The following is a 72,089-nucleotide window of genomic DNA, read 5'->3' on the forward strand; positions in this document are numbered from 1 at the left end:
CAAGTCCATTTTAAAGATCTTACTGGCTTTATTCAGTGATTCATGAATTGGGCAGCATCCCATCTAGCAGATAGAAAGGAGCTCTAAAGAGTTGTACAAAAGGGCAGGCTTTTATAGGCAGGAGGAGGTGGGACAAGGAAGTTGTTCTATCAAAGAGCTGATTGTTTCAGGCCAGGTCATCTTCCTTTGGGGCACAGTATGGGTCTATGAGGCCAGTTACCTCCCTAGTTCTGACCAGGTAATTCTAAAGTGACTGGTTAAGATTACTTTCCTGAAAGCATCTGAAATTGCAGTTAGGTTAGGTATTAAGTCTGGATTTGGTGACGTGGCCTTAGCATAAGTGACTCCATCTTGGGCCTGTTGTTTCTTTTTTTTTTAATAAATTTATTTATTTTTCGCTGCGTTGGGTCTTCATTGCTGCACGCAGGCTTTCACTAGTTGCGGTGAGCGGTGGCTACTCTTCGTTGCAGTGCGCGGACTTTTCATTGTGGTGGCTTCTCTCATTGCAGAGCACGGGTTCTAGGCACACGGGCTCCTGTAGTTGTGGCACGCAGGCTCAGTAGTTGTGGCTCGCTGGCTCTAGAGCGCAGGCTCATAGTTGTGGCTCACAGGCTTCGTTGCTCCGCGGCATGTGGGATCTTCCCGGGCGAGGGCTCGAACCCATGTCCCCTGCATTGGCAGGCAGATTCTTAACCACTGCGCCACCAGGGAAGTCCCTGTTGTTTCTTTTTTTAACACTGTCCTCTGCTTTGTAGACCTGCTGAGGAATCTGTGCTCCTTGTTTGACAAATGAGGAACTCGAGTCCCAGAAGGTAAAAAGTCATGTCACGTGGCAAGGTAACAAGAGACAGGACTAGAACCCAGGCCTCTGGAGACCCAGACCAGTGCTTTTACTGAGAGAAACATCGCTTTACACAACAAGCAATTTCCCCTCCACAGTCACACTCGGAATTCCTCTGCCACACAGATTTTTCTGTAAAAACAAAGAGAGAAGGACTTACTTTGCTTCCCTTAGGCTCACACTCTGATTTCATGTAGGAGAGTGGAATGGGAATTAAAAGTGCTGGGAAAAGGTGAACGACTCAATCGTAAAATTCAGGGAAGCAGAGCGAAGAGGCCTGGAAAAGGGGACCCAGATGGAAACAATTGGGAGGACTATAAAACTGTGTATAATACCGGGTCTAAAGTTACCCAAGTTTTGGTAAAATGTGTTACAGGAACGAAAAAAGAATTAGGCCTAAGATTTCTGGGACTCTGGGGCTGCTCTAAAGGGAAACTGATTTAAACCACCAAGCTGCTATTATAACAGCAAACACTGCTCATTTTCGCCAGGAAAAAGTTCTTCTGTGTGTTCTTGGATAATCAGACATGGGCTCCTTTTCAAACTTCCTCTGGTGTCAGTGCCCACCTCGGTGACAGGATTCACGTCAGACCAGCAGGGTAAGCACAGGCGGATTCCAGTGGAGAGGACTGTCTGCTTTTGACTATTCCTACCAAGTCTGGAGTAGTTTGGACATTTACGTTCTGGTCGTGGAAATAATAGAGGTCCATTCTAGTAACTGAACCATGTCATATCCTGTACTTGCAGAACAATGAGAAAGGTTAAAGAGGAAATCCAAATAAACATTCAAAGTAAGGGGCAAAGCAGGCCTGAAACAATACACTGGCCCCAGAAGGAGAGGTCAAAGTGACTGACCCCATCTCCCTCTGAAAGGTTTTTTTTTTTAATTTCAATTTTTTTTATTGAAGTACAGTTGATTTACAATGTTGTATTAGTTTCAGGTGTACAACAAAGTGACTAATTTATACATATCATATTCCTTTTCAGATCCTTTTCCATTATAGGTTATTACAAGGTACTGAATATGGTTCCCTGTGCTATACAGCAGGTCCTTGTTTATCTATTTTATATATAGTAGTGTGTATCTGCTAATCAACAAGTAACCATAACCCTCCGAAAGGTTTTCATAGGCCTTCATGTGCCCCCTCCTCCAAACACACAAAAATATCTAGTAAAAATTATAGTTTATGACTGCCTTAATATAAAGATAAATATATTAATATATATTAAAATATGTTCTTGGACTTAAAAGTTTATCTTTTTCTTTTGATTTTTTAAAAGAAATTAAACCTTGGGGCTTCCCTGGTGGCTCAGTGGTTAGGAGCTCGCCTGCCAATGCAGGGGACATGGGTTCGAGCCCTGGTCCGGGAGGATCCCACATGCCGCGGAGCAGCTAAGCCTGCAAGCCACAACTGCTAAAGCCTGCGCGCCTAGAGTACGTGCTCCACAACAGGAGAGGCCACCACAATGAGAAGCCTGTGCACCACAACAAAGACCCAATGCAGCCAAAAATAAATAATAAATTTTTTAAAAAAAAGAAATTAAACATTAATGTGGGCCTGTGAAAGTGTGGTGGTCTCCCAGGCACTGTGGCTCCCGGCCCTAGTGGTTGAGGGAAGGGCGTGAGGACCACAGGGAAGCCTTCAACAAACCAGTGACACAGGCTGCTGTGGGGTGAGAGCATGTGAGGATAGAGGTGGCTCCTGGACCAAAAGTAACATGAGCCCAAAATTACGACAAGAGTTCTGTGGAACTGATTCAGATAAGAATAAATTCTTAATCAGTTTCTGCTCAAGATCTTCCCAGAAGCTGCATACCCTGTAGTCTGTTTTGGAGAGAGCTCCCTCTAACAAAGTGTCCTATACTCATCATGAAGGAAGCAATGCAAAATTTAATCCATCAAAAAATTATCTTTAACTTATGAATTGTTTTTTATTCCCTTTGGCTGCCCCGCACAGCCTCTTAGTTCCCCGACCAGGGATCGAACCTGTGCCCCCTGCAGTGGAAACATGGAGTCCTAACCACTGGACAGCCAGGGAATTCCCCATAATTTATGAATTCTAATCTGTTATGAGTAGGTATGTCCAAGGGGAGAAAGGAGGTAGATGATGTAATAATGAGGGCAGAGAGAGAAGAGGACAGTCTCCAAGGAATCTAGAAAAAGAGAGATGATGTACAAAATACTTCATGATCGAACCAATTTGTGACTAGGGAAAAAAAGATAACTAGCTCTGGTTACTTGTTGATTTCTTTCCTTTTTTTTTTTTGTCTTTAGTTTGGAAAGTTTTTTAAAATACAGAAAATCTGTATGTTTCTTTTTTTATTCAATAAACATTCTCAAACACTACGGCAGGCCACGGACCACACATTAGGAACCAGAAGTAAGCATGGAATTTATGCTCCAGTGGTAGGAGGGGCAGCCTATGTTTTAAATAACAATAAATAAATAAATCCTCACAATCAAGTGGGACACAAAAAAGTAAACACAAGTGAGATGCATGGTAAAAAGGAAAAGAGCAAGATGCTAGAGCAACGTATGATGGGATGACCCGGCCTTTCTCTGCACATCGGGGACATTTTCCTCGTGGAAGGGACTTTTAAACTGAGACCTGGAAGATGAGCACCACTCACTGGCTGTGTAGGGAGCGATTTACTTTGTTGCTGCAAGTGGGCTTTCTTTAGTTGCAGTGAGCAGGGACTATTGTGCATTGTGGTGCGCGGGCTTCTCATTGCGGTGGCTTCTCTTGCTGTGGAGCACAGGCTCCAGGTGCACGGGCTTCAGTAGTTGTGGCATGAGGGTTCAGTAGTTGTGGCTCACAGGATCTACAGAGAGCCTGCCTTGGCAGGCAGATTCTTAACCACTGCGCCACCAGGGAAGTCCGATGATGGCATTTTGGACCAGATAGGGGCAGTGGGGTTGGGGAGAACTGGACAAAGTTCAAGGGTGTGTAGAGGTTACATAAATTCTCATGACTGATTTAACATGGAGGATGAAGGTCAGGGATGTGTCCGTGATTTCTAGGTTTCTGGCTTGAGCAAGTAGAGACTTGGTGGAACCTTTACAAAGCTAGAAAACACCAGAAGAGGGGCAATTACGTGGGAGGATAGGGAAACAAGGTCATGATCAGAGGGTAATGGTTACTGTAGAAACAAAGACTTGCACCCAAGCAGACTGGCTTGAGATCCCACACTCTTACCACCATAGTGTATTGTCACTGTGTTTTCCCTAGTGTGACAAAGGGAGTTGGAAATATAAGTAACGTGCCCTTAAATTTTTCAGTTAGCTTAAGCCAAATTATTGTGTCCTGTGTAGTTACACACCCCAAAGGGTGTCTCTTCTGTGGATAGCTTTGAGTCTCAACTTGGCCTTGTCTTCCAATGAACATTAAGACACGAGCATCTGGATTTCTCCTCCACACTTGTTTCTCTCTGCATCTCTTCGTCTCACCTCTTCCTTTCCTCCAGCCTCCACATCAGCAAGTCCTGCAGACTCAGCTGCCTACATTTATCTTGAGTCCCTCTAGGCCTCCTCCCTTTCCATCACTACCACCTAGTCCAAAATGAGCTTCACTATATTGTCTGATTTGCTAGCAGACTATAAGCACTCCATTCCCAGCGCCTTGCACAAAGCAGGCATTCAGCAAATTTTTGTTCAATGAATATGAGAATGGTTTGTAAATTAGTCTCCTGTGAGCATGCTTGGCACGAATAAATCCCCAGAGCCTATTTATTCGCTAACTATCTGAACAGGGAATTTCTGAATCTCGGGAAAAAAAATGGAGACACTGACCTTGGAATGTGGTCGTTTAACAAGGCAGGCGGCAGCCACTCCCATGGTAGGCATCAGCCACTCCCATGGTAGGCATCACCCCGTAGGCAGGGGCCAGAAGCAGCTCAGCATGGCAGTAAAGCCACTTCTCTACCAAACTTGCCACTTGGGCCCTGGAACAGTGGTCAGAAACCCTTGTCTACTACCATCCTTGGATTTTTAGGATGAAAGATTTTTATGTCCAGTACTTGAAAAAACCTGATGTCTCAGACTGAGAATTACAATGAAGAGATCAAAGATACTCTGAGCTGTAAATAAAATATGTAAGGAATGGGTTTAACCTGAATTCAACAACAAGCAGGAAACTCAAATGTTATTTTATAATCCTTACAAACCACAGAGGCTAGAGTTTCAAGGTCACTTCATACTACGGGGTAGCTAATAAAGGGAAGGCAGCTTGGACTCATTTCCTGATTTCCTGGTTGTTTCGTATTCCTTTCATATGAGTCTTATTTTAAATGAGGACACAATTGTTTAGAAAACAACTTGCTAGAAATGGAGGTATTTAAGAAATTCCTTGGCAATCCAGATACCATTGCCGCAATGAAATAGTAAGTATAATACACAGCAGCTTCCAGCCACACTTTCAAATGGAAGCGTAGGAATTTAAGTAGAAGTTTAATGTCTAAGTGTTTGAAATAAACAGATAAAATAAAACATTAACTGCTATCCTGGACAATTTCTCATGCTTGGTGATAGCCCAAAATCTTTTGAACAATTTTCCAATGATGTGCAAATTTCTCCCCGTACAAGTCCTTCTCCTTGAGTGGAAACCAGAAATTCACTCTCCCACTCTCCCTCGCACCCAGGGCACAGACACATGACTTGCTCTCTACCAAGCAGACACACCCCTCCGGAGCTTAGTTCAGAAAAGAGCAATGCGAGGAAGTGGACACTGACATTGGCACAGGTGTCCAGCTCAAGTGGGCAGCAGTGGCAAAGGTTCTGGTGTCCAGAGCGTCTGTGGGACATGCGGTCTGAGGTATCCTAGCTAAGTGACAGTGGCACTGTGATCTCCAGCTTGGGGCACTGTTTCTGGCTGCATTGCCCCCAAACCTGACTTTCACCTTCTTGGAGACTCTTCCTCGTTATGCTTTAATGCATTAGCAAGTAATATATAACGTCTAAACATAAATGAATAAATTCCTTTTCTGCTTAACTAGTTGGAGGAGCTTCTGCTCTTTGAATCTAAGAAACCTAACTCGCCAACCTTCTGAGGGAAAAGAACTATGCTACCCCGATGATACATCATTAAAACACATTCACCACACTGTCCCTCTGTAAGTGGCCCTTCATGCTTCCTGGCAAGCTTAGTGCATTTCCTCAGCCCATCCTCTCCTAAACGACCTGTCAACCATCCCGTGTTCCTCTCCCATTGTCACTCTCATCCCATGACCTCACTTCCTATTTCAAGGGAAAATGAAGAAAACCTCACGTTTTCCACTACAGGTTCCCACACCCATCTAATCACCTGCCCACCTTCCCTCTCGTTCGGAGGATGTGCCTTTTTTTTTTTTTTTGGCATGCGGGATCTTAGTATCTTAGTTCCCCGACCAGGTATCAGAACCCAGGCATCCTGCAAAGGAAGCTCAGAGTCTTAACTGCTGGACCGCCAGGGAAGTCCCGGGTGTGCTTTCAATGCTCCTACCAAACGAAGGCCACGCCTCCACCTGTGCTCTGGGGCTAAATCCCACCCCCACTTACTCCTTCCAGGACGTTCCTCTCAAGTCTCCCTTTTCCCTCCCACACTATCAAGTCTTCCCTCTCCACTGGATCATCCCCATAGCATACACACGTGCTATTATTTCTCCTCATCTTGAAAAACATTTCTCATGACCCCACATCCCCCTCCAACTAAGGCCCACTTCTCTGTTCCCCTTGACAGCAAAACTCTTCAAGAGAGAGGTCCACCTGTGCTGCCTCCAATTCTTGTCCCTCAAAACCACTTTCGCCTCTGTTTTCCCACTTGGCAGGTCAGGAGTGACCTCCATGCTGCTAAACCCAATGGCCAATTCTCATCCTTCATTTGACTTGACCCTTCAGCAGCATTTGGCGCTGTCCTCCATGAAAAATCCTTTTCACTTGGCTTCCAAGATACCAGAGACACGTGATTTGTCTCCTACCTTGCCGGCTACTCCTTCTCAGTCTTCCCAGTTAGCCCCCTTCATCTCCACTGGCTCCTCACTCAACGGTAGAGGGCCAGCTGGGGCTCGAACCTAATCTCTCTATTCTCTAGTTCCACTTATTCCCATAGTGGTCACATCCACTCTCATGGCTTGAAATGCCTCCTGTTTGCTAAGAATCCTCAAGTTTATAGCTCCCCCTACCTCCTTCCTTGAACTGCATATATTCATATATTCAACTGTCTCATCATCTTTCCTCCTGGATACATCAGGTAGCTCAAACCTGACGTCTCTAAAACTGAACTCCTGATTCCACTTCTCCATGACCCGCATCTCCCTGTCCTCTCCATGGTAGGTGATAGCAGCGTCACCCTTCTAAATGACTCAGGCCCAAACTCCTCTCTCTCTCTCCCCTCCCACATCCAATCCGTCAACAAGTCCTGTTGGTCCACCTTCACCATATATCTGGAATCTGACTACTTTTCTCCACTCCCAGCCACCAACAGCTCTCACCTGGATTACTGTAATAGCCTCCTAACTAGTCTGCTTGCCTCCTAACTAGTCCATTTGCCTCTTATCTAGTCTGCTAACCAACCTCCTAACTAGTTCGCTTGCCACTATTCACACTCCCTCAACTGCGAATTCTCAACATAGCAGCAAAGGCATTTTTTAAAACGTAAGTCTGATCAGATCACTACTCTGACCAAAACTTTCCAAAGATTTCCCATCTCAGAGTCAAAGTCAAAGTCCTTACAGCTGTCCGTAAAGCCCTACATGTTCCAGCCGACATCCCTCCGAACTCATTCCCTCACTGCACTTCCCCTCCCCTACTCCACTCTCACTGTTCCTTAAACACATCAGGCATGCATCTGCCTCAGACTCTTTGTCCTTTCTGTTCCCTTCACCTGGCATGCTCTGTCCTCAGATACCCCCTTGGCTCTCTCCCCCACCAACTTCAGGTCTTCACTCAAGTGTCACCTTGTCATCAAGGTCTTGCAAACCACCCCCTCCCCATACTCTCTCTCTCTCTCTCCCTGTTTTGTTTTTCTTCATGGCACTGATCGCCAATGGTAAGCAGAATAATGACCCCAAAGATGCACACGTCCCAATCCCTAGAATCTGTGAACATTTTATGTTACATGGTAAAGGGGAATTAGGTTACAGATGGAATAAAGGTCACTAATCAGCTGACCTTAAAATAGGGAGATAAGCTTGGATTGTCCAGGTGGCCCCAATGTAATCAAAGGGCCCTGAAAGTGGAAGAAAAGGCAGAAGTTCAGAGTGGCACAGTGGGGAAGCACTCAATCATCATTGCAGGCTTTGAAGAGGGTGGAAGAGGGTCATAAGCTGAGGAAAGCAGCAGCCTGTAGACGGTGGAAAAGGCAAGAAAACAGATCCTCCCTGAGATCCTCCAGATAGGATCATAGCCCTGTCAACTACCTTATGTTAGCTCAGTGAGACCCACATCAGACTTCCGTCTGTAAGAAAATTAGTTTGTGTTATTTTAAGCCACTAAGTTTGCAATAACTTGTTACAGCAGCAATTGCAAACAAATACACACCACCTTGCAAACCAGACGTTAATTCCTTTATGTCTGTGCTCTGTCATCACTAGAATCAAAGTCCATGACAGTCAAGACATTTGACAGTTTTTGTTCACTCCTCTGTGCTCAGTGCCTAGAAATAGACCAAGCAAATAGTAGGCACTCAATAGCTATTTTGTTGAATGAATGATTATCCGAGTGTCTGCAGGTGTGTAGTGTATATGGGAGGGGTTGAGGAAGGAGAGATGAAGCAGCCATTGTGATGTGGAAAGGCCATATCCTTGTGTGTAAAAGATGGCATGAACTAAACTGAGCTTCTGGAGACAGGTTATTACCCTGAGCCAAGCTTGGTCATTCCTGCTGAGGTCAGAAGCCCGACAGCTTTCCTTGTGTAAGGCAGTGGTATGGGGACAAGGTCCACGCTGATGGTGGTACACAAAGGAAAAACCTCACTTAGCAGCTCCTGCACACTGGTGTCCCCCTCTCCTGTTCTGAGAGGTGAATGTGGATTAGCAACTTCAAGACAGAGCTTACAGAACTGGTCACATTGGAGAGGAGGGACATGGAACCCCAGGTCACTCTGAAGCCTTCTCTTCTTTGGATAACATGCCTTTAAAAGGAGGCCTCTCTGGGGAGGGAAGCTTTCAGAGGTCAGGAAGTTCATTGTCAGCTCCATAGATTTATGATTCAGCTACAAAATAGTGCTGACCTAGATCTGGGCGTGCATTTTCTTTTTATGCCAACTGCACAGGTTTAAGAGCCTGTGGAGGTGAGACATCAATTTCAACCACCTTTCCTCTCTGCTCCTCTTTCTCACCATCGAAGGTCCTGCAAACAGTTTGTTTTGTTGGTATGTGGTGGTCTGATTCTTCCCTCCAGGTCACTCAAAACCAGCATACCTGCAGCTTCATGGAGGATATTCCCCTAGGGATGGCCCAACCCTGCCTATCCCAACCGCTTGCCCTCTGTTTTCCACCTTCATCCCCCTCCTAAGGCTCCTCCCACCTTGGACCTGTTCTTCCAGACTCGGCCCTTTTTGCAAAGTCCATAAAGTACTTTATTGTTTTTTCCACTAAAACCACAGGATTGGGACTTCCCTGGTGGTCCGGGGGTAAGACTCTGCACTCCCAATGCAGGGGGCCCGGGTTCGATCCCTTGTCGGGGAACTAGGTCCCATGTGCATGCCCCAACTAAGAGTTTACATGCCGCAACTAAGAAGGCTGCATGCCACAACTAAGACCTGGAGCAACCTAAATAAATAAATAAATAAAATGAAATGAAAAGAACTCCACAGGATTAAGTTTGTCTTAGCCCTTCTCAGCATCACCCATCATAATCCACGGTTAAAATATAACAAACATCGCAGGAACCCTCTCTGGGGTGTGTATTCAAATTCAGAGTCAAGTTTTCGGTAAGGTGATGTTCCAGTAGATTGTAATATGAGGAAATCCATGATCTATGTCAATGAATCAGGATTGGAGCATAGCATGAATTTGAGCGGAAAGAACCTGGAATCGGGAAAACCAGTTTGAAGGTTGTTGGAAGCGTTAGGAGGTAAAAGCCTACATGGGTTAGGGTAGCAGTAGAATGGATCAGAAAGCACTAGAGAGACATTTAAGGGGAAGGATACACCTTGGCAAAGGTATATCAGAGAAATAAGGGAGGGAAAGACTGGGAGATAAGAATGAGATTTCAAGGTAGGCAGCTGGGATACCGATGTTGCCTTTTTTTTTTTTTTTTTTTTTTGCGGTACGCGGGCCTCTCACTCTTGTGGCCTCTCCCGTTGCGGAGCACAGGCTCCAGATGCGCAGGCTCAGCGGCCGTGGCTCACGGGCCCGGCCGCTCCGCGGCATGTGGGATCTTCCCGGACTGGGGCAGGAACCCGTGTCCTCTGCATCGGCAGGCGGACCCCCAACCACTGCGCCACCAGGGAAGCCCTGATGTTGCCTTTGACAGAAGTAGAAGGGTTGTGAAACTGGGCCAGTTTTGCAGAGGAGAAGGAGGATGTGTCTAGCTTTAGATGTGCTGAGAAGCGATGCCCATATACCCATGTGGATGAACAGTGCTTGTTCGTTGGTTCATTCAGTCGACAAATGCTTATGGAGCATCTCCTGGTGCACAAGCTGGAGAGACACTGTGCGGAGGCTTAATGATATCTGAGACATTGTTTCTGTCCTAAAGAGCCTTCGAGTAGGCACAAATATCTCTAATAAAAGGTACCATGTGACAAGTCTGTTTGAGACAGAAACAGATTGCTCTTAGATATCCAGATAAGTACAAGACCACATCTGGCTGAAATCAAAGTATAGCACTCCAATGAGGAGAACAGGGTAGGAGGAAACAGCTTGGACTGTCTTTTTCATACATGCTCCCTGCACCTGCTTTACTCAGTCAGGGATCTTCACCTTTGTTTTTATCTCATCTAATACCTAACAAATTCAAACTGACACAAGAGAATCCTTTAACACTGCTTTCATTCATACCAACATTCAACCTAGGACTAGTGAAACACTGGATGTGAAAGACTCAGACTACATGATGGAAGTGGGAGAGTAGCAGGCTGGTATGAAGTTTAGGAATAGAAGAGAAAGAAAGCAATTAAAGAAGCTAAACAGAGAGAAAAATAAGAACGGCGTTACAGAATTCAAGATAGAAGGGTCTTCTAAGAACTGGGTAGTCAACAATGTCAAAACTGCAGAAAAGTTAGAAAGAATGAAAGTCCTATTTATTGACCATCTGCACATGTTTTTCCCTTTTTATATTTTCTGTTAATGTCTTTGTTTGTTATTCTTTTGGGGTACACAATTTTAGAGAAGACTGAATCCTTTCATAATATATAAATAAATGTGAAACAAATGAAAGATAAAATCACTTTTTATACTATTTCACCTTTTTACAATGTCACCTAAAATATTCAATATACTCTAAAATTCTACTTAGGGGAAGAAAGTCTTAAACATAAATTAAATTGTAGTTTAAAAGGTTAGTAATTTTTTTTCATATAGCTACATCAATCTTAACATATCTGCTTCAGATTTTCCAAGACTTCATGCCCAATCCTGCTCCAGTGATTTTTTTTTTCTGGCCATGCCACACGGCTTATAGGATTTTAGTTCCCTGAGCAGGGTTCGAACCCAGGCCCCTGGCAGCGGAAGCACGGAGTCCTAACCACGTGACTGTCAGGGAATTCCCTCCAGTGATAATTAGATGATGGTAGAGTGTGAATTGCCAGAGGTGCTCAAACATCAAAGAAAGGTCCTTTGAGTAACAGAGAAATCAACAGAAATGCTTTCCTTGAGGTCTTGAAAATTAATAACTTGTTGATGGTTGAAAAAAAAAAAGAAAGCAAGTCCAACAATTAATAGTGTTCGCCATGCAAAAGTTCAGGGAACAATGTCAAAAACAAATCATCCAGAGACAAAGCATTATTATTTTGAATAATTTTATGATTATTAGAGTCTTATTCCTATTCACACCTGTCTACTCACCCACAAGTGTCCAGCAGATTTAGTTCATAGCTACCATACTGAAATTGAATACACACCCCTAACAGGAAGAAAACTGACAAGCAGGTTCAGTGGTAGTTTCGATGGAATGACCCCAAGAAGTTTCATTTTCAGAGGTTTTTATGCAAGATCTGGAAAGACCTGTTGAACCAGTAATTCCTTTATTCATGTCTGTGTGGGCTTTTTCATACCTTCATCCCAACACATCAACAGTTAGCAAAACTCTCTTATTAATCACATCCTTCCGTTTCACGTGTTTTGTTCACAAGAATGTTGCCATGTCTGGGACGTCTGGGGCAGCATTACAAAATACCTATGCACAAGTTTTTACAATCCAAACTGAAGTTTCATCATTCTCAAATTGCACCTATATTGCTGTTTGCACATCCTAGCCATTTGCAAAACTGCATTCTAATTTCTTATCAATTAACCTACTGGTATCAGAGTATACCCTACCTGAATGACTAGATTGTTGGGGCCATAAGATCTAGAACCCTGTCTGCATTGCTCACAAATGACAGTAGGTGATGCAAGGTGAGTACTCAATAAATGTTTTCTGGATGAATGAATCTGTCAGCCTTGTTATTAATGTTGTCACTCTTGTGGGCCATTATTTTACATTAGGAATATACTTGGTCTCAGAAGAACTAAGGGCATAACTCTGGAGTCAGGCTACCAGGATTCAAATCCTGGGGCAGCTCTTGCTAGCTGTACAAACTTTCAGTTCTTTACCTTCTTTATCTAATAATATGCGGTAATTACAGTGTCTACCTCATAAGATGTTTGTGTGATAACACATGTCAAATTGTACCTAGAACAATACCTAGTAAGTTTTCCATAAATGTTAACTATCATTATCATCTTTAAATATCCACATTTATTTTCTAACTTTATTATCTAAATGTCATTTTATTTAAGCATTTAGAAAAGTATTGTTCTGTAATGAAATTTTGACAGTGCAGTTCTTTGTTTGTTTGTTTGTTTTGCGGTACTGTTGTGGCCTCTGCCGCTGCGGAGCACAGGCTCCGGACGCGCAGACCCAGAAGCCATGGCTCACGGGCCCAGCCGCTCCGTGGCATGTGGGATCCTCGCGGACCAGGGCACGACCCCGTGTCCCCCGCATCAGCAGGCGGACTCTCAACCACTGCGCCACCAGGGAAGCCCCGACAGTGCAGTTTTTTTAATTTTAATTTTATCGGAGGATAGTTGATTTACAATGTTGGGTTAGTTTCATGTGTACAGCATAGTGATTCAGTTATACATATATTCATTCTTTTTTAGATTCTTTTCTCATATAGGTTATCCCAGAATATTGAGTAGAGTTCCCTGTGCTACACAGTAGGTCCTCGTTGGTTATCTATCTTATATATACAGTGTGTGTGTGTGTGTGTGTTCATGCCAGTCTCCTGATTCACCCCTCCCCCACCACCCACGTTTCCCCTTTGGTAACCATAAGTTTGCTTTGGATATCTGTAAGTCTGTTTCTGTTTTGTAAATAAGTTCAGTGCAGTGTGAATAACAAGATCAGTTTTAATAAATGTCCCCACGTCACCCAGGGAAACTGGCACAAGAAATCTGGAGCCTAAAAGAAAGACTTTAGCTGTCACTGCCCTCCCCCAACTCCCTTTACACAAAAAGCTTCTCCCGATTACAACCGTTTTATTAATTTAGCAACTGGATGCGCACAAATGCTGGAACAAGTCCTGCTGTGGCTGCCCTGTGCTCTTGAGAGTCAGAGGCCTTGGCCATGACTCATTGCTAAAGTTCTGGGGCAAATCAGGTTGCAGACCTGCCGGCACTCCCATCCCTGGGGTTACACTGGAAATACAGAATGGGATTAAACATCATTCTCTGCAGGCATAGCTTCGTATGGACAAGCTTTTTCTGTACAGGCAAGACCACGTTGGAGGGGCTTCTCTCCACAGCCCAGTGCTAATGCCAGTCAGAACTGGGGGATGCTGAGGGTCCCTAAGGTTCATTCCTGCCCCTTAGGGGTCTCGCTTCAACAGCACAATTTCCCCTCTTCTAACAACTCTCTGGTTGCTAAGGGATTATTTCCAGATCTTAGGGCTCACTCTTTGTCCTAGTCCAGACCACAGCAGGGTTTACTTTCCTCTTATGAGTTTGCCAGGAGCAAAAAGTAACAATTTTCCAACCTCCTGTCAACTCAACAAGGAGAGATTTATTGCAATTAACTAAAAGGTTACTTCTTATGACAGGAATACCATATGCTTTAGCAAAGATACGGTCCCAGCTTGTGGCTGGCCTTTGCAAACAGCCAGCATCCTGCCAGCACAGCCTTTTTTTTTTCTTTTTTCGGTTGCACGGTCATTAACAGCGCAACATCCAGGGATGTTTCCAAGATGCAGACTCAGGCTGGCACTCAGATGACGAGATTACCTCCAGGTTACCTTCAGCAGAAGTTCTCAACTCACTGCAGCAATCACTGTAGGCTCTTTGTTTGGACTGCTGGCCCCTCGATCCAATGTCCATCCTACTTTTTGTCCTTACAAACAGAACCCTAGGTATTTTGGGAACAGCTAGTTCTTAGCTAAAAGTACTACATTTCCCAGCTTGCTTTGCACGGTTAAGGTCAGTGACTTGCCAGGTGAAGTCCCGTGGAGACTCCTGGGAAAGTTTTGCCTTCCTAATATAGATGCTGGCCCTTGCTTTCCCTCTCTGCCTCGATCTCTAATGTTTGGGTTTTGTGAAGCCTAATTTGGCTGATTCTGGGATTCTTTTCAATTACTTCTCAGGTTGTAATTATGTTCAAAGGTTTGAAACTGCTGGAAGTCTGATTTCTAGATAATGAGAGAATTCCTATACATGAGTCGATAACTCTTTAAAAATTGATCTAGGGCTTCCCTGGTGGCGCAGTGGTTGAGAGTCCGCCTGCCGATGCAGAGGACGCGGGTTCGTGCCCCGGTCCGGGAAGATCCCATATGCCGCAGAGCGGCTGGGCCCGTGAGCCATGGCCACTGAGCCTGCGCGTCCGGAGCCTGTGCTCCGCAACGGGAGAGGCCACGGCAGTGAGAGGCCCGCGTACCGAAAAAAAAAAAAGAAGTTGGGAATTCCCTGGCGGTCCAAGGGTTAGGACTCGGTGCTTTCACTGCCGGGCCCAGGTTTGATCGCTGGTTGGGGAAATAAGATCTCACAAGCCAGCATAGCACGGCCAAAAAAAAAAAGAAGATGTTTGAGGACTGGGCAATTTATTTCAATAAAGGGAAGGACTGATTTTGCTACAATGGGAAAAAAATGTGGAATTCAAAATTTGCTGCATTTAATGGTATCCCCATTAATCTCTGCACAATGTCTTTCTCTCAACATCTCCATTCCTTCTACTTTCTTTTCACGCCAAGGCTTTGAGTGAGAAATATATCAAGTTGACAAATTGTTTGACATATCTATCTACAGTGCCTTCTACACCACTCTTCTCTCTCTTTTTTCTCCCAGTAAATACTTTTGACTTTGACATTTACCACGTTGAAATAACAGGTGCCTGAGGACAAATGCATCAAAGTGATTAGAATCAGAAATGTCTGCTAAGGATTATCTTTTTAAGAGAGTAGAATGTAGCTTTACTGAACCCTTGAAATGCAGAACCAAATGAATCTCCTTTATTGTGAAAGAAAACAATCCGCAGGATTGTAAACCCCAGAAACCAACAGAAGCACTTAAACCTTCAATATGAACATATTTATTTTTCGAACTCGGTATTTTTCTGAAGTACACTTGTAATCTAAATACCCCTTTCTGTTCTTCCCTTTACAACATACCATTTCAATCTGTTTTATAGAACGAAGGCCTTAAGGAAAAGCCTTATTCACATTACCACAAAAGAAATAAAGAAAATGCTTGTCTCTAGGATCCATTTAACTGAACTTGACTTAAATCCTGGTAGAGGCTTCCATCTTTATAACAGACACATAAGAGGATAGATGCTCTTTCATTATCAACAAATTCCTCTTAATATGGTTAAGCAGTTCATTAAATTATTCAAATGCATTTACTGAGCTCCTATAACGTGCAAAGTATTGTTCCAAAGTAGACACCCTGCCTTAGATGTACAGTGGGTCACTGAAATTATAACTTCAAGAGTTTAAGACTTTGATACACGCAAAATACCCTAATAATATGAAATGGTTGCTGTTACTGCCGCTGAGGCTGGGGCTTCCAAAAATGCCCAGTTTATTTCTAGGGAACAGCTCAGGCACTGGAAGAATATAATTTAAACTTAAGCATTAATAAAAGATGAGGTTAGGCAGTGATTGTACCTTTATAACATAACACAACCCTGTGAAGTACATTCTGGTCATCTAAAATGCTAGCATCTGTGCAAGGCAATCTAGGAAATGACACCAGTTTAAAAAAAACACAACTGGTACCAACTTCAGAATAAACCAGGATACAGATCCATTGCCATTTATAGGAAAAATAAAAATATAGAAACATCAACCCCTCTCCCCAGCACTGAAATTACACTTCCTCAGACACCCTGCCATCATTGGGAAGCATGAGGGTCAACTGGGTAAATTTAAAGCATATTAGATAATTAAATAACACAGCCAAGTTTTATTGTGCGTGTGGTCCCAAAGACTTTTCAACAATACATTTGTAGGAATGGAAATTGAAGAAATTGGAAGTATTTTCTAAGAGACAGTTTACAGATTTCTTACAGCTCCCAAAGTGAAAATATAACACATCACCATCATAACACAAGCTAATTTGTCTATTGCCCATAAAACCCAACTTCACAGGACATCAGGCTTCCAAGTGCTTCCTTCATATGCCTCTAATTGGTTTTTTTCCCCCCTGAACGAAATAAGGAAGGCTTTTCAAGTCAAGTGTTATCTGCTGGCAAAGTCTTGTACCTTCAGGATAGATAGGCTTGCATCATCTGTATATTGACAAGTCAAGTCTCCGTTTGTAAGCTTAAATTCAGCTCCTGGTCTCTCTATTCAGAACTTCCCACATTTACTTAAAAGGTTAATTTAAAACACTGGGGGAAAAAATTCCCCTCTGAAGGAGAGAGACTTATTCAAGGAAAGCAATGCTATTTTCAGCTCATGGCCCACCTTAGAAAGGCAAACTCAACTTCATCTCCTGAAAAGAACCTCAGTAGTCTCCCATTCAGCAACTGGCTATTCCTATTATTTTCTAATGTTGTGGTTAAATAAAATTAAAGGTTAATAATAAACAGTAATTAAATAAGAAACTTAAAATAAATAATTAAAAAATGGTCTGGAGGTTTTCAGAGAAGGTAATAAAGGTCAATTGCCATTAAATTCACATTCCTTTCTGTACCAGTTTTTACAACGAGTGGGCAACACTGCCCTCTAAAGGGCTGATTCTGTTACGTCCCTTAGTTCACCTGGCAGGAAATTGCCCCGGGAAGCATTGACACAGACGTCCCCACGCACCTTCTTTCTTTTACCTCTGGAACACAGTCCTTGACCTTCTGTGAATGACTGAAGACCACGGAGCCCAGAGAGGCTATAGACTTCGTGAAAGCTCATCAGAGGATCAGAAACCAACATCCCTTGCAGCGGTTTTCAAACCTTATCTGGCATCAAATCACCCCAAGAGTTTGTTTCAACACAGGTTGCTGCGCCCCACCTCCAGAATTTCTGACTCCTTAAGTCTAGAGCTGAGGCCAAGAATTTGCCTTTCTAGGAAGTCCCCAGGTGATGCTGCCAGCCCAGGGGGCCACACTATATGACCCAGACACCGTGCTTGGCACTTTATCTCACTTAATACCTCCCAACAGGGTGAGGTTTTAGCATCCATTTTACAGACCAGTAAGCCAAGTCTTAGACAGTAAACCCAGGACTAACTCAAAAGCCATTGCTCCCTTCTCTGCACTATGATGTCAGTAAACGAAGCTGTTAGTCATTTCCTCTTCCTTGGCCTCAGTTTCTTCTGCAAGGGGGCGGGACTTAGGTGACCATTTAGTTGGTTTCCCCTCTCAGAGTACCTTGGAGGTCTGGATATGAAGACACCCAGGAAGCTCCACTCCATCTGCAGGCTGGATCTATGAGTGGGCACGCTGAGAGGGGAGGGGACACGTGTTAGCGGGAGGTGCCTCTCTTGGGTTCTGAACCCTCCCGCACAGTTCCGAGAGGGTCTGATTCGCTCTGGATTCTGGATTTCTTTGTACTCAGAAACTCTGGCAGAGAGGTTTTAAAGCTAGTGTCTCCTCTTAGAGGTTTTTTGAGGACTTCAAAGCCTAGTGGGGCTTGGAGAAGACCCAAAGGGTGGCAATGTCTGCACCCCTATCCAGCCTCGGCTCAAACCACTGTTCTCAAACTGTTGAAGAACAGTTTTTCTCATCCTTTGCATTCAGCTCCCAACCCAACTTGGTGTTTTCCTGAGGGAGCTACAAATCTGGGGCATCCCATGGGGATGGTTTCTGGCCTCGGTCATTAGGGGGAAAAGATATTCTCAGAAAAACAGCCCAGCGGACTGGTTAGCAGACATCTTGAGGTCGTGGCCACGGCTGCTCTTCGTGTAGAGCTGGACTCTGGACTCCAGTTGCTCGCTGAGCTTGTCCAGAGCCGCGGTGCAGGACTCCAGGCTCTCGGCCAGTTTCTGGATCTTGGCCTTCAGCACGGCCTGGCTAATCCTGGTGGCACCCTCGGCCCGCCTGGGGATGAGGAAACCGCGGGAGCCAAAGAAGACGATGAAGTAGACCGAGTTGTACAGCGCGATGGAGGCGTTCCTCCCGCTCTGCAGCAGCTGGCGGTCCCCGCGGCCCTGCCCGCGAAGGAAGAAGTCGAGGCAGCTCAGGATCTCGCGCATCTGGTCCTGGCAGGTGGCCGCGATCTCCTGCACCCGCCGCAGCTCCCGGGAGTTGCAGAAGATCAGGGAGAGGTCGGACGTGATGGTGACGGCCCCTCCGGCGGTGGCCACCCCCAGCCCCACGGCCGACGCCAGCAGAGAGACCCCCAGGGTGACGGGGCTGAGCGAGAGTCCCACGATGGCTGCGACCGCGCCCGCCGCGCTCAGCGAGCTGCCCGCCACGTTGGCCGCCAGGGAACGCCGGCGGAGGCGCTCGAGGCGCCGGGCCACCTCGCGCAGGCGCAGCAGCTGCCCGTGCAGCATGCCGCGGCGGTCCAGCAACAGGCCCTGGAAGCGGCGCAGCGCATCCGCGCCCTGCAGCTCCCGGGCCTCCGGCCCCTCCATGCCCTGCGGGGACACGACACGCGATTAGCCCGGAGTCAAGCACAACAGTTGCTTCCACCCAAGGGGAAACGGGTCATTTTCCAGTGAGTCATGTGTCAAGTTCTGAAAGACCCGTTCTATAATCTGGGACAAGTCCTCCAGTTCTCAGGACCTTAAATCCGAGTAAGCCAATAGGAATAATGCTCTTGTCCGCTTTTTCTCCCAGGGTACGCCGAGGATGGATTTTCTTATCTGTTAAAGAAGGGAGTGGTGGTATTAGAAGTCCACTGCAATATTAGAAGTCCACTGCAAGCCTTACGTTGTACCCCTTTACAAGGCCCTTTCCTTACGTGAAGACTGGGGTCCTAAGAGTTTTGCAATACTCTTATTGCAAAAGGGTTGTTTTCTTCTTTTTCTCTCTGATGAGTGAAAAACGCAAGCCATCAAAAACTCAAAAATCACACCGTCTATCAAGTGTAAGGAAACTAATCTTTCTAAGTTAGATGCTCGCCTGAAGCAACTCTTCTGCTTGTTTTTTTTTCCCTGTCTCTTATCTTAGAATCAAGCCTAAGATGTGGCTTGCGCCACTTCTTCTAATTAGAGCTCATCGGGTCTTCAGAAATTTCATTCTTTGATGTGTACTTAATTAAAAATAAATCACATTAAATTAACACCACTATGTCCCTTTATTATGAAAGCTTCCTTTAAAAGTGAGGAACGATTTTAAAAGTGGCCAAAAATTTTTTAACAACTCACTGAGGGCTACCTGTACCAAGTTGAAATGAAGCCAATTGAAGATGACTGACAGAGAGAACTGTACATCCTGGGTAAAAGTACATCCTTCCTAGTTGCCAAAAATCCCTCCCTTCACATCCACTGTACTCCTTAGTATCAGGAACTTCTTGGAAGAGGCACAGAAGCCACAGAAATGGAAGATTTCACTACTGTGAGATATCAGGGCAGAAATCATCATTCTCAACTGGAAGATGAGGAAATCGAAACACAGACACATTCTAGATGCAGCTGATTCTTCAGAGCCTGGTCTAGAATCTTGGTCTCCTGACTCCTAAGTCTTCACTTTACTTGCATGCCTCCATAATTCCACCCACCACTGACAAATTTACAGATAAAGACACCTCTGAGCAAAATGAGACAAAGTTACTCAAAATATATAACAGACCAAGGATATAACCCCAGTATTACAAGTCCAATGGCTATTTTTCAGACAGCATCCCTCTGGCCTCCCCACTTACCATTCACTTCGGGCTATCTCCGGGAAAGAAAAATCTGAGGCTGTTTCTGGATGAGCACGCTTTATAGTTCCAGAGAGCCAATGACTGCACTGGGAAAGCCTTGTCTCATTCTGAGAATTTGCCATTTCCTGTCCTGGCCCCTGCTGCCTCCATCCAGAAGGATGTGACATGGTGGAAAATGACACACCAGCCTCGCAGCACATCCCGTATTTAGGAAATGAACATTGTGTGTTCGCTTTCCTCCAAATGCAGGAAAAGAACCACAGGCTCTTTCCCAACTTGAAACAAGTGTTGTCATTGTCCCAGGGGGCATACCCTGCCTTTCCTCTCCTCTCCTGAGAATAGCTAATGACGTTATCTGGTAGGACATCTAACGCACCCCAGGCTGACCAATTATAGTGTTTCTTGAGAGCCTACCATTACAAAATCACTTTTTAAAAAGAAAAAGGAAGGAGGGGATTCTCTTGTGTCTAACAGAGCCACTCACAACCCACTCCTGTGTTTTAAGAGAAGCACCGTGAATCTGTGAGCATTTGAAACACGTGATTCACTCTGCGCGCAGCCCTCAGAATGCAATACCACGCCCACAGGAAGTGCTGCGTGCAGTTTGGGGCATCTCCAGCTGTGGAGAAGATATTGGAGGTCCCAGAAAGGGCACACCTCAAGCCAAATGCGTCAGAAGAATCAATGGGGTCAGGCTGCACAAGGAGCTAATTATACGCTTTCAACAGCAGCAGGGATTCGGCTTCCTGGGTTTTCATCTGAAGCAGCAATTGTAGCCCAGGCAATAGTTACGTGAATGCATTCTACCCCTCGTAATGAAGCAAGGGCTGAAGGGCAATTTGCTGGATCATTCGGGAGAGGAAAACGTGTATAGCATCTGTGGATGCTTTCTGGGGCAATCACATAGGTGGAGGCAGTTCAGCCTGGAAGCTTCCTACCACAGGGTCCCAGATATCTCATCCTTCTTCTAACACTCTTACCTTCAAATAAGGAAGGCCAGAGTGGATTTAAACTTAAATAATTATTGTCTCAGCTCTCTGGTTCATCTGGAAAACCTTAACAGCCATATCTTTCTGGAACACAATTAAATCCACCACCATTATAACTAGACATTGCATTGATCAACACCATGCCATTTGCTGCTCTCACAATCATGGTCCTTTTGAACTTGATTTTTCTGAATTTGATCCAAGTCCAAATATTCTGGTAACAGCTCCTCAAAGGATAAACATAACCCTTAGTCAGATGCCTTCAGTGTCTGTCTGTGCTTTTGAGGTAAGAAATAGGAAAATGTCTTCCTCTGACCCCATAGACATAATCACTCCAATGGGAATGTAAGGTAGGGTGAATGGGGAGTAGGGTAGGCAGGAAGTGAGACAATGTAACCCTGATTCTCAGTTCCCATATGCTCCTGTAACTGCCCTGGACATTTTCTTGTGTGTTTTGGGTTTAGATGAGCAGAAATAAATCTTTATTTCATGGATGGCGAATGTTGCTGGGACACAGAGAGGGTCATCACCTCCAGAGCATCAGTAACCATAGTACAGAGCTAGGAAGAAGAGGAGAAGGTACAGGAGAATGGACAGCACGGGTACTGACCTCAGCCCACATCCTGGAATTTGTTTTTTCTCTGTGTTATAAAGCCATATTCTTCAGGTTTGTGGGGTTTTTTGTTGTTGTTGTTGTTTGCGCTACGCAGGCCTCTCACTGTTGCGGCCTCTCCCGTTGCGGAGCACAGGCTCCAGACGCGCAGGCTCAGCGGCCATGGCTCACGGGCCCAGCCGCTCCGCGGCATGTGGGATCTTCCCGGACCGGGGCACGAACCCGTGTCCCCTGCATCGGCAGGCAGACTCTCAACCACTGCGCCACCAGGGAAGCCCCAGGTTTGTGTTTTTATGAAGCAAAAAGAAATCAGTCACTTGACAGTTTGGGCTTGTTGCGGTTTTACTGCTTATAAAAACCTGCTACTTCACATCATTTCTAAGAATGGACACTTGAACATAACACTTAGATTCAGTATTTATTTACTTTCATAGATTTAAGCACAATAAGAAATTTGAGGAATAATTGAAGGTATTTTGATTAAAAGTGTTATATAGGCAGTTCCTCCCAAAATCTGTGGACCGCACCCTCAAACTTCTTTTCTAAATTGTTTTTTGGGCCCTTATAACACATCACCCCGGAGAGGTTCTATTGAAAATGGTGATTGACCTTCAGATTAGCCTTCAGATCTGTTAAACCTATGATGCAGCTAAACCATACAATTAACAGTACTAGCTTGAATTCTGAGCCCTGGAACTGTAAGAAAATACAGTGCAGGAAAGAAAAAAAGAAGAAAGTTTTTTAAGCATAGGAATCTCTAGACTTCAGCCCTGGAGAACCTAGGTCCTGGAGTGGGGTCTGAAAAAACATAGGTGATTCTGAACTGCCACCAGGGCTGTGAACCACCTCTGTAAAAGCTGTGACTTTTCTGACCACTGGTTACATGGCAGCAGAAACAGTACATACAGCTAGTAGATAGCAGTTTGTAAGTTAGGTGTTTACATAGCTAAGTTATTAACAACCCATTAATTTGGGGCCCCTAGTTAAAACTATCACATTGTAAAGATAAAGTGATAATTACATTCTGGGCCTCCCAGAGATCTAGAGAGGCCTGGGCCATCTCCATTTTTTAAGGGTCTCAGTGAATTTTTTAAAAAAAGAAGAAATTTTATAAACAACAAGGTCCTACTGTATAGGACAGAGAACTATATTCAGTATCCTATGATAAACCATAATGGAAAAGACTATTAAAGAAAAGAATGTGTATATGTATAACTGAATCACTTTGCTGTACAGCAGAAATTTTTTTTGTGTGTGGTACGCGGGCCTCTCACTGCTGTAACCCCTCCTGCTGCGGAGCGCAGGCTCAGCGGCCATGGCTCACGGGCCCAGGTGCTCCGCGGCACGTGGGATCCTCCCGGACTGGGGCATGAACCCGCGTCCCCTGCATCGGCAGGCAGACTCTCAACCACTGCGCCACCAGGGAAGCCCTAGCAGAAACTTTTTAAATTAATTTTTATTGGAGTATAGTTGATTTACAATGTTGTGTTAGTTTCAGGTGTACAGCAAAGTGAATCAGTTATACATATACATATACATATATCCACTCTTTTTTAGATTATTTTCCCATATAGGTCATTACAGAGTATTGAGTAGAGTTCCCTGTGCTATACAGTAGGCTCTTATTAGTTATCTATTTTATATGTAGTAGTGTATATATGTCAATCCCAATCTCCCAATTTATCCCTCTCCTGCTTCCCACTTGGTAACCATAAATTTGTTTTCTATACCTGTGACTCTATTTCTGTGGGGGTTTTATTCACATCTTTATTGGAGTATATCTGCTTTACAATGTTGTTAGTTTCTGCTGTACAAAAAAGTGAATCAGCTATATGTATACATATATCCCCATATCCCTTCCCTCTTAAGCCTCTATTTCTGTGTTGTAAATAAGTTCATTTGTACCATTTTTTAAGATTCCACATATAAGCGAGATCATACGGTATTTGTGTTTCTCTGTCTGACTTACTTAGTATGACCATCCATCCTGGTCGCTACAGCAGAAATTAACACAACATTGTAAATCAACTATACTTCAATAAAAAATAAAAAAGAAGAAATTTTAAAGCAAGATATAAAAATTTGTGGTTTATTTCATTTAATTGCAATTTAATATATCTTACAATGTCAGTATCTTGCTATTCACAAGATAATCACAGATTTATAAAACAGTGCACTACATTGGCAGTGTGACACAAGTTTAAAGTGATGTGATTGGCTTTTTCCTTTTAACCTTTCTCAGTATATCTCAGTGACTGTACATAAAACCCTTTTTGGAGACAATATCAAAAGTGTAAAATTGAGACAATTTGTGAATGTGAGATTTAGGCCAAAGATCTTTCAGACTTTCTTTTGTACTAGGTCCTAATGTGTACAGCCCCAAATAAACAAAAATAAGTTAAAATAATAACACACATCCACCTGAGGATCTTTGCCCATGTTTTTTATAAATTTCATGAGCATGTACGTGCTCTAACACATAGTTAAACTCAGATTTGCTTGTTGAATTAAAGTATTTTGATCCCTTGAAGAAGCGTCATTATTTTCATAATAATTTGATGAACCTGGTAGGAAATATAGAGCTCTTATTCTTTTTTTAAATATTTATTTATTTATTTTTGGCTGCGTTGGGTCTCTGCTGGAGCGGGGACTGCTCTTCATTGCGGTGCACGGGCTTATTACAGTGGCTTCTCTTGTTGCGGAGCGCGGGCTCTGGGCACATGGGCTTCAGTAGTTATGGCAAGAGGGCTCAGTAGTTGTGGCTCACGGGCTTAGTTGCTCCGCGGCATGTGGGATCTTCGCGGACCAGGGCTTGAACCCATGTCCCCTGCACTGGCAGGCGGATTCTTAACCACTGTGCCACCAGGGAAGTCCCTAGAGCCCTTATTCTGCAAGATATCTATGTTGCATGAGAGCTCAACTATTATTGTCATAAACTCATGGAGCTGCACAGGAAAGAAAAGACCCAGTGAATATTGAACACCATGCATTTTCATTTCTCCAAATTGGCCTCTGATCCTCATTAACGTACCCACACATCCTTAACCACTAGTGTTTAAACACTGGTCTGTGTTCTTTTTTCCATTTAACATTCCTCCAGATACACACTTCTCCATGATGACAGAGTCCTCACCCCTGTCTTTTTTTTTTTTTGCGGTACGCGGGCCTCTCACTGTTGTGGCCTCTCCCGTTGCGGAGCACAGGCTCCGGACGCGCAGGCTCAGCGGCCATGGCTCACGGGCCCAGCCGCTCCGCGGCATGTGGGATCTTCCCGGACCGGGGCACGAACCCGTGTCCCCTGCACCGGCAGGCGTACTCTCAACAACTGCGCCACCAGGGAAGCCCACCCCTGTCATTTTTAATAGCTATGTTATAATCCCATTGTTTGCTTAGTCATTTCCCTATTAGACACTTGGATTGCTTCCAGTTTTTTTCACTATTTTAACTAGAGTTGCCGGGAACATCTGCATAAATTTTCCCTGTTTGGATTATTTCTTTGGGGAGTATTCACAAACAGGAAAATACCAAATGAAGGGGAATGAACATTTTCATGGTTTTTGTTGTATGTTGTCATACTGCTTTCCAGAAGAACCAATTTATAATGTTTTTAGCTTTGTAAGAATCCCAGCTGCGATGACACTACTCACAGTTTTCTTATACTCATGGTTAATTTTTTTGGTTTATTTCAGCTCCACAAACATGTATTGAATACCTACATGTGCCAGACATCATGCTAGATTCTGAGGATAAAGAGCTGAATAAGATACCGTGTCTGCCGTCCCGAATGGAGGCAATTCATTGGAAAGAAGGATACAGAACAAATAATTTCAATACCATGTGGAAAGTGGCAGGGATGAACGCACCAAGGAAGCACAGGGAAAGTGCACGCCTGCAGAGCACTGGGTACAACCTTCTAGAAGCACTGACATTGAGCTGAACCTTGAGAGTTGAACAGAAGTGATTATTTGGACAAAAATTAGGAGGAAGAAGAGGACAAGCTAAGAGAACAGAATGGACAAAGGCATGCTGCAGCGTTCGGGATGCTTTAGGCAGTTTCCTATTGCTCAGCATAAAGTGGGAAGCTGGGGATGTCCAGGGATGAGGCTGAAGGGATAGGTAGGAGGAAAGTCATGATGGCTCTCAAATGCCATGTCGAGGAGAGGAAACTATCGAAGGCTTTGAATCTGTGGCTAAGGTTAGATTTGCCATCACTGACAGATGTGTGAGGGGTGGATTTCAGAGGCACACAGCTAAAAGCCAGGAGATCGTTAGAAGGCTGTTGAAGTAGATGAACAAGTTCAGCATGGGTTTGGACAGTGTTGGTAGAAGAATGGAATGGATAATGTAAAACATATATTTTGGAAGCAAAATTTGGCAAATCATTCTTAAAGCTTCTGCTCAGACATGATACCCATCATATCCACTTATATTCTATTGGTCAGTCAAGTCACATGGCCAAGACAAGGTCAATGGGTTAGAGAAGTATACCTCTCCCGTATTAGGAGGCAAGAGGAAGAAATGCAAACCATCAGACCATCTACCAGAGTGCTTTCCCTGTAAAGGAGATAGGCCGAGATGAGCTGTGACGCCACCAACCATTTCATGTTGTCTTTTCTTTCATCAGTTATTTCTTTGGAATTGCAGTCTCCACATGGGTATGGAAAGAATCTCACCCTGGCCAGGATAAACAAACTATTGCTGTGAGTCTGAGGAAACATGCTTGAGATTGGGAAAGGACCAAGGGCTCTGTAGTACCAGAGCTGGAAGAACAGCAGCTGGTCTGTAGTTGGAATGACCTGTTCGGGTGTCACTGACCAACCACTGTTCTTTTTTTTTTTTTTTTTTTGGCGGTACACGGGCCTCTCACTGTTGTGGCCTCCCCCGTCGTGGAGCACAGGCTCCGGACACGCAGGCTCAGCGGCCATGGCTCACGGGCCCAGCTGCTCCGCGGCATGTGGGATCTTCCCTGACCAGGGCACGAACCCGCGTCCCCTGCATCGGCAGGCGAACTCTTAACCACTGTGCCACCAGGGAAGCCCCACTGTTCTTTCTTGTCCTTGCATCTCAATCAAAGTTCCAGGAGTGACCACTGGATTGGCTGAGCTTAGGTCAAGGGCCCATCCCCTGGCTGTACTGGGTGGTTAGAGAAAGGGTAAATCACCTTCAGCTTCCAAATGGAAAATAGTAACAGAACTTTACCCTCCCACCAACACTACATATAGTCAGACAGAAAAAAATTCACACTAGGAAATTATGGTTGGGGTGGTATATTAGGGAGAGGGAAACTGATGCTTGGAGGAAAAAAAGAAAAAGAAAACATCTTTGTTTTTTATCTAATTTGACCCACCTGGAGTTTATTATAGTAGATGGTGGGAGTTAAGCTACTCTTGCCCAGAATGATCACTTTTATAAAATAGTAATATGCTTTTCTATAGATGTGTTATTACTGTCTTTGACTTTTATTGATTTGTTACTGTTGTTTACATCTACTTCTAGAAACTCTATTCTATTTTACTGATCAGTTTACCTGTTTTTAATTCAATATAATATAATTCTGAAAATCACTGCTTGATAATATGATTTTTATTTTTAAAGAGAGAATCTATCATAATTGCCTCTTCCTGGAAAATCTTGCTTGTTCTGCACAAATCTGACACTGGGAGCTCTTCAATTGCCCCAGCCTTCCTAATGTGATAAACTGAAGCCAGTTTAAGTTTGTTCCACTTTCTCTTCCACAGGTGTGCACACCTGCACAGAATACCTGGGATTATGTGGGTGAAACATACATTACATCATTAATACAGATGCGTTGGCCCCATGGGCCCTATTGTAGTAACATCTTTACCACATGCCTTTTCCTCTGGTGCCAGAAAGACTGCAGCTGAGTCCACATCCCTTCGATAGCTGTAAAGATTCTCTTATCTCCCAGGACACCAGGAAACAATTACCTTTGTCTCTTCCTTTCCCAGGCTTACTCATTTTCTCCCAAGTTAGACATATGCAACAATCATTGCAACCTGGATTATAACACCTGCTTGTTCTGTATGTAGAGAAGCATAATAAATCTTAAGTGCTCCCTCAAATCTCAGATATTTGAATAGTTTCATTTTTAGCATGTCTCTTGTAGACAAGAGAATGTTAGATACTGGTTTTCTTTTTTAACTTTGTTTAAAGCCTATTTTTAATAAGAAGAATTCAGTCATTCCACATTAAACATTATAGTGAAGCAAGGGTGTATATTCCAACACCCTGAAAGTTGATTGTTCGTGTTCTAGTTTTTGCTTTTTTAAAAATAAATGGTTACTATAGTGGGTTTTAGACTCTATTTGCTTTTGAGTTAGATGAGAAAATAACTTTTCATAATCTACTTTTCCCCTAAAAATTTAGCACTTTAAAAATTATTTCTGCCTTTACTTTCTAGGCTAAAAAAAAAAAGTTTAAACCACCTTTGAAAACGAGGGAAAGCAGATTCCTATAAGGTAGACCTCTATGTATACAGTGAAAACACGGGGCTTGAATCCTGAGTCTGTGGTTCCTGTGTGACTTTAGGCAAATCACTTAACCTCCCTGAGCCTCAATTGCCTTTACAGAGTTTTCATGATTAAATTAGAAATTGAATGTGGAATCCTTTTGAGATCTAGAAATTTGGGTGCAAATATAAGTTATTGGTACCTTTTCCCAAACCAGTGACTATTTGTGATTTCTGATGACCTTGTAGCCTTTTATTTATTTACTTTTAATTTTTTTAATTAATTAATTAATTAATTTTGGCTGCGTTGGGTCTTCGTTGCTGTGTGCGGGCTTCTCATTGCGGTGGCTTCTCTTGTTGCAGAACATGGGCTCTAGGAGCACGGTCTTCAGTAGTGGTGAAGCCCTGCTTTCTGATCTTTGCAACAGAGAACTATAACCAACACCAGAGCGGTTAAGATTGACTCTTTTACTTTAACAATAAAAAATAATAGGGTTTCCCTGGTGGTGCAGTGGTTGAGAATCCGCCTGCTGATGCAGGGGACACGGGTTCGTGCCCCGGTCCGGGAAGATCCCACGTGCCACGGAGCGGCTGAGCCCGTGAGCCATGGCCGCTGAGCCTGAGCGTCCAGAGCCTGTGCTCCACAACGGGAGAGGCCACAACGGTGAGAGGCCCGCGTACTGCAAAAAAAAAAAATAATAATAATAATAACAGATTTTGGGGGGTGTTTATGCAGTGCCCTTAAGTGAATTAACTGTTTAACAACCATTTAGGGGTCTCTCGTACCTTTGTCTTCATATTAGGCATAACAGTGCTTTTTTTTCATGGAAAATGTAGTTTATTTTCCTAACCACAATAGAAATAGTTCTTGTAACAAATTCATATAGTATAAAAATGTCGAAAAGTTAGAAGGTTTTCCCCCCTCCATCTGTTTTCACCCTCTAGAAGTAATAAGAAGGTTTGTAGTTTGCTATGTGTTCTTCATAATGTCTACAATTATACAAATATGTGGCTGTGATTTTCTTTTACAAAATAGCATAGTGTTTATGCATTGCTGGGCAAATTTTTTCCACTGAGAAAATATGACCTAAATATTGAGCCTAAATATGACCTAAATAGAGTCATTCTCTATCTCCACAGATTATTTTTTGCCCTTTCCCTCTGCCTGCTCTGTGCCCCAGCAGCCTGTCTCCTGTGTACTGCCTCACTCAGCTTCCACTGCCAGACGCTTCTGATTGGGTCCAGCCCATGGGACATACCAGCAACAGATCAGAGCCTAAGAGGAAAGAAGTCAGAGTGTTCCTTCCCTGCTTTCCCTTGCTTCAGCTCTGTCTTTTGCAATACAGTCGGCCCTCCATACCCTCAGGTTCCACATATATCCCTGTGAATACAGAGGACCAGCTGAAAGGGACTAGAGCATCCACAGATTTTGGTATCCGTAAGGGGTCCTGAAACCAATCTCCCACGGATACTGAGGGATGACTGTAGCTGAATCCCGCATTGGCTATAGTTCCACTGGGTGGCCCTGCCCCTATGTTCCAAATTTCACTGTACTCCTATTATTTTTTAATTTTTTTTTACTGAAGTAGAGTTGATTTACAACGTTGTGGCAATCTCTGCTGTACAGCAAAGTGACTCAGTTATACACATAGAGACATTCTTTTTTTTAAAAAATTTATTTATTTAATTTATTTATTTTTGGCTGCGCTGGGTCTTCAGTGCTGTGCGCGGGCTTTTCTCTAGTTGCGGCAAGCAGGGACTCCTCTTCGTTGCAGTGTGTGGGCTTCTCACTGCGGTGGCTTCTCTCGTTGCGGAGCAGGGGCTCTAGGCATGCGGGCTCAGTAGTTGTGGCGTGAGGGCTCGGTAGTTGTGGCTCATGGGCTCTAGAGTGCAGGCTCAGTAGTTGTGGCACACGGGCTTAGTTGCTCCTCCACGGCATGTGGGATCTTCCTGACCAGGGCTCGAACCCATGTCCCCTGCATTGGCAGGCAGATTCTTAACTACTGCACCACCAGGGAAGCCCTAGACATTCTTCTTTTTATATTCTTTTCCATGATGGTTTATCACAGGATATTGAATATAGTTCCCTGTGCTATACAGTAGGACCTTGTTGTTTATCCATCCTATATAAAATCGTTTACATCTGCTAATCCCAAACTCCCAGTCCTTCCCTCCCTCTCCCCCCTCCCCCTTGGCAACCACAATTCTGTTCTCTATGTCCGTGAATCTGTTTCTGGTATTTATGTCCTCTCTTCTGTACCTTAAGGCCTCTCTTAAGCCCTAGAATGGTAATAGCTTTCCACTATTGCTAGTCTGTAGGTACGTCCTCATCCCTTCGTTTGCTTAACACTGCTCAACCTTTGTAAGTAAACTGTTCCTTAAAATTTCTTCCTTTGACCCGTCTGGGGGTGAGTTCTGTTTCCTCCTGGGACCCTCTCTTACACAAACATTCTTCTAAGGTGACACACGTAGCTGTCGCTCATCCTATGGACAGGTCGTGATTTATTTAACCATTCTTTTATTGATGGACGTTTATCATATTTTCAATTGCATTGTTTTTTACAAACAATGGCTCAGCCCCCATCCTTGTTTGTGGGTATGTGTATGTGTGTGCAAACTCTTGGTGACTATTTTTGTAGGAGAGATTCCTAAAACTGGAATTGCTGAAACAAAAACATACTAATTTTAAATTTGATAAATATTTTCTCTCCCCGCTGGGCAGAGAGTCAACAGTTTCCTCTCCCTGAAACATACTTACATTTAATGAGCAACAAACAAGCTATAGCTATGATGAATGAAAAAGTAAGGCTCTGGTAAAACATGCATGTTTAGACCATTAATCCAAAAGAAATCATGGATATTTTAAAACCTAAAAATAAAGTAAGTCTTTGTAAAGGAGTTTCTGAATCCTACAGCTATTCAGACAATGTAATCCTTCAATCAGCTTTATTTCAAGGAGAGAGAACAATTTCTGACTGTTTGAACTAATCTGACCAGAAAAAGTTCCTGTAGTCCCTAAGTGTATTAGATTAAGCCCATGATTAAGAATAAAATCCAAAGAACATTCTGATGGTAAGTTTCAGAGTACATTCACATAATATGCAGCTTCCATTTGGGGCCCAGATACCAGGATGTTTGCTGCTACATTCTAGGTTTAAGCTTACAAGATTTAATATCTCAAAAGCAGAGATAGATTCAAGAATCCAAGACAGGGGCTTCCCTGGTGGTGCAGTGGTTAAGAATCAGCCTGTCAATGCAGGGGACATAGGTTCCATCCCTGGTCCGGGAAGATCCCACATGCCGTGGAGCAACTAAGCCCGTGAGCCACAACTACTGAGCCTGTGCTCTAGAGCCCGCGAGCCACAACTACTGAGCCCGCGTGCCACAACTACTGAAGCCCGTGTGCCTAGAGCTCGTGCTCCACAACAACAGAGGCCACCGCTATGAGAAGCCCGTGCATGGAAACGAAAAGTAGCCTCCGCTCGCTGCAACTAGAGAAACCCGTGCACAGCAACGAAGACCCAACGCAACCAAAAATAAATAGAAAAAAAAAAAAAGAAGCCAAGACCGAGACGTTCATTGAGCATTGTATGTAATAAATTAAAAATAATCTAAATTTCCACCAGTCTGGAAATGGTTAAATTTCGGTACATCCACACTATGGAATTTTATGCTGCAGTTTTAAAATGCACTCCCTTGATTATGAGCAAATTTGAGCACCTTTCATATACTTAGGGTGGGTTTTTTTTTCATTGAAAGTGAATATTTTAAAGTTTATTGACTATAAAATGCAATTTTGAAGATGATTGTAGGCAATTTTGTGGGGGAAAGAAAAACAAGAAAACAAACAAATCAGTAAAAGCATATTAGAAAAATTACATCCATTAGAAAAATACCAGTGACCCAATATTAGAAGATACGGCTAAGAAACTGATTAAAGCATGCGAACGCATATCAAGACTACTGAATTATTTTGCTTATTGTATTTTTAAATATTCAGATAATTAATATGAAGATTTTTAAAATATTTGTATACATACATTATTTTTTAGAAAGAAATAAAATTTTTTTAAAAGCTATTTGTCAATAAGTAAATATTCCAAAAATTACACAACTTTAATTACTTTAGTGACCTCTTTCACCCAGAGTCCTAGCTTGGATGATGACTTATATGGTCACACACAATATTGGTGTGAACTCCAGTAAGTGATTCCATAATCAAAGAAAAGTCCTTTGGTCCTCATTTCACAGATGGGTGAAAAATTGTACAATTCTATTTCTAAACAAGTATACGTTTAATATATCTATGCATCCTTCTTTTTGCTTGTAATTATCTGTTTCATTGATGAACAGGCTCAGCTGGGATTCGTTTTAGTTACGTAGAACAAAACCAGTTGGAAGAAACTAGATAGAAGTTTATTTCAATCACAATATAAAACATAATACGTGGTAAAGCTAGGATTTGATTCAAAATCTGTGCTCTTATTCACTGCATGGTGTATAGCAGTTACAATGTGTTCAACTGTAAGTAACTGTAAGGCATGTTATCACACATGCAAAATGAGTCTTCTATGGGAACATATACAGTTGTGTTTGAGCTTCTTTTCAAAATAGTCTCAATTCTCTTGGATAAGTTAGATACATGCTCTACTTCCATACTGTTAACTTAAATAAGTATTATTGAATACCTAATATATGAAAAGTAATCCATGAATTGTAGTAGGATATAGAATGAATAAAGTATGATTTCTGTCTTTAAGTATCTTAGATTATAATAAGCTTAAAGATAATTATCATCATTTAAGCCTGTGACATAATTTTATTTTGTAAGTAGAATAAGTTTCAAGAAGCACCTAGATCTATCAAGAAGCACCAGTAATTCTCCTGTGGAGAAAAACAGCAATTGCATCAAAATTTAAAATTTTCCAGTAGTGTATGTCCTTTTTTACATTTAAAATAAAAACCCAGTCCAAGTTTATTTAATAAAGATGCTGTCCTAATTGGCAATCTGTGTGGAAGAAAACAAAGTTAGATCCCTTCCTCACAACGTGTGTCAAATTCCAGATGGACCAAAATTTTAAAAAGAAATATTAAAGAAAACAGGAAACATGGCAGAAAACAAGGTAGAAAACTTAAGAGCCTAAAGGAAAAGACAAATGTAATTCATCACAGAAAAATACATATAAGTGAATATGACAAAAGACACCAGAAATGAAGTCAAAACACAAATGATAGTGTGAAAGAGCAATAATGGAAATCACAGATCAAGGGTTATATCCCTTAGGGTAGTCTTTGTTTTGTCTTTTCCCCCCCCCATATCCTTCTATATGGACTATCTGTTCATTATCTCCTTTGCCTATATTTCTATTGGGTTGCCTTTTTTTCTTATCTATATATAGAAGGTTTATTATGACATGGATACTAATTCTTGTCATGTATGTAGCAAATATTTACTCCCATTAAGTTGCTTGTCTTTTAATTTATTTATTTTTAATTTATTTATTTTTGGCTGTGTTGGTCTTTGTTGCTGCACTCAGGCTTTCTCTAGTTGCGGCGAGTGGGGGCTACTCTTCGTTGCGGTGCGCAGGCCTCTCATTGCGGTGGCTTCTCTTGTTGCAGAGCATGGTCTCTAGGCACACAGGCTTCCGTAGTTGTGGCTCGCGGGCTCTAGAGTGCAGGCTCAGTAGTTGAGGCTCATGGACTTAGTTGCTCTGCAGCATGTGGGATCTTTCCAGACCAGGAATCGAACCCGTGTCCCCTTCATTGGCAGGTGGATTCTTAACCACTGCGCCACCAGAGAAGTCCCTAAGTTGCTTGGCTTTTAATTTTACTCATGATGTTTTGTAGTCCTGACATCATGTAATCAAATTATCAACGTATCAGTATGGCTTTTGCCTTTCTGTATCTTCTAATAATAATAGACTCTCCTAGGTTCTTAATACGACCTTAATTAATATTTGTGAATAGTAAGAAGCAGAAATTTAATACCTCCTTCCCAAAGGAAGGTTAATTATCCTGACATCTTTCCCAGAAGCCGCAGTGAGTGAATGTCTTCTTGTCTTTTATGGACTCTGGTCATGCTGATCTCTAAACTAGTCACTGTGGGCTGGGTGACTGGATATGCTGATTGGCTTAAGTTAATCCAGGAAGCAACGGAGCTGAAGATGAGGTCAGTCCATCTCAACACACTTCAATAAAGCTCAATGAGTGAGGAATGATAGTCAAAATAAATTTTGGGAAACTGTTCCTAGTAGAAATGTTACCATGCATGTTAGCCTCAGACTCCAACCCCCACTTCCCTGAAGGAATGTAAGCTGTGGGGAAGTGTTATCTTTGTCTCACAGGAAACTATCAGAAGAGAAAAACAGGAGGCCACCAGAACTGGTTAGAACACGCTAAACCCAAGAGGTGGAAGAGCTGATCTCCAATAGGCCTTGAGCTCCATTAGCATACATTAGCATGCTAAATGACATACCCACCTGCCGCCATGACAGGAAGTAGTGGACCATAGAAAGTAGAAAAAGAGGTGGCACCTCAGTTCCAGGAAGAACCCCACCTATTCCCAAAAAACCAATGCTTATGCTTCCCCCTCATTAACCCTACCTTTAAAAATCTTGCCTTGATCACCCCTGATGAGAAGTTGATTTGCAAACTAAGTTCCCAGTTCTTCATTCTATGGTCATTGTTTTTGTTTTTTTTTGTTGTTGTTGTTTTTGCAGTACTCAGGCCTCTCACTGTTGTGGCCTCTCCTGTTGCGGAGCACAGGCTTTAGACGTGCAGGCTCCGCGGCCATGGCTCACAGGCCCAGACGCGTGTGGGATCTTCCCAGACTGGGGCACGAACCCGCGTCCCCTGCATCGGCAGGCGGACTCTCAACCACTGCGCATCTATGGTCATTGAATAAAGCTTGTGCTGTTTCAGTCTCGCAGAGAGTGTCCTTCAATATAGATCTTCACCACCAGGTCAGCTTCATCTGAGAGGAGATATTTTCATGCCTTTCCATTCAGAGTCTCCCCTTTGCTCTCAGAGTTCGTTCTTCTGCCTTGTGTTTCGATTCTCCAGAGAAACAGAACCAGTAGGATATATATAGAGAGAAAGAGTTAAGGAATTGGCTCACAGGATTCCAGGTGCTGGCAAGTCTGAAATTTGTAGAAGAGGCTGGCAGGCTAGAAATTCAGAGAAGAATTGATGTTGCAATTTTGAGTGTGAAATGTGCAAGCAGGAAACTCAGACAGGGGTAGACACTGCAATCTTGAGGCAGATTTGCCTCTTCTTTGGAAAACTTCATTCTTTGCTTTTTAGGCCTTCAACTGATTGGATGAGGCCACCCACATTATGGAGAGTAATCTGCTCTACTCAGAGTCTATCGATTTAAATGTAAATCACATCTAAAACATACCTTCATAGCAACATCTAGACTGGTGTTTGACCAAACAACTGGGCACCAGAGCCTAGTCAGGTTGACCCATAAAACTAAGCATCACATGCCTCATTCTCTAATTTGTGGTCCCTTGTTGCCAGCATGTCCAAGGGACCTCTTCTTCCTCCTGCTTCTCCAGAAATCATGTACGGACCACTCCAGAATCCTTCCCACCAAAGGACTTTTCCCTGGCCTACCATATCCTTTAGCAGCGATGAGACATACCCATCCACCAAATGTTTGCCTCATTTTACTACCCCATGTACTGTATCACTGCACTATCTCTTTATCCTGACAGAGCAGGTGCTCTTCCGGGCTGATGCAGCTTTCAATCAAACCTCCTTCTGAACCAGAGACTTTTTTTTAAAATCTCTTTTCAAAATTAATTTTGAACTGTGGCTCACTTTTAATTTAGGAAATTGCTGTTACTTAAGTGATTATATTTTTACCCAAATGGAAAAGCTATAGAATTGTGATTCTCGCAGTAGTGTTTTTGTAAACAAAATTGATTTAAATTTAAAAAAAAAAAAAAAAGGTTGTTGGTTTACTGCTGTTTTCCCAGCTCCCAGCACTGTGCCTTGCATGTAATAGGAGCTCAATAAGCATCTGTTGAATGAATCTGTTAACATAGTGAATTAGTCACATTCTCATTTAGACTCTTCTTGCATTCTAAGATAAATTCTAATCAGTCACGATGCATTATTCATTCAGAATACATCTAAATTAAATCTAGTTCTTGAGTGATTGATCCTTCTGTGCTCCATACGTGATTGGGCCTGTTTCTTTTCTTATGCTGTCTTTGTCCTTGCTGGTATCAGAGTTAAGTCAGGCTTATAAAATGAATCACATAGCTTTCCATTTCATTCTGTGCTCTGGAAAGACTTGGAGAGGATGGGGATTATCTGTTCCTTGACTACTTGGGAAAACTCGTTGTAAAACATTTGGTCCATATGCCTTTTTGGTGGGTATTTCTTAGACAACCATTCCATTTCTTCTGTGGTTATGGGCCTGGTCAGGTTTCCACTTCTTGCGGATTCAGTTTTTAAAATTTAGGTAGTCTTCAATAATTGTTCGTTTTTTAAAATATATTGTTATACATTATATATAACATTCTTTAAAATCTCCTCTATATCAGTATTATGTCTCTTTTTTAATCCCAGCATTAATTTTATTTTTTCCTTCCTGTTGATTAAACTTCACAAAATTTATCTAATTGCTTTTTCTTCTCAAAAAACCGGTTCTTCATTTTTATTCATTTAGGGTTGCCAGATTTAGCTAATAAAAATATAGAATATAAGTGTGTGCCCTCATTAGTTTCCCATTTTATCTTTTTTTTTCTTTTCCTTTCTTTGTTTTTTTGTTTGTTTGTTTGTTTTGTTTTTCCTAGCTTCTTGGGTTAAAAGCCTAGGCATTTATTTTCAGTCTTTCTCATTTTCTAAAAATCTGTTTAAACCTACAGAGATTTTCTTCTTTCATCCCATTCCACGGGTTTTTGTTCAATTCTAAATAATTTGTAACTTCTATCATTACTTTCTCTTTAATCCAAGATTTATTTAGATGTCTCTTTTGATTTTTAATTGTTAAGTGTGTATATAGCTTTGGGGATGGTTCTTTTTATCCTCAGTTTCTGATTTTATTACATTGTAATCATTGCATGTGGCCTGAAATCTGTCAAGATTTTCTTTCTGGTCAAGTACCTGCTTCCCAAATTTTTTGGTATCGTGACACATGTGGAAAACCATATTTGTGCATCTAATTGGGGTAAACCAAAAGGAATTGAGAGTCCCAGATAAGAATGCTAGTGAGGGACTTCCCCGACAGTCCAGTGGTTAAGAATCCACGCTTCCACTGCAGGGGGCAGGGGTTCAATCCCTGGTCAGGGAACTAAGATCTCGCATGTCCCATGGTGTGGCCAAAAAAAAAAAAAAAAATGCCAGTGGGAGTCAGGTCACAGTCCCCAAAAGCCTCTGGCCCATTCTGGATCCCATTCAGTCACCCATGGTATACAACTTGAAAAACGTGCTCAGTTTTTGTGAATGTTTTATGTGTATTTGAAAAGAATGCTGTTTCTCTTCTTGCTGATACGTACATATATATGTTTGCATATATGTTTAAGATTTCAGTGGTCTGATCAAATCCTCTATAGTTACTTCTTTTGGTCTGTTTTCTTGGTGATCACATCCTCCTCTTTTACCACTAGTGGTAAACACTATCCTGCATTTGGTGCTTATCATTCCATGCATTTTATTATGCTTTAAGTACTACGTATTTCATGTGAATCAGTATATAGTATTCAATTGCCTGTTTTAAATTTTATATAAACAGTATCTTACTGAATATCTTTTTTAGCAATTTGCCTTTTTCATTCAATATATTTGCAAAAGCCATCCCTATACTGAATGTGTAGCTCAAGTTTAATCATAATCTAATCAGGTTCTATTGTAGTAATCTTTATTAATGAATCCAATTTAACTACTCGTTTTCCTATTGATGTATATTTCTAATATATGTTTCTTTTTTTTTTTTTTTTACTTTTACTATGCTGCTCTGAACATTCTTGTCCAAGTCTTACTGACTTACTATGGCAAGAGTTTCTCTAGAGTACATGCCTCAGAGTGGAATCCTAGGCCCTAGATTATGTGCATTAATAACTCTTCTAGACATTACCAAATTGTTCTCCAAAGTGGACATACCAATTTATATTCCTTCCAGGGGTGCATAAGAGGTCCTATGGCTCCACACTCTCACCAGCAATCGGCATCTTCACACTTATATTTATTTTTGCCAAACTGGCTAAAAATTGAACTTGGTTTTTATTTTCATTTTTTTTTCATTTTTATAATTCCTAGTAAGGTTCATCATCCTATGATTTGTCATTTGGTTTTTCTTTTCTGTGAATTTTTAAATTTTTGTCTCTTTTTTCCCAGTGGGTTACTTGTATTTTATTGATTTGTAGGAGTTCTTTATGTAATCTGGATACTAATCCTTGTGTAACATTATATATGTTACAAATATCTTCTTTCAGATTGTAAGTTTTTGTAACAATCAATTTTTATGATGTCTTTTAATAAACAACTTTTTTTTTTAATGTAGTTGAAATTATCAACCTCTTCCTTTGTGATTTTGGCTTTCTTTCACCTTAAAAGGCAAGACCATAAAAATATTCTCTAGTTTTTTCTTCTAAAAATTGCTTTACACTTTGGGTTCTTAACTGAAATTCATTTTGGGTGTATGATTTGAGCTAGAGATATAATTTTGTATAATCGTTTATCCCAGCATCTCGGATATAATAGTTCATCTTTTCCCTATAGATCCAGAGTGTGAGTTTTATATAAGTCATGTTTTCATAGATAGATGGGTCTGCTCTGTTCCTAACTGTCCAATTGTCCATTCATGCACTAATATCACACTGTTTTAATAACCATAGCTTCATATTAAAGGTGGAAGTCTGGTAGGAAAAGTTTCTCCATCTCTTTCTTCTGTTTGATTGGGCCTAATAGAATCCTAAATTAAAAGTTACTGTCTCTTAAAACTGTGAAGATAATATTGCACTTTTATTTTTTAGTTCAGTGTTTCTGATGAGAAGTCTGATGTCAATTTGATGCTCCTTCCTTTGTAGGCAGTCTATCTGTTTTGTTTTTTTTCTGGAAGATTTTAAGATTTATCTTTTTATCTTTTCTATCACAAATCTCACACTATTTGTAGGGATTTTGTAGGGACCTTTCGATCCGAGGACAGAATTCTCTTATTTAAATGTTCTGCTTCCCTTCCCTACTCCATATTCTTTCTTTCTAGAATTCTTATTAAATGAAAGTTAGAATTCTGGATCTATCTTCCACATCTCTTGATTTTTCTTTCATACATTTTATCTTTTTCCTATTTGGTATATGTTCTGGGAGAATTTTATAGCTCTGTCTTCCAGTTCATTAATTTGTTCCTCAGTAAATTAATTTGGCCTTTCTATTAAATTATCTCAACAATCGACTTCCACAATCCTTGTTTATTCTTATTTATATGTGTATTAAGTTTTCCCATTTGATGACACAAATCACACTATTTCAAAGCCTTAATCTTCTTGCCCTATTAACTCTATTTCGTCAGATAGAAGTTTTATCATCTGTTGGGTTTCTTATCTCTCTTTCATGGTGGCGTTCTTTTGGCCATTCTTGATTTTTCACTCATCTCTTTAACGGACATTTCCTGTTAGATCTATGTTGCATCTGTTTTCTTAGCCTTTTCTAAAGAGGCACAGAATTTACCACTGGGTATACCTTGAAGGCTGATGTTCTGATATGGGTGTTCCCCACTCCTCCAGGTATTGCCAGACACTGGGGGTGGGGCACTGCCTTATCTTTCTTGCTGCCACCCTCCTACCCATTTTTCTTCACTGAAGATAGAAACCACCATCACTGTTGTTTGACTGAAGGGATAGAAAAGTAGTGGTGAGCAGCAATCCAAGTATCTAGATAGTCCTGCTGCAGTACCTGAATTGATCGATTTATTGGTTATCTTTGAACTTCTTCCTGCTGCTAGCATCCATCACTTTAGGGCAAGGAACATTCTTGGTGTCCCTACTACATTTTGCAGCAATAGCCACTGTTCTAGTTTTTTTTTTTTTTTTTTTTTTTTTGGCTGTACTGTGTCTTTGTTACTGCACGTGGGCATTCTCTAGTTGAGGCGAGTGGGGGCTACTTTTCATTGTGGTGTGCAGGCTTCTCATTGCAGCAGCTTCTCTTGTTGCAAAGCATGGGCTCTAGGGGCGCAGGCTTCAGTAGTTGTGGCGCACAGGCCCGGTAGTTGTGGTGCACGGGCTTAGCTGCTCCACGGCATGTGGGATCTTCCTGGACCAAGGCTTGAACCTGTGTCCCCTACATTGGCAAGCAGATTCTTAACCACTGTGCCACCAGGGAAGTCCCACTGTTCTAGTTTTAGCTCTGGTTTATCTCCAGCGGATTCTGTGTCATGCAGGGATGTGTCACAGTGTCTGGTCCCTAGAAATTTCCTCTCTTATTTCCCATGCAGCTGTGATTTTCTTCATTTATCTTTTCCATTACTTATAGAAATTTGGAGCTGAAGAGAAGATTGTATCATTTTTTTCAATCCATTATCTTCAAATTCACTTTTTCACCACACTTAAGGTATGTATAATGAGAGAAATAAGACAAAGAAGCGGTCTGTGGAGGCCAAAATATCACCTTATTCTGATACAGTTACTGGGGAATGTAGCTTAGCATGAAAGCCAGATGAGCTTACTAATACTGAGTCACAGAATTATATAAACTTAACCAGCCTGGCCCAGCAGCACCGACTGGAGCAGGTCTCATCATACGGATGGCATTCTGTCCTGCAAGAAATAGAACTGTGCTTTCTCTGCCTGACTGGCTCCCAAAGAGGAAGCAGAATGAAGCTAATTGTGCTCTGCTTATTATTCCAGAATTCACCAATCAGATTAAGTCACCCTCTCCAAAAACACAGATGTACTAAACTTTGTCCCATGGAAGATGTATTCATGTACTATTGCCACTGTAACAAATTACCACAAACACAGTTGCTTGAAACAACACAGATTTATTCTCTTATAGTTCTGGAAGTCAGAAGTCCAAAATCCATTTCACTGAGCTAAAGTCAAGGTGTTGGTAGGGATGGCTCCTTCTGGAGACCCTAAGGGGAAAATCTGCTTTCTTGCCTTTTTTAGGTTCTATGCCCACCTGTATTTCTTGACTCGTGGCTCCTTCTTCCATCTCCAAAGCTCATCGCTCCCATCTCTGCTTCTGTCATCACATCACCCTCTTCTCCGACTCTTGCTCCTCCTGTGTTCCTCTTATAAGGACCCTTGTGATTACATTGGGACAACCAGGTTAGCCAGGGTCTTTTAGCAAATTAAGCTACATCTCACTAGAATGGGGGCAGTTCCTACAGGGCCTCCCTATTAGAAAATAATAATACTAACCAAGTCTGTTCCGTTACATTGGGACAACCTCAGGATCCTTAACTTAAGCATGTCTGCAAAGTCCTTTTTGCTGTACAAGGTAACATATTCACAGGTTCTGGGGATTAGGATGTGGACAAGTTTGGGGAAACATTATTCAGCCTAGGACAGAGGTAGTATCAATAGCTGGTTAAGAATGATTCCCCGCTGATATTCCCTTGATTCTTGTTCCCTTAAACCATTGGTTTAGCCATTAAGCCTATGTCAACCAGAAGTGTGTCTCACATCTTCAGGAGAGAATCTCGGCAGCCTATCAGAACAGTCCTGCCCCATTTTCTTGAGGCTACCTTTCCCTCTTGTGTCAACCAACTTTGTACCCTCCCAGGGACACTAGTAGGAAAGAGAGATTTTGCTCATGAAAAGTTCCAAAAGAGTTCCCTAGTGTGCATTAATTAAATAGTTCAATGCCATTCTGTATCCAAGGCTAAAATTTCATTCATTTTTCTATAATTTTTTTATTATTCCTATCCGTATAGTCCATGTAGCATATCAGAGGATCAGCAATGACATTAAATGACAAAATTACACTAGTCTAATAATAATATGCACAAAGAAACCTGGAAATAATCATCAGGGAAATGCAAATCAAAACCACAGTGAAATACCACTTCACACCTGTTAGAATATCTATTATCAAGAAGACAAGAAATAACAAGCATTGGTGAGGATGCAGAAGAAAGGGAACCCTTGTGCACTGTTGGTGGGAATGTAAACTGATGCAACCACTATGGGAAACAGTATGGAGGTTCCCCCAAAAATTAAAAATATAACTACCATATGATACAGTCATTTCATTCCTGGGTATTTATCTGAAGGAAACGAAACACTAACCTGAAAAGATATATGCACTTCATGTTCACTGCAACATTATTTCCAATAGCCAAGACATGGAAGCAACCTAAATGCCTATCAATGGATGAATGAATAAAGAAAATGTGAGATAGATAGATTATATACTATACTAAGTGAAATAAGTCAAATACCATATGATCTCACTTATATGTGGAATTTTTAAAAAGTGAATTCGTAGACACGGAGAACAGATTGGTAGTTGCCAAAGGCAGGGGTGGTGGTGTGGTGAAATGGGTGAAGGTGGTCAAAGGTACAAAATTCCACTTATAAAATAAATAAGTCTCAGGGATGTATGTACAATATGGTGACTATAGTTAATAATACTGTATTGTATATTTGAAAGTTGCTAAGAGAATAGATCTTAAAAGTTCTCATCCCAAGAAAAAATTTTGTAACTACATGTGGTAGGGCTTCCCTGGTGGCACAGTGGTTGAGAGTCCACCTGCCGATGCAGGGGACACGGGTTCGTGCCCCGGTCCGGGAAGATCCCACATGCTGTGGAGTGGCTGGACCCGTGAGCCATGGCTGCTGAGCCTGCGTGTCCGGAGCCCGTGCTCCGCAGCGGGAGAGGCCACAACAGTGAGAGGCCCGCATACAGCAAAAAAAAAAAAAAAAACCCTTTTCATTTTCCCATCCTTTTTGAACTTGAGGTGCCGGCACTGCAGTGTTGTCGTGAAGGTGAATTCTGTCTAACAGAACTCCCACAATAACCAGTAAACGTTTTTCTTCCTGTGCTGCAATGGCTCTTTCCACTGCCTCCTTCTGTGGAATTCCTTAGGCTTAAGAAAACCATCACCTGGGGACGATTTCTCCCTCATATCTAAATAACCGGTTTCTAGCAGCCTTGAGGACAAAAATAGAGGGAGTAATTCCTGAGCCACATGAATTCAAACTTAGTCCATCTACTCCGCCCTCTTTTGCCCTTGAAGATGGTTCAAAACAACATAAAAGCGGAATTTAAAGTCGGGCTGTTTGTTTATCTTACCTGCCTAGGCTTAGCACTAGCACATTGAAAATTAATCTCTCACTAATGCTCTGTGGTCCAGAGAGAACCCAGCTGCCCCGTGGTTTAAAAACAGTAAATATTTTCTTGCTCCTTTAATATCTAAAAGGACGGTATATGAAAAGACTGTTTCTTTCTCCTTATAATTGAATCCTTGCCCCAGCTGTAACTGCTTATTAAGGCCTCTTCAGCCCGCTGGCCCCTGCTACGTTCCTCTCCTGGTCCCTGTGCTCGTGCCAAGGCCCTCTTACAACCTCTGAGTGGCTTTTCCAAGGTCTTTTTCCCTAGCCACATCTCTTAAGAGCCAACTGCACCATCATAGAAAACTACCTGGTCCAATATAAGCCTATACAAACTGCCAAGATCAAAATGTCCTTGGAGAACAGACTAGTGGTTGCCAAGAGGGAGGGGGCTGGGGAAGGGATGGAGTGGGAGGCTGAGGTTAGGAGATGTAAGCTTTTATATAGAGAATGGATAAACAACAAGATCCCAGTGTATAGCACAGGGAACTGTATTCAACATCCTGTGATAAACCATAATGAATATTTCACAAAAGAAGGTATATGTATGTATAACTGAATCACTTCACTGTACAGCAGTAATTAACACAACACGGTAAATCAACTATACTTCAACTAAAAAAAAAAAAAAGATCAAAATGTCCTGCACACACACTCAAGAACAAGACCCCAGGGCCAATGCCAATCCTTTGCCACTCTAGAAGCCTCGATCCCTCTGCATGTACTCATTGCTTCTCCCTTATTTGTCATATACCAATTTTCTGGCCCATGCATCAGAAGTGGGAACACTGAAGGGGTATCCAATCGAAAGCACCCTTCCTCCTTTTCTGAGTTCAAAACAAATTAAGAAATAGGATAATGGAAGGGAAAAAGAAAACCAGATCGATTACTGAATTCCTAATAAAGCTGGGTTGCAGGATTCGGTTTACTATGAGAGAAGAGCTTCCTGACCTGAGGCCCCAGAATAAGATGCAGCAGCTCTGATCCAAAGTAGACTTGCCTCACCGAGGGTGGGAGCGTCAGCTGCTCCTACAGCGGACCTCATGCTAGGTGGGAGCCGAAGAGGAAAGTGGGCGGGAATGAGTTACGCAAGTCCACTTTACTTCCCCCAAATTTGCCAATTAAATCATGCCCTCCTTCAGTTCAGGGCAGAGTTAAGAAAGGGCCAAAAAAAGCCAGGTGTCACACTAATGCAACTCCCTTCCCCTGAAAGGCAGTGTTTGAGTTTCTTTTACTAGTAAAATATATGTATGTATGACTTGGGTAATTAAATAACTTGATTTTTTAAAAAATTTTATTGGAGTATAGTTGCTTTACAATGTTGTGTTAGTTTCAGCTGTACAGCAAAGTGAATCAGCTATAGGTATACAGGTATCCCCTCATTTTTGGATATCCTTCCCATTTAGGTCACCACAGAGCACTGAGTAGAGTTCCCTGTGCTATACGCTAGGTTCTCACTAGTTATCTATTTTATACATAGTATCAATGACATAGTGTATATATGTCACTCCCAATCTCCCAGTTCATCCCACCCCGCTTCCCCCCTTGGTGTCCATACGTTTGTTCTCTACATCTCTGTCTCTATTTCTGCTTTGCAAATAGGTTCACCTATACCATTTTTCTAGATTCCACATATATGCGTTAATATATGATATTTGTTTTTCTTTTTCTGACTTACTTCACTCTGTATACAATGGAATAACTTGATTTAAAAAAAAAAAAAAAAAGAAGCTGCTGGTAGAAGCCGCTACCTGGTGGGACTGAGGTGCCAAGGTTATAATCCGAAAGTCTGAAGCTTAGATTTCTCTGGCATTATCCATTAGCATTAGGAAATGATTTCCCACTCTTTCAAATAGTTTTCCATATGTCTTTATGAAAACACTTTAGTTCATACATTTATTAGCCATGTACTTAAAAACATTTACAGTTTGCAGCAAGATTTAAATACAAGTTTTGCTCAATTACAGAGACAAATGTTTTTAGCCTTCTCAGCTTCCTTCCATTACCCCTTCTGTTCTCTCTTTTCATCCCCACCATGCGACTCACTCCTCACTTCCAGACTTGAATGAAATTGCCACACCACAAGGTGTGAAATTAATTTCCCAAATGGTCACAGAGTGGCCAGATGATGCCACCTGGGAGTTCAGAGGACTTAGCTCCGCGCAGGGTGAACTGTGGCCAAGGGAAAGGGAAGCAGGAGGAAGCAGGCAGATAGATGCCCTCTTCTTGCCGTTTTTCTTGGACTCCTCTGAGGTGTAGCTTCTTCCTGAAACCTTTCTGAAGAATTCCTGAGTCCTGAGCAAATACACCTAATGAAAGACCTGCTATTCAAAGACTACTTTGCATCCTCTCTTCCCTTTTGCCTCACTCTTACCACCTGAAACCACTCGGGCTATTTAGGGTCATCTTGCCTCTGCCCAAAAGCCAAACTCAGGGCTTCATGCATCCTGTCTGCCACAAATCCAGCGCTTACTGAGTATTTCTTAGGGAAGCAAAGAGAAGATTGCTTTACATATTACATAGGAAACCTTCCTTTGAAATATCTTTGAGTTTCTTTCCTCAAAAGTTCCACAGCTTAGAGCTCACCCAACTCTACTTCCTCTTCTCTTCAAGATTCTAATAAAATTTTCTTCCCCATTCTGTGGTGGGTAGAATAATTCTGTCTCCTCTCAGCATTTTAATTTTCCTCACTGCCAATCACCCTGCTTATTTCAACAAAGGCCCTCTAGTGAGCCGAATGCACAAAGCATTCATTCTTCCTTGTAGACAAGAAGGGAGGTATTGCCAGGACATGCTTTTAATATGTGTTCCCCGTGTCACACAGGCATAAAGCAAAATTCCAAGCTGGCAAGAAGTGGAGGGAAGAAAAAGTTATGTCAGGGTGAAGCAAGCATGGGTCTAGGTAGGTACAAGTTTTTAGTGATGTCTGGTGGAGGGAAAGTTCCAGATCAGGAACGTGAATCTTGAGGCAGGGGCAGACATGACCTAAAAATGGGTTCAAATGAGGCCACATCACCTGTGAAGGGGAGGCCAGGAGCTGGGAAAGGATTTTCAGTCATACTGGGAACAGGCACAGTTCAGTTTAATACTCAGTAAATCTTATACTCAATAAACATCCCGTAAGTTTGCCGCCAGCATCAGAACTGATTCCTGTGGCAATGAGACTGATTCTGAAAGTGGACAGATAGATGTCCTGCCTAGAGTCGAGGGTTGAGGGACCAGGAAACCAAGTCGTTCCCTACTCTTAATATTTTCCCCTCATGTTTAAGAATAACACATTTTCTATTGATGCTGTTAACAAATTATCACAGGGACTTCCCTGGAGGTCCAATGGCTGGGACATCGCCTTCCAGTGCAGGGGGTGCGGGTTCGATCCCTGGTTGGGGAGCTAAGATACCACATGCCTCACGGCTAAGAGGCCAAAACATAAAACAGAAGCAAGATTGTAACAAATTCAATAAAGACTTTAAAAATGGTCCACATTAAAAAAAAAAAAAGAAATCTTTAAAAAAAAATTACCACAAACTTGGTGGCTTGAAACAACGCAGTCTCTTGCAGTGCTGTGGGCTAGGAGTCTGACACATGTCTCACTGGGCTGACATCCAGGTGTTGACAGGGGAGAATCCTTTTCCCTGCCTTTTCCAGCTTCCAGAGGCTGCCGCATTCCTTGGCTCGTGGCCCCTTCCATCATTTTCACAGCCAACGAGGGCAAATCGAGTCCTCTCATCACTTCACTCTGACCTCTTCTGCCTTCCTCTTCTACTTTTCAGAATCCATGTGATTACATTGGGTCCACTTGGATTACACAAAATAATCTTCCTACTCGAAGGTCAGCTAATTAGCAAACTTAATTCCATCTGCAACCTGAACTCCCCTTTGCCATGTGATAAAACATAAGCACAGAAACTGGGGATTAGGATGTGTGCATCTTTGGGGAGCCATTATTCTACCTACGACATGGTGATAAGTACTGTGGAGAAAAACAGAGCAAGGATGGGAAAGAGGGAGGGACCACTCTTCCATAGTCGTGCTGCCCTCTGACGACAGCTGGAAAGGTTCTCTGTTGTTTTTTTTTTTTTTTTTTTTGCGGTACGCGGGCCTACTCACTGCTGTGGCCTCTCCCGTTGCGGAGCACAGGCTCCGGACGCGCAGGCTCAGCGGCCATGGCTCACGGGGCCAGCCGCCCCGCGGCATGTGGGATCTTCCCGGACAGGGGCACGAACTCACGTCCCCTGCATCGCCAGGCGGACTCTCAACCACTGCGCCACCAGGGAAGCCCTTAAGGATTCATTTGATTAGATTGAGCCGACCTGGATAATCCGAGATCTTCTCCCCATCTCAAGGTCCTTAACATTAATCATTAAACATTAAGACCCTTTTGTCACTTAAGGTAACATAGTCACAGGTTCCAGGGATTAGGATGTAGACATAATGGGGGAACCATTATTCTACATGCCACATCTTACCTATGATGGAATTTTCTAGGCATCTAGGCTTGTTGATGACTCTGAATTTCCAACTTGTACTCAAAAAGGTCAAAAGCCCTTGGAGAGAATTCAACTGGTAGGTATGATATTTCAATTTAGTCAAAAAGCAGAAATTAAGATTTCTCACTGTTAGCTCCCTAGGCTGGAAAAATGTGTGCATATTTTCTCTTGACTCAGAAGTGAAGCAGCAGCATGATGCCTCCATCACCACCAAGGTACAAAAGAGTTACATCAGCCCAAATAATCCCCTGGTGCTGCCTCTGTGTAACCAGCACATCTTCTCACCCCAAGCCCACAGCAATCACTGATTGCTTTTGCCTTTCTGAGAATGCTACATAAATGGAATCATATGATCTGCAGTCTTTTGGGTCTGGCTCCTTTCAGTGAGCAAAATGCATTTGCTATTCACCCACGTTGTTGTAGGTACCAATAGTTCTTGCATTTTTATTGCTGAGTCGCATTCCATTGTATGGATGTGCCCCAGTCTGTTTATCCATTCAACGGTAGATGGACATGTGGGTTTCCAGTTTTGGTGATTATGAATAAAGCTGCAATAAACATTCATGTACAGTTTTTTTGTGTGAACTTAAGTGTTCATTTCTCTTGGGTAAACACCTAGGATTACTGGGTCATATGGTAAATGTATGTTTATCTTTATAAGAAACTGCGAAGCTCTTTCCCAAAGTGGCTGTACCATTTTGCACTCCTACCAGGAATGTATGAGAGTTCCAGTTGCTCTACATCCTTGCCAGCATTTAGTATTGTCAGTTTTTTGTTTTGTTTCAGTTTGGTTGGGTTTGGGTTGGGTTTTTATCCATTCTAATATGTGTGGTATTATCTCACTGTGGTTTTAATTACTAATGATGTTGAGCATATTTTCATGTGCTTATTCACCATTCATGAAGTATCTGTTCAAAATCTTTTGCCAATGTTAATTGGGTTGTTTGTTCTCTTGTTGGTAAGTTTTGAAAGTTCTCATATATTCTGCATGTAAGTCTTTTGTCAGGTATGTGATCTTAAAATATTTCTCCTAGTCTGTGACTTGTCTCTTCTTTCTCTTAACGGTGTATTTCACACCTCAAAAGTTTTTAATTTTGATGAAGTCCAATTTACAAATTTTTTTCTTTCATGGATCATGCTTTCAGCGTCGTATTTAAGAATCCTTTCCCTCATTCAAGGTAATGATTTTCTCCTGTGTTTTCTTCTAGAAGCTTTATAGTTTTACATTTTGCATTTAGATATATGATCCATTTTGAGGTGATTTTTGCATAAGATAAAAGGTATGGGTTGAGATTCTTTTCCTCTTCCTCCTCTTCCTCTTTCCCCTTCCTCTGCTTTGTTTTCTTTTCTTTTTTTTTTTTTTTGCATATGGTTGTTATTTGTTCAACACCATTTATTGCAAAGACTATCCTTCCTACATTAAATTGGTTTTGTTTTTTTTTTGTCAAAAACAGACTGACAATACATGGGTGGATCTATTTCTGGACTCTGTATACTGTCCCATTGATCTTTGTATCTATCCTTTCAACAAACACCACTGTCTTGATAACTATAGCTTTGGTGAATAGGTAAATCTATTTTTTTAATCCAAAAATCTCCGTCACTCAAAATATGTCACCTTGAGCAAGTTACATAACTTCTCTTAACTTCAGTTTTCTCAAGAGGATATTCATAGGACCTCTGTGAAAGAGCCATTATAGGAACTGACTAGACAAGGAATGGCGGGGGGGGATTGTGGTGGATGTTGCCTGTTTTGTTTGTCCGGCTCTACTCCTTTCTTCCAGGATCGGCATCTCCTTCTTTTACGGAACAACTCTTCTTACTCACTTTAGAATGTATACCCCGAGCGTAGTGACACCGGCCTATACGTCATATTTCCCAGTCATGTTCCTACATGATTTCATAGATTATGTTCAGCCTCATGGACAGTTCTACTTTTTTGTTTGTTGATTTTTGATCTGTAGGCAAATTCCTACCAATCCTTCGATAATTAAAATCCCATTTCCTCAGCAAAACTTTCCCAGAGTTGCCTTTGTCCATGTGTACCCTCCCAGCAGTTTGTTCAAATCTATTTTATTGTTTCTCACTCATTATACTATGATTTCACACACACACACACACACACACACACACACACACACACCCCTCGGAGCTCCTGGAGGGCTTGAGGGCTTGAATAATGTTTTTTATACCTAATGCTTAGCATACAGTAGGTGCTCAATACATTTTTATTGGGAGGAAAAAGGAAAGGAAAAAAGAAAACTGATTGATACAAATTCCTTCCCTGATAGATATTTGCCTGAACTTTGTGCAAATGGGCCTCCTTGCAGCGCGTATGAGCGCCACGGGCATACGTTATTTTAGCTCTTTTAATGACTCGGCCAGATGACCACAGAATAGATTATGCCAAGCACTAATGCAGTTACATCATACCAGCATGGACTGGTTCTCATTTGGTTAATTAACATATATTGTGCTGAGGCATGAGGCACTGGCCCTAGGAAGCAGGTCAAGCACACCAGCCATGAAGAAAACATCCTTATTATCCCAAGCAGGGGCCATGTTACATCAGATTATTAAGTAGCGTTACAACATGCCCTTAGTTTTGAATTGTTCTCAGTGTTCCCCAAGTAAAGAATAATGTGTCGTCTCCACTCAGAACAGAACCACCAAGGAAAACAAATACAATGATCCAGATGCTAAAACTGAATGGAAGAATGGACTTCTATGAAGGTACTATGCAAACTGAGAGACAGCAAGGAATGATGGGAATAGATGCTGAAGAATATCAGCGAACAGGTGAGGGAAGGATGCATTTTGAAAAGGTGCCACGTGTGTGAATAAATCAGCTTCCTCCCATTAGGGGTGTGATATTGTGATATATCATAAGAAATATATATTTGGTCTTCGTCTCCTTTTCGGGCACAGAACTCTTAAAACCCTTAAAATTTCCTAGAGGATGAGTGATCAAGGTGTCTTATTTTATGTTAATGAGGTGACTCTTGGAAAGCATCTAAGGGGCGGGGTTGGTTGCCAGAGGAACCAACCCTGTGATTAGAGAGTTGGAACTTTCAGTCCCACCCCCTGTCCTGTGGGAGAGCCTCTCCTCTCCTCTCTATTCACCCCCCCCACCCCAGGCTGAATCAATCGCCGATGGCCAATGATTTAATCAATCATGCCCAGGTAATGAAGTCGCCATAGAAAGCCAAAAGGATGGGGTTCAGAGAGCTTCCAGGTTGGTGAACCTCTGGAGATTTGGGGAGAGTAGCACAGTGGGAGAGGGCATGGAAGCTCCGCCCCCTTTCCTCAGACCTTGCCCTCTGCATCTCTTCCATCTGGCTGTACCTGAGTTATATCTGTTTATAATAAACCGGCAATCCAGTAAGTAAAATGTTTCCCTGAGTTCTGTGAGCCACTCTAGCAAATCAGTAGAACCCAAGATGGGGTCACTGGAACCTCCAATCTGTAGCCAGTCGGTTGGAAGCACAGGTAATAACAGTGTGACTGGAGTCTGAAGTTAGGATGGGGGGTGGGGAGCAGTCTTGTGGGACGGAGCCCTGAAGCTGTGGAATCTGATGCTGTCTCCGGGTAGACAGAGTCAGAACTGAGTAGAACTCTAGGACACCCAACTGGTGTCACAGACCACTCGGAGGTGTGGGAACCACTGCCCTGCACAACACATCCAAGTTGGTCCCACAAACTTATAGGCATAATATTAACTTGCATTCCTGGTAACTTTGGCTGACATTTCGTAGCACATCCATTAGCCACCATTTTCACACATTATAGTAAGAGATTTTAAAAGCACTTTCAGATACATTATTTCAGTTGATCATGACAACAACCGCATGAAGAGAAGTTATTCGTTTCCCTCATAAGCTTAGAGACGTTAGGCTAGGCATCCTACACAAAAATAATGACCCAACTTACAAGTTGGTCATGCCACTGAGGAAGCCTGCCAACTAATCAGATCCACCTCCAACCGGCCCCCACTCCCCATGCCCAGCTCTGGGTATATCCCATCTGAAAAGCAATTGGCCTTTTCAGGGCTTAAACCCTGGAGGCCCAAATGACAGGCTGAAATGAAGACCTAGGGCTTAATTATTCTTTATAGAATTCTCTCCAAAACAGGAACTGAAAAGCAGATGATGAGAAAATTTCCCTAGGAGCTCTTTAATCACCCAAAGGAAATGACTTTTTAATGAGACCCCTCACTAAATAAACAAATTAGCCAACACCACTTGGCTACTGTTATCTACAGACACCTCCCCCAGAGGAAGCTGGACACCCCCTCCCAGGCAACTGATGCAGGAGGGAAGAAACCTACCCAAACAAGTTTGGCAAAGATAAAGCTTTTGATCAGCTCCTTACCTACTTTAGAAGAAGGTGGCCTTTGAGAAACACCTGAATCTATTTGGAGCTAAAAAGCAAAAGAGGTTCAGAGGCCGGTTCAGAGTAAAAGTCCTTCCTATCTCAAGTCAGTCAATCAATCAATCATTCAAGCAGTCAACCCATCGCCTTCCTTGGGCCTTCTCTGGTTCTCCTGCCATAAAATGGCCTTCATCCCTTAAGAAGGGGCTTCCAAACCTTACAATGTCCAGTGGTTGGTGTAGCCTCCCCGCAAAAGTGTCTACGAATCATAACTAAGTAGTAGTATCATAACTAAGTAGTTAGTATCATAACTAAGAAGTATTTGTCTTCCTCCCAGAGCAACTTTGGAAACTGATACTGTTCTTTCCATCTTGCCTGAGGAAAGACAGGTAACAGAGAAATACAGAGGTATTCCTGTAGTCATTCCGAGGAGATTTGTTTTTGTGTCTAATGAAACAATTATTAAAGATTTGGGAATATCAGTTTTCCGTAGACGGCAAGACATTGCTGGCCAGAAATATTTAATCACAAGACCGTCTTCCAATCTGGCAGAAAGTGAAAGAGAATGATTGGGGATCTCGTGTCGCCCTGAGCCAGTTGGCTGTGTTCTCACTGAGATTATTTACAAGAATAACAGGACAGTCTCTAAAGGCGGCCTGAGAGTCAGCAGGACCTAAATTTGAGCCCTTTTTCAGCGGCTTAATGTGACCTCGAGCAATAGCTTCCAGGCTCCGTTTCCTCATCGATACAGCTACTTCTCAGAATTTCATCAGGATTAAAAGAAATAATGTAGATAAATGCCTCAGCACACACTGTGTGTTCCATAAATGTTGGCCACTGTTATAATTTATTTAACTGTAGAGAGAAAACATCTGCTTATCAGACCATTGGTTTTTTTTTTCCTGTGTGCAGACTGCAGCAAAATGCAACCCAGGCACTCCAGGGAGGTGTAACTCAAAACCTAACATTTGGAATCATTTTTTGTATTTCTTCTCACTATAAACTGGAAATAATCCTATGTGACTATTAAAATTGAGTTGGTAGAAAAAGTATAGAAGTTTGCAACAGATGGTCCAGGCTACAACCAAATATCTATTCAGTTACTTGCATTCTAGTTGTATTTTTTCCAAATGAGGGGAAATGGTGGTAGGACATAATTAACAAGCAAGAATTTCCAGGTAATACTGGGCACATCTGCCCTTCCACGTGAGGAGTGGGAAGAAAGGCTGAAGGCCACTGCCTTAAGGGACCTTGACATTTGTAGTTGCATTAAGACTTCTAATTCCCTGTTCAAGCCAGATTTAGAAGGAACTCTGGAACTGCCGACCCATTTTTAAGGAAACAGAGATTGCAATATTAAGTTAGTACATCTGGTTTTTGTTTTTTTGGCTACGTGCCATGTGGGATCTTAGTTCCCCCACCAGGGTTCGAACCCGTGCCCCCTGCACTGGAAGCTCAGCATCTTAACCACTGGACCGCGAGGGAAGTCCTAGAGTAAGTTAATAAAATAAAATTTTCCCCTTTTAGAAAGTTTTAGCACATAAAATTATCTTTACTCTGAAAGGTACTCCAAGATATATTTTTAAAATATTATTTACAGTTGCTATCCACTAGTGGATACATTTCAAATGTATCTTGATTAGACAATCACATGTAACAAAAGTTCCTTTCCTTGAAAATGCCTGCAGGAGTTCTGAAAACATAATAACTTCACTTTACTGTAACACTGATACTCTTTTCCTGTCCCAGCTTTTGCCTGCTTCTTTTTAAGATACAAAGAGTACCCATCTTCTCAGTCTCCAGAGCTTTCAGGCCACTGGACAAGAACAGAATGCAAATTACTCAATAACTACATATTTAAGTAACCACCGTATAATTGGAGTTGAGCGGAGGTGTTCTGGGGAAAAGAAAAACAAAATCAATGCGCCTGTGCAAGATGTGTATTCTCCTCATTCAAAGTCTCCCCCCACTATCTGTCCCACCTGCCAAGCCAACTTTATCTCTTTGTATGCCCTGGAACACCCCCCTCCCCGAATCCGCCTCTTGCATAGCTACCAATCAGAATAGTCCCTTGCTCAAAAATCCTCAAGGACTTCTGTATCAGTTAAGATTCGCATTTGGCAAGTAGTAACAGAGCCCAGAAATAATAGTGGCTTAAACAAGATAAAAGTTTATTTTTCTTTTCTTTTAAAGGAATTCTGGAGATAAGCAATGCAGAGCTGGTACGGCATCGCCTAGAGTTCCTGTATCTTTCTGCTCCACAATGCACCTTCTATGCTCAGGAACAAAGGATGCCTCCTCAGGTTGCATCCATCTTATCCACCTTCTAGGCAGCCAGAAGGAGACAGACAGGCAGATGTCAAACTTCGTTTCAAACGCCTTCAGCGCCTAACACAGTCCAGCATACTTCATGAACCCTCTTTAAATAACTGCTAGATCCACAAATGAATTAATTTGGCAGCAGTACTGAAGCAGGGCAATCTATCATTTACAAAACTTTAGCAGCTTTTAACAGTACACCCAGGGCATCATATTAGAAACTATAAGGTGTAAATTGCGACTCTTAAACTGACACCCTGCTTTAAAATATCTCTATAATTCGCTTGCCACAGTACCTGAAATTCCCAGAGTTAGAGATTTATTCTGGGTTGTTTTCTTTATTTTTTTATCTGAAGTATAGTTAATGTACAATATTGTGTAGTTTCAAGTGTACAGCAAAATGATTCAGATATATATATACATATATATATATATATGTACTTTCTCAGACTCTTTTCTCTTATAGGTTATTACAAGGTATTGAATACAGTGCCTTTGGCTAAACAGTAGGTCCTTGTTGTTTACCTATCTTTGTATATAGTTGTGTGTATATGTTAATCCCAAACGCCTGATTTATAGAGAGTTATTCCGTTAAGAGACTATATTTGCAGTAAAAGGAAATACGCTGAGGGAGCAGGGAGAGTTCAAATACGTATAAGGCAACTTCTAACATGTGGAAACTTATAGCATCCACACAAAAAAATACTCAACACTATCAAGCAGCATAGAAACGCCAAGATCAGGAGGCGTTTCAGAGAAGGATAAACGTCTACAAACATCTTTTGGTAAATGTGTGAGTCAAGTGATTTGTCAGTGCCCTGCCAAGGCCGGAACAGAATAAATGAGTTGAGGAGAAGGAGGAAGGGCTGTCCTGGGCTGGTCAGAGAAGCTGCCTAGTGGCTGTGCTGACAGACCTGGGTTCCCTGCGTGCAGCAGGGAGGAGTGAGGGCCTTAGAAAACGGGATGACAGGCAAACTGAGATGAGCAGAAGGTACAAGTAAAAAGCGTCTCTTGCCCGATGCAGAACAAGGAGAGTGCAGGTGTCATACAGGGAAGGCCGAATCCGGGAGATCTGGGTTCCAGCCCTGCCTCAGCCACCCGCTGGTTCGGTCACCTTGAGCCACTGACAACCTCTCTGGACCTCAGTTTTCTCAGAGGAGTGGCTGGGCGAGATGAGCTTAGCGTTAATGAGCATTAAAATGATTATCACTTGATACATTAACATTATTATATAACATGATAATAATATAACTTGATGCTGACCCTCATGTGTCAGTCAATCCGGAAGAGGTTGTAGAAAGTATGAGAATGAGGGGACTTCCCTGGCCGTCCAGTGGTTAGACTCGGGTGCTTGCACCGCAGGGGGCGCGGGTTAGATCCCTGGTTGGGGAACTAAGATCCCCCATGCATGCCAGGCTGCGTGGCCAAAAAAAATGTATGAGAATAAATAAAGGGGTGAGAGTGGGTTAGGTCTGGGAAGACAGGAAATGCAGGCCATTGTGTGGAAGCAACGTGCCAAACCAGAGGCATCTCTGCTGCTCTGCTGCAGAGGGCCCGAGATGCTATTCTAGCCGTGAGCTTAGGACCTACTCTAGCAGCACAAAAGGCCACTTCTCGTGTGCAGGGGTGGTGGTATATTCCAGAGTAAAAATATAATGATAAAATAGCAAATACACACATAATTATTATTTCTATGCAGGCCTTGTTCTAAGTTCTTCCCATATACTTTTTTTTTTTCCCATAGAAAAGTGTTCTTAAGATTGTCAATAGAGAGGAAAAGCAAGAAACAGAATTAAGGTACGTCACAGGCTTGGCTCAGGGCCTGGCACACAGTAGGCACAGATCTTTTGTTTTTTAATAGTATCTTTTTTTAATATAAATTTATTCATTTATTTTTGGCTGCATTGGGTCTTTGTTGCTGCCCGTGGGCTTTTCTCTAGTTGCGGCAAGCGGGGGCTACTCTTCATTGCGGTGGGCGGGCTTCTTATTGCGGTGGCTTCTCTTGTTGCAGAGCACGGTCTCTAGAGCGCAGGCCCAGTAGTTGTGGCTCATGGGCTCTAGAGCACAGGCTCAGCACTTGTGGTGCACGGGCTTAGTTGCTCCGCGGCATGCGGGATCTTCCCGGACCAGGGCTCGAACCCGTGTTCCCTGCATTGGCAGGTGGATTCTTAACCACTGCACCACCAGGGAAGCCCCAGATCATTGTTTCTATTGTTGACAAACAAAAGGTCTCATGAAGACATTCCCCTTTCTCCTCGCATGTAACCACCCTCTACATTCTGCAGTGTCCTCGGTCTCCCATTCACCAAATCTCACATTCCCACGGTCACACAAATCCATCAGAAGATGCTAATGGGATTCACAGCTCTTCTCAGGTATATAACTCCAACCCTGGGCCCCAGGCCTCCAGAGCCAGGTGAGGATATGCTAGAGATAAGGGTTTTGTTCCCTCCTTCTCACTTTCCATCAGCAGTTCTCTCTTTTGAGTGAAGACTTGTTTTATTTTATTTTACTGGCAAGAGAGGAGGAAGGGAGATGGAGGGAAGAAGAGTGAAAGGGAACAGAGAAGATAAGATACAGGACGTATTTCAGGCCTGGATTTTGGCTGCGGAGGACAGGTAGGGCTATTATTTTTGAGAAATTTGAAAGCCTAACACCAAAGACTGAAGCAGAAACAACTGTGATTGGAGCTTGGAATTACAGGTCACTTAGACCAGCTCCAAAAGAAGCTGAGTGGATAGCAGAGATAATGAACGAACTGTGAGCAATCAATTTGCCAACACCACCTGTAAAAGCTTAACGGACATGGACCAATGCTAGGTCACTATAACAGTTTAACCAGCAGAGGTCTCTCTTTTACTAATCTTCAACTGAAAAAAACCAAACAGCGACAAAAATCCCCGTGGGTTGTCCATTTTTATTATTCCTCTTTTGAAGTCACTTTCCAAAACCAAACATGTAAACAATGAATGATTTGGCCAAAGTATTCGTGAACACTGAATCCACTTGCTCAGTCAAGATGAAAGACTAAAATGCTGAGCTTTTGTGAAGAAAATGATTCCATATTCACCCCTAAAGCTGTTCACTAGCTTAGAAGCTTCACACCAACTGTACCGGCAAAGGACAAAATGTGGACTGGTCCGTAAAATGACACCAGCAGCCAGCTCATTGTGACCATGAAGAGAATGCAAGCTGAATCCGTAGCAGGAGGAGCGGAAGTAAATCAGTTGGCTGATTCAGCAGACCAACGCCAGGCCGTGGGACTTGCTTGGGTCCTCCTTCAAAACCTGAAATAACTCAGCTGTGACTGGCATCTGCTCTGATGGTCCAAGGACCTCACGTCTCCTTCACTCACTGAGGCCAGAGTTTTAAAATGTTTTTTATATTGTGTATGTTGAGCGGCATCTCAAAGGTGTGAGCCTGGACTTTCTTTCCCACACCCTATTGGAATGATCCCAACGTGAGACTAAGGGTTTTGAAAAGAATTAGACAAAAGGAGGAAATGAGAGAGTTTAATTTAAGCTTAATTGAAGTCACTCTCTTCAGTTATCCAATGGTTTCCCATTGCACCTTGATGTCAAGTCCAACATTCCTAACGTGGTTTTAAAAGCCCATCGCTGTAGGGCTTCCCTGGTGGCGCAGTGGTTGAGAGTCCGCCTGCGGATGCAGGGGACACGGGTTCGTGCCCCGGTCCGGGTGGATCCCACGTGCCGCGGAGCGGCTGGGCCCGTGAGCCATGGCCGCTGAGCCTGAGTGTCCGGAGCCTGTGCTCCGCAACGCGAGAGGCCGCAGCGGTGAGAGGCCGCGTACCGCAAAAAAAAAAAAAAAAAAAAAAAGCCCATCATTGTATGGACTTCCCGCTCTAGTCGGAGCCCTGATCAGCCCTGCTTAGCCCCGTTTGCGGCATCCCAGCCACAAGCACCTTCTTTCACTTCCTCAAAGGCCTTCCCAGACTTGGGGCCTTGGGCAGGGCTCTGCCTGGATCACTATTCTTCCAACTGGTCCCACCACTAGGTGAGACCCTGTGTCCCAAATTCTTGCAGCATCCTGCAGGGCACCCACTGCAACATGGGGGACTGCAGAAGGCACCACAGAGAGGGATGGGTTTTTTAACTTTTTGTTTGTTTTCGCGGTACGCGGGCCTCTCACTGTTGTGGCCTCTCCCGCTGCGGAGCACAGGCTCCGGACGCGCAGGCTCAGCGGCCATGGCTCACGGGCCCAGCCGCTCCGCGGCATGTGGGATCTTCCCGGACCGAGGCACGAACCCGTGTTCCCTGCATCGGCAGGCGGACTCTCAACCACTGCGCCACCAGGGAAGCCAGAGGGATGGATTTTTAAAGGCTTGTTTCTTTTTGGTGAACACAGGTTGCCTGGGGTTGGTGTTTGGACTTCCGTCCCTGCCTGATCCCTCAGCTGGACACCTTTGTGTAGGGCCCAAACTGTTGGAGCCCAAAGCGGAAGCTCCGAGGTTCCTTCATAGCACTCATGGTTCAGAACACTCATCAGCTACGATTCCTTGTCCATCTCCTCCAATGGCCTGTGGCTTCATGAGGGCAGTGCTCCTGTCTGCCACGTTGAAGACACAGAGCTTGGCCCTTAGAAGGGGCTCCATGATATTCAGGCAACAGTGAAGCAGGGTTTGGCACCGCTGAGCCACCACGAAGTGATACCTTCACAGGCCTTTTTCTGGTGAGATAATACATGTTAACGGTTCAGCCTCTACTCCTGTACTATCATCTTCCTTCGACTCCTGTGAATATGTGGTTTGTGGCCAAAAATCAGGAATCTAGCTTCCCTGGAAAATAACCTCATCCACAGGGATGGAATGTGTGATCTGGACTAGGAAACAGGAATCCCAGAATTGGAAGCCAGAAGGCACCTATGAATCATCTTATTTAACTTATCCACGTTATAGGAAATCATGGATTCGAATTTTCTCACCTGTCGAATGAAGACTGCATGCAGTGATCTCCCGTTCCGGGTATCGTGAGGTTTCTAAGTTTTGCCCCAGGTCAGTCCCATGGAGCATGACAGCTCAAGACTGGCCTACTAACTTGAAATTTAAAACGATCTCCCCAGCCCTAGGTCCTAAGTAACTAAACTATGGCAGGGAGTTGATGCCAAAGATCAAGGAATGTGAGGTTCGGGATAATATTACCAATGGGATCCCATGTGGCAAAAAAGATGGAACAGGCTCAATTTTCCATGGTTTGTTAAGATATCCCTGAGTTAGTGGGGATGATATTTACACCTCTCTTATGTGCCCTGGAAGTAAAACCGTATACCCAAACACACACACTCCTCCGAACTCATATATGCATTTAACGATATCTGAAACTAGAAAAATGGAGAGGAAATGAATTCTAGAAATGCCTTGTTCTTTGCTAATGTCTGAAAAGAGACTGTACGAGACACAAAGAGAAACTTATTCTGTGTTCAAGAGTTATCAGGATAATTATGTTTCAAATTTGAAAAATCTTTATGTTTTATTTCTTGTTAAAATCCATCATAAACAATACAACAGGGACTTCCCTGGTGGTCCAGTGGTAAAGAATCTGCCTTCCAATGCAGGGGATGTGGGTTCCATCCCTGGTCACGGAACTAAGACTCCACATGCCGCGGGGCAACTAAGCCCGTGCGCCACAACTACTGAGCTCGCGTGCCTCAACTAGAGAGCCCGCAAGCTGCAAACTACAGAGCCCATGCACCCTGGAGCCCACGCACCACAACTAGAGAGAGAAAAAAAACCCACACACCACAACTAGAGGGAAGCCCATGCACCGCAATGAGAGCCCGCATGCCACAACTAAGACCCGATGCAGCCAAAAAATTAAAGAAAAAAAATAAAATAAATTTAAAAAAATAGATATTAAAAAAAATACAACCAATAATGAAATGTATAAAGTTAAAGTCTCTTCATACTCCCCCTCTCAGAAATTGGAGAGGTAACCTTTCAGGCCGGGACCATGCATACACATGAATTAAAAATTTTTTTTTTACAAAAATGGGATCATAACATAAATATTGTTCTGTGCCTGGCTTAATATTATGAACTTTTCCTATTCATACATATAAAGCTACCTGGGGTGTTTTAATAGCTGCAATCTGTGTCATTCTTGTATATTCTACAGTTGGTTCAATCAAATAATCTAATCCTATAGCAAAGGGGAGGTTGTTTGGTCATTTACTTGTTTGTTTCCTTTTAAACAAACAGCGATCATTCTGGTAAATATATATTTAGTCATACATGTGATTATTTTCCTAAATTTGCAGAACTGCTAAATGAAAGACTAAACCCACAGTACATAACATAAAATACAATATGTGTGTATATGTGTCTGTAGGAGGGATTTAACATTTTTCCCACATGATAAGCTATAACCTAACACCAATTATTCCATAATATTGTCTCTCTACTGATTTGAAATTTCATGTTTATCATATAATAAATTCTGCTTTGAAGCCTTTTAAAAGAATAGAGAATCTGAAGGGAAAGCCAGAGTAAGGCAATGATTTTGTAGAAACTCAGGTTATCCAACGATATACAGGCATTAAAAGCAGGAATGGACGAGATGTATTGAGAAAGGTCGTTGTACTTGTTTTAAGAGGCTGACTCTGGGGGTTTCTATGGGCAAAGTAAGGTGACGCCAATAAGCCCAAAATTAGACAGTTTGGATGAGAGGGATTTCACACTGAACTTGAAAGGTGGTCATGGCTTCCACATAGGCAAACTCCTTGCTTCTCTGGTCATCACTGAAGCTAGAAAAAATCACTCAGCTTTGGATAGAAGGGAGGGATGCAAATGTTACACTATCAAGAAACGATAATGGCCAACTTTGTATCAGAGTGATGCTAACTGTAACTCTACCTAAACTTATATATTCTGTTTATAACTTTTATCCCATAGTCTCACATTACAACGGAGCATGTTTTCATATTTTAAGAGCCTTTTGTGTTTCCTTTTCTGAAAATTGTGGTCACAACCTTTGCTTACTTTTCTACTGTTTTGTTTGCTTTTACTCATTGATTTGCAGAAACTCTTTATTTATCAGGGAAATTAGCCCTTTGATATATGGGTTGCCAACATTTTTTCCAGTTTGCCATCGTCTTTGTGTATGGCTGTGTTATTGATTTAGTACCACAAACAAATCTATACCAGATCCTTTCTAAGATAATTAAAGATGGCCCTAGAGTCAACGAATGCTTTTTTTTTTGACAACACCATGTGGCTTGTGGAATCTCAGTTACTCGACCAGGGATTGAACCCAGGCCACAGCAGTGAAAGCCTGGAATTCTAACCACTAGGCCACCAGGGAACTCCCACAAATGCCTTATTTTTTAAATTTAAAAAAAAATTGTGGTAAAATATACATTAAACTTACCGTTTCAACCAGTTTTTGCAGTATATTCATTCTGTTTATTAAATTACCACCCCCCTCCAAAATTACTTGTTCCTCTTAAGGGTAACAATAGCAGTAATTAAAAATGAGAAAATATGTTTACAAGGTTAGTATAGTGCTGGTTGTGGTTACTTGAGAATCCAAAATTTAAAAAAATGGATGTCTCAGGGAATTCCCTGGAGGTCCAGTGCTTAGGGCTCCGAGCTTCCACTGCAGGGGGCACAGGGTCGATCCTTGGTCAGGGAACTAAGATCCCGCATGCTGCGTGGCATGGCCAAAAAAAAACCCTGGATGTCCCTATTAATTATGTGTATAATGGTTATTATTTATTATATACCAGGTACTGTGCTAAGTACTGCACACACATTATCCCACCAAACAGTATTAATAGCCCTCTGAGAGAGCTATAAGCATCCTCATTATATAGCTAAAGAAATAGAAACTATAAAAGGTGAAGTAACTTGCAAGAGGGTCTCACAGGCAATAAGTTAGGTAAATAGGACTCCACCCCAAGCAGTCTCATTCCAGAGCCTCAAAAAGGATGGGATCCAGAATCCTGTGAGATTCTTTTAGATGGAACAGGGAGGAACTTTAAAATTCTTCCAGTACAGTAGTTTCTCTTTATCCGAGTTTTCGATTTTCTCAGTTTCAGTTACCCGTGGTTAACCGGCATCCAGATATATTACAAGGAAAATTCCAGAAATAAACAATTCATAGGTTTTAAATTGCAGGACCTTCTGAGTAGCATGATGAAATCTCTCAATAGTCTGGCTCCTTCCCGCCCAGGACAAAAATCATCACTTTGTCCAGCATATCCATCCTGTATATGCTACCTGCTCCTTAGTTTAGGAAAAAACACGGTATATATAGGTTTCGGTACTACCCTCGGTTTCAGACATCCACTGTAAGGGGGGACCACTGTAGCTGCATATTTATTTATTTACTATTATAGTTAATTACAACATAATGTAAAATTTCCCATTTTAACCGTTTGTAAATGTACAGTTCAGTGTCATTAAGTACATTCACATTGTTGTGCAACTCTCACCACCATGTCACTGTCTTTTGACTTTCTATGGCGGGTTTTCCATGCAGAATATTTTTATGTCATTGAATTTATGAAAATGAAGGGAAAGCCAGAATAAGGTAATGATTTCGGAGAGACTCAGATTATGGATTTTATGTGTTGTGTCATACTTAGAAAGACCTTCCTCACTCTGAGATTATATCTTTAAAAATTCTCTGAGGGCTTCCCTGGTGGCGCAGTGGTTGAGAATCTGCCTGCCAATGCAGGGCACACGGGTTCAAGCCCTGGTCTGGGAAGATCGTACATGCCGCAGAGCAAATGGGCCCGTGAGCCACAGCTACGGAGCCTGCGCATCTGGAGCCTGTGCTCCACAACAAGAGAGGCCGCAACAGTGAGAGGCCCGCGCACCGCGATGAAGAGTGGCCCCCGCTTGCTGCAACTAGAGAAAGACCTCGCACAGAAACGAAGACCCAACACAGCAAAAATAAATAAATAAATAAATTTATATTAAAAAAAAAAGTTCTCTGAGATCTCTTCTCGTATGTCTATGCCTTTTTTTTTTTTAATTTCACTCTTTAATTCCTGAGGAATTTATCTGGTATGAAGTGGGAGATAAGGATCCCACTTTATTTATTTATTTTAACACAACAGGAATTTGCAACTAGACAAAATTCATTTTAAATCCATCGGGGTGGGGGGGAGGGGTGAGGGGAGGCAAGCAAAGAATCCAGGAAAATTCTGAAAAAGAGAAGAGTAAAGGTACTGGTTGGGGTGTGGAGGATTAGTGCTATGAGTAATTATAACTATTCTAAACTTACAGTAATTAAAATAAATGGTCCTCAGTGTTTAAACTGAACAATGGAACGAAACAGGATGATCAGACTTAGAATTTAGTGCAAAGGTACAAATTTAACTTAAAAGGTATAAATTTATTGCCATCTTTATCATTTTGCGTATACCTATCCAAAAACATGGCACACCTTTTCATTCGTTCCAATCTTCTGACAGAGGCGCAATCATAGAATGAGAACACTGCTCCATCTCCCTCCCACCTTCCTCTCTGCTGACAAGTGCTACTGAAAAGTTACTCTTGGAGACTTTGTTTGGGATCTAAATTTTCTTTCCAGAGTCATTCCTAACATATCGGCTCTCCCAGGTTCTCTACATAAATGTGGAAAGCTGTGATCAAGTCTGATTTAATCAGACAGAGCTGTACCATATTTCCATGGGCTGGGCTCAAAACAAGTACTATGTGTTATAGATTAAACCGTAGGTGTTAGGTGTTGGTAGAATCCTTTAAGGGTTCCTGAGGCTGAGTTTGGGCCTTGACTTAACTTGAGAACTTAGGATGGCAACTAGAAGTTATCAGCTACTCCCCAGTATTATCAGCCACCAATCTCAAAGATGGGGCTTCGAGTTACCACGGGTGTTGGTCTAGAACAGCAACGTCCAAACAGAAATATATAATGCGAGTCACATCTATAAATTAAAACTGTCTAGGGACTTCCCTGGAGGTTCAGTGGTTAAGACTCTTGAGCTTCCACTGCAGGGGGCATGGGTTCAATCCCTGGTTGGGGAACTAAGATCCCACATGCCGGAAGGCAGGGCCAAAAAATTAAAATCATGTTTGAGTTTTTTTTTTTAATTGTCTAGTAACCACACTAAAAAAAAGTTAAAAAAGAAACAGATGAAATTAAATTTAATATTTTTAACCCAATAACCAAAAATATGATTATTTCAACATGTAATCAATATAAAAATTATTAATGAGATATTTAACACTTTTTCATACTAATTCTTGGAAACCCTGAGTATATTTCACGCATAGCACATCTCAGTTTGGACTAGTCACATTCAAGTGCTCGACAGCCACAAATGGCTTCTGGCTACCATATTGGAGAGCACAACTCTAGAAAATGGTAATGAGCAAGGCAAATGGCTTGGTTTAGTAGATATCCAGGAACTCCAAGTTTGGAAATACAGTATCTCAATGGTCTGGAACAGACTTTCAAAATCACTAGTCCTAATATTCACTTGATATTTGAATCTTTTCTACAATGTCCCTATTAAGGGGTCATCCAGACTAGTGTTTGACTGGTATTTCCAGGAATGAGGAGATCACTGCTTCCTGAAGCTACCCAGTCCATTGGGGGACAATCTTAACTCCCAAAAGTCCTTGCTAAGGGCACAAGCAGGTTGGTTTATGGTGGTCTGAGGAGGCTGGATGGTCTGGGCTAAGCTTAAGGGGTTAGTTGGGTTAGGAAGTATTGGGAGAGTTAAGTACTAAAAAACTGACTGTAGGTTGGACAGGATAGGAACCGTTAGACTGAAGGCTGGGTCTGGACATCTGGTTAAAATCGTCAGCCACACTGCAACAAGAGTAACGGACCCCCCAAAAAACTGTACATATGCTAACCTCACTAATCTGGAGATTCAGTGATTTGGAGAATAATTCGAATTATTATAAACTTTAAAAAATTTCACAGTAAAGTAAAACATAACTGGGTTATAAATTAAGGAAGGCTATCACTTGTATAAGACCTGTATTACAAATAACATTATCCTAAATGGTAAAGTACTTTATCAAACCCAGTAATCAGAGGCACTTTCAAAGTCTTAATCCCTATCTCGATTTTATTTTAACATGCTCCTTACTCAAAAACACCCTGGAAATCAAAGACAGAAAACTTTTTTTTTTAATTCAGTAAAAATGATACTGACTGCCTGAATTTTGAAGGATTCTGACTGGGTGACCTTTGAAATAATACATTTTTGCTAGAATTGTATTTCTTCTGTTTCTTTTTTCCCTTGGAAATGAGAAAGTGTTCTTTTCCGGGCTACCTTCACCCTCCCGCCCTGCCCAGTTCTACCTTTCCAAGGCAGGGGAAAGGTGCATCCTCGCCAGGGCTCCTGCCAGCGCCTCCTAGTACCTCTGGCCAGCAGCCGGTGAAGCGACGCGCCCTGGACGTCCAGTAACGTTTTATACTACACCCTGCCCCCGCCGGAGCTTCTCCAGATTGTACACCGAGGCCCCAGGCCCCCCCACACGCCCGCACACTGTCTACCGCTCTTCGGGATAAAATTTGGGAACGGAAGCCCCGCCCACCCTCCTCCCTCCTGCCTTCACAAAACCAGCTACAACACCGCACCTCGGGCCGCCGAAGTAGGTTTCGCCACACGAGCTGGGGCACCGTCTTTTTTTACGAGAAAACAAGCATCCAAAGGAAAAAAAAAAAAAATTCAAACTGCTCTCGCGGGCCAATGGGGAAGAAGCGGGAGGGGGCGGAGCCAGCGCGCGACGGGCGGGGCGGGCGCGGGGGCTGGTACCGCAGGGGATTCGTAAAAACGCGGCGGGCGCACGGTTTGGGGTTTTTTTTTTTTTTTTCCTCCAAAACTAGCTAAAGCTCGAGACTCCGCCTGAAGCTGCAGCTTCTCGGATCCACCTTAAATCTTCAGTGGACTCGGCGCAGGGGTCAGTGGGTGCAGCCAATGCCAATCAAGTTTACAACCACCAGCACGGGAGGGAAAAAAGAGGAAAAAAAAAAATCTTCAAGTTCTCTGGTCCGCGCACACACTCACACGGACGCACGCATACACACACGTCCACAAGCACACAAAAGGAAGGAGGGGGTGGGGGACAGGCGTTCGAGAGAGAAGGGGGACATGTTTGCAGAACTCTCGCTCGAGGCTCAGTGCCCGTGGCCAGAGCGCTCGGGGAAGGCGCACGGGAAGCGCGGCCCGGCCCGAGCGCCATGATGGTGGCCGCGGTTCGGAGCCCATTTTCTGGAGGGGGAGCTGCAATGATGCAATCCCCCGGCCCCGCGTCCCGGCTGCGCGCCCTTCTCCCTGCCTTTTCTTCACGTTCGTTTTGAGGCGCGTCGACGTTTGGCTCCCCAGCACGCCTCGATTCCTTTCTGTATTTTTCACTCGGGGATTCCTGCCTCCTCTGTGTGTGTCCCCACGCGAGACAGGCCCGGGACGCGGATGGCCGCACGGGGACTTGAGTGTACGTGTAAATGCTACACTTTCGGTTCTGCGGGGTCTGGCTGGCGCTGACCCACCCCGCCCTACCCCCCCGCGAGCCGAGATCCAGGGGGTGCCACCAACCCCCACCTCCCCGGGGGAGGAGAGGGTCTAGCGTGACCGTGGACCCTCTGACCCAGCCCCCCGCCCAGCTCTGCTCGCAGGATTTTTACCTTAATTTTGGCCGGGAGGGAGGGGAGCGAACGTAGGGTGTGGCCCAGGTGAAAGAGATGGCAAACTTAAAAAAAAAAAAAGGAAATTCGTACTCTGAAAAACAGATCGCAGATCCTAGACGAGCTTCTAAAACACCTTTCTTTCAATTCAAAAAAGCTTCGGAAGAGCAAGTGTCTACGCTAACGAGGGTTAAGATGAAATGGCGAAGGCAGCGTTCCTCGGCAGCCCGGAAAGGTCTCGGCGCGCGGCCGGTGGGCACACCGTGGCCTGAAAGGCCGCCCGCCCCGCTCCTCTCCTGTTGATTTCCACTGTCCCCTCCGTCCCCAGTTATGCCTCTGGACCCACAGTTTCCTAGTTCTTCCCTGCCCTGGTCCCCCCGCACTGGGCAGCGGGGATGCAACCAGGGGACTTAGCAGAGCGGGTGTAAGGGAGGAAGCGACCCCCGCGAGCGGCTGTGGCGCGCGGCCCCTCCTGCGCACGGCTGCGGCCCTCCTGGGCCGGCGGCGAGCCGAGAAGCCTTTCGAAATGCGCGGGGCTGCGGATCATTGGAGCCTGGGGTGGGGGTGGGAGCGGGCTGCTGCCCTGGAGGGTCCACGAATTCGGAAAGGTTCTTCTCTCCGCTCAAATCTCCCCAGCGCCCTGGAGTTGGCGGGGTACTGATGTGCAGGGTCTGATTGTGGAGAGGAATGGGGGTTTTCGCTTCTTTCTTAGCCCAGAGGAGAAATGATGAGGGAGGCAAGTTTCGGAGAAACCGCCCAGCCTAGCTGCGGGGGCCGAGGCGCAGCCGCCCTCCATGGCCTGCGGGCGCCCGGGGCGCGGGAACTGCGCGCAGTGATCCGGGCGGTGCGGGAGCCGCCAGTTGCAGACGAGGAGCTAGACTTGATAGCTTTTTCGTCCCGACGTTCCAGCCAGCCTGACCCCGCAACTGCCGCGGCGGGCCGGCGCGGGGCTGCGGGGCAGGGTGGAGAGACGACGGCGCAGTGGCCGGGGTAGCGGGGTAGGGGGTGGCTGGCGCCGGCGGCCGCATCCCCTCGGAGGGACGCCCGCGGCGGACCCTGCAGTCCGGGGTCGGGGAGAGGACGCTCCGAATCCCGGGAACACGTTTGGAGACTTGACATAGAACGCGTGAAGGACCGACACGGTGACTTTAGGGGCTGCGTTCCTGTGAACGTGCCTGGCGCGGCGAGCATCCACTTCTTCCTGGCCCAGCACTCCTAAAACGCAATCTCTAAAAATTCACATTAAAGATGGCTTTTTGGGAAAGAAACAGGGGTTACAAGCAGCAATTAGAAGAGGACTTTTCCCCCTATCTGTTAGAGACACTTTTTAAAGTATCCTTTTTGGCTCAGTGAGAATTTATTTCATTATTTCCTGACTCTCCACTCCTTCCTCCCCATTTTGAATTGTTTTTCTTGCTTTCTCAGTCTCTTCCTGAAAAACACCCTGCCTTCGTGTTTTGAATAGAATCACAAAAACACCTTTAGTCTTTAATTAAAATAATACCAACTTGGAAGATGTGGCCCCGCCACCAAAGGACCTACTTTTCCCTTCCTGGCAGTCGAAGAGACTCAACCCTGGGGTTTTTTTTGGTTTTTTTGTTTTTTGATAAGCAATTTCAGGTCAAAATAAGCTGAAATTATCTTGTTTAGAGCCCCTTTTGGGGTGCAATAAATTCAATGCAAGTATTTGAGAGAAACAATTGAACCCAAATCCAGATTTTTGCATTTAACCATTTGCAGATTCCTAGAAAAAATAATTTCATTTTACACCTTAGCCACATTTTAGGAGAATTTCAAATTGCAGGGATTATCCTAATAAATCTGACTTTAAAATGCCGTGTTTAATTTTTTTTCTTATTTAAATAAAAAATATCTTTGCTCTGTGTATATGGGATCCTCAAACTCTCAGATCCGGTATTCAGATTAACCAGTTTTAGGTTGTGTATATTATAACCAGGAAATTTAGAAATTGAGGAGTTCGTGTATGATGAGCAGTTCAATTTGAAGCATACCTGTTCTACCTAAATTAGTGTGGAATGCACACCCATTTCTAAAGGACCTATATATCTGAATATTTTGGATGAGAGGTGTAGATTAGATGGTCTGAAAAATGGCTCTAATTCCTCACAACACTGCACGTGTAAATACAGAATTTAGAGAAATCACCATGTTAGTTTCATTTTCAATCCTGCAAACGTGTGATCGGTCTACGCTTATGTAACAATTTTTGGTTCTGACACATTCATATCCTAGAGACGTAAATATTTGAACTAATGGAGACTTTGACCATCTTATTAATATGAAAATGTGGCCTGCCTACTTTCCACTTCTAAAGCTTTGTCCACCCATACAGAACTAAGTGGAAAAGAGTGGCTACTACATTCGGACCTACATAAACATCATCTGAGTGGTGGGCCTGAATTATCTAGGTGTTTGCCACTTCATATTATATTTGTGGAAATATGACTACAAAGCTAGGTCAAATACCTTAAGCTTACTAATAAGGTACATTACATACAGTTCAAGTCAACAAATAGCTATGGAAGTTTTCTTTATTGACTACTTGATGTGTAACAATAATTGGCGTCTTTTTCACACATTACAAAAAATTATACCTGGCTCAGTATGCAACCTTTTAAGCACAGCCATATTATTTAAAAGAAGAAGGGGGAAAACCTAGTCTACCCAATACAGCATTTACAAATGCACAAAACATGCCGCTTTGGCTTGTATATTGTCTAGATTAAAAAAAAAAAAAATCTCTTTTTAACATAAATAAGTTAGTATAATTTTCAGTGTCTTTACAGAGTTATGTACACAGGTACACTTCAAATGGTTTTGTTTCATACACATACACAGGCAGTGTAAAAATACTGTTTAAAGATGTAGTATCCATTTCACATTTCACCTATCCACGGGTGCTTTTCTCTATACGCACTTTCCTTTAAAAACACCACTTTCCTTTGGGCAAATTAACAAACAGAATGAGAAGCTGTAAATTAAACATTATTTCATTATTTTTTGTCAAGTTACTTACAGATCTTTAAAAATATCCCAAGGATTTAGAATTATTTTAACTGTGTCTACACACCCTGAAGTGAAAAGAAAATTAAGAAATTTTCTCAACAAATCTGATAAAAACTAAATGGTCAATTCTGAGCATTCAGAACTCCCCCCATACATGCCAGATTTTTGCCCAGGGGTACCTGGAGTGACTACCGAACAGCTGAATACTTTAACTGGCAAATTCCAATTTTAAGGGAGACTGGAGAAGCCGGGGAGCACTGAGTAGAGTTTTGTTTAAAAAAAAAAAAAAAAAGCCATTTGCTGCTACATAACGGAATCATCTGAGCTCCTAAATGAGAAAAAAGCTTCATGTAAAAAAATAAGTATCAATTATCTGCAGCCAGTGTTCAAATTTGGATGATTTTTTAAATGAAGTATCAGTTCTCACTGAAAGGGACATTACATCTTTAAAGAAAACAAAACCTTCCCCCCAGACTGCTTCTCTTAGTGCAAGTCAAATATTTTTCTCCTTGCTCTAAGTCAAAGCAAGCTCTTCATACCCCCCCATGCCAATTCCTCAGCCCCACCCTGCCCTCCCTTCCCCAAAGTTTATGTGCTACATAAAAAGTAAAAACTATATACACAGGTAGTACAATGAAGCAAATAAGGAAAAACCTAATTGCACAATGCTACATCCAATGCTTTTAGAGGCAGATGATTTAAGAGTGCCTAAAACTTTAGTGTTATTGGGTTGTTGCTGTTCAGTGCTTATAAGGGATGTCCACTCCGTGGAGTCAGCGATATGTATTCAAAATGTTTAATTTATATCTTCCTTGCTTCATCAAGCAGTGATGTATCGGATAAACAAGGAAACATACTCTCAATTCTGCAAAAGAAACAAGAAAGAATTAGGAGAAAGGCACAAGAACAACATTGCCAATATATGACGAGAATTACTTTGTTACTGTCTTTGTTGGGAAATACCTGAGCAATAGCAAAGAAAGAACGTGCTAAAAGTTGGTGCTCAGAGTCACCTCCATCCAACATTTCCTTCATTGGATTTTTACTCTCCCCTGCACTGTGGACTTTTGTCTAGAGCAGTGGTTCTCAACAGTGGGTAATTCTGCCTCCCCCTCCACCCCCGGGGGACATTTGGCAATGTTTGGAGACATTTTTGGTTGTCACACTGGGTGGGGAGGGGGTGCTACTGGCATCTGCTGGGAGAGATCAGGGATGCTGCCAAAACATTCTACAATGCGCAGGACCGCCTCCCACGACAAAGAATTATTCGGCCCCAAATGTCAACAGTACAGAGGTTGAGAAACCCTGGTCTAGAGAATCGGGGGTCAAAGATAGTGAGAAAGGACAGACACAGGAAAATTCAGAAAGTGTAACACATAAGAGTAGCAAAATTTTCTAAGTTTGAAAAATAATTGGAAATCACACTTAAAAAGACTATCCAAAAAAAATTCTATTCACTTTTTTTTTTCTCAAAATATTTTAGTCTTAGTCATATGTAGAATATACACACGAATGCTTATGAATAGGTCCTTACTACTATTTCCTGTATTCTCTGAACTGGCAATATTTACTAACAAATGCTTCTCTGTATGTCAGAATGGGGCCAGATCAAAATCCAGTAGGTCTGATTTGCTGTGGCTCATCTGAT

General features: G+C 42.8%; 2 protein-coding genes across 3 annotated transcripts in view; both read right to left on the reverse strand.

The window, feature by feature from the left end:
* Positions 1–15,523: 15,523 nt before the first annotated feature.
* Positions 15,524–20,369, reverse strand: APOLD1 (apolipoprotein L domain containing 1). Of its 2 annotated transcripts, none has more exons than XM_060166851.1 (2): positions 20,257–20,369; positions 15,524–19,027 (listed from the first exon to the last, which is right to left on the reverse strand). In XM_060166851.1, the coding sequence occupies exons 1-2, from the start codon at positions 20,257–20,259 to the stop codon at positions 18,284–18,286; spliced, it is 747 nt and encodes a 248-aa protein (XP_060022834.1). In that variant the 5' UTR covers positions 20,260–20,369; the 3' UTR covers positions 15,524–18,283. The 2 variants fall into 2 exon arrangements, with proteins under 2 accessions (XP_060022834.1, XP_060022835.1); XM_060166852.1 differs by having other exon boundaries at positions 15,524–19,255; positions 20,257–20,291.
* A 49,579-nt stretch (positions 20,370–69,948) lies between these two features.
* The window catches only part of CDKN1B (cyclin dependent kinase inhibitor 1B), a 5,121-nt gene continuing 2,980 nt past the window's right edge, over positions 69,949–72,089 (reverse strand). Inside the window, exon 3 of the mRNA XM_060166854.1 lies at positions 69,949–71,306. The gene's annotated coding sequence lies outside the window, so the exon portion shown is untranslated. The remainder of the gene's footprint in view (positions 71,307–72,089) is intronic.

This window comes from Lagenorhynchus albirostris, chromosome 11 (genome assembly GCF_949774975.1).
Source record: "Lagenorhynchus albirostris chromosome 11, mLagAlb1.1, whole genome shotgun sequence".
Lineage (NCBI taxonomy): Eukaryota > Metazoa > Chordata > Mammalia > Artiodactyla > Delphinidae > Lagenorhynchus > Lagenorhynchus albirostris.